At 45.5% G+C, this 70,995-nt stretch overlaps 2 protein-coding genes across 5 annotated transcripts; one reads left to right on the top strand and one right to left on the bottom strand.

Annotated features, from left to right (window-relative positions):
* Positions 1–15,681: 15,681 nt before the first annotated feature.
* On the bottom strand, positions 15,682–25,477 carry RAB33A (RAB33A, member RAS oncogene family; the record flags this gene model as incomplete). Of its 3 annotated transcripts, none has more annotated exons than XM_082864309.1 (2): positions 15,682–16,137; positions 25,220–25,477. In XM_082864309.1, 2 exons carry the CDS (start codon positions 25,475–25,477, stop codon positions 15,682–15,684), a joined length of 714 nt encoding a protein of 237 aa, XP_082720435.1. The 3 variants fall into 3 exon arrangements, with proteins under 3 accessions (XP_082720435.1, XP_082720436.1, XP_082720437.1); XM_082864310.1 differs by having other exon boundaries at positions 15,682–16,131; XM_082864311.1 differs by having other exon boundaries at positions 15,999–16,137; positions 25,203–25,477.
* Positions 25,478–30,969: 5,492 nt separating this feature from the next.
* On the top strand, positions 30,970–58,884 carry AIFM1 (apoptosis inducing factor mitochondria associated 1). 2 transcript variants are annotated; one of them, XM_082864042.1, is made up of 16 exons: positions 30,970–31,186; positions 39,547–39,677; positions 42,567–42,666; positions 43,654–43,778; positions 43,903–44,033; positions 45,284–45,374; positions 49,507–49,591; positions 50,255–50,331; positions 51,247–51,355; positions 52,109–52,216; positions 52,540–52,628; positions 53,089–53,229; positions 54,856–54,998; positions 56,455–56,579; positions 58,126–58,322; positions 58,639–58,884. In XM_082864042.1, the coding sequence occupies exons 1-16, from the start codon at positions 31,081–31,083 to the stop codon at positions 58,708–58,710; spliced, it is 1,830 nt and encodes a 609-aa protein (XP_082720168.1). In that variant the 5' UTR covers positions 30,970–31,080; the 3' UTR covers positions 58,711–58,884. The 2 variants fall into 2 exon arrangements, with proteins under 2 accessions (XP_082720168.1, XP_082720167.1); XM_082864041.1 differs by lacking the exon at positions 39,547–39,677 and adding an exon at positions 38,222–38,364.
* Positions 58,885–70,995: the final 12,111 nt, after the last annotated feature.

Genomic DNA, 70,995 nt, shown 5'->3' with positions numbered 1-70,995 from the left:
CTCACCTCCAAATACCATCACATTGGGGATTAGGTTTCAACATTTGAATTTGGCTGGGGGGAGGGGGAAACATATTCAGCCTATAGCAGAAACATATTGAAAGACAATTTCAAGGCTCACTTGTTATGTAGTCTATTTGTAACTCATAGTCAAAAGAGTTGAATTTATTAGTTTCAATTTTCCAGACTGATTTCTGCTGTAAATGATTTTCCAAAATTTCCAAAAGTTGCTTGTTTCTTAGTAGTGGACTTGGCGATATTTCTAGTCTTTATTTCCATATCTGAGATGTTTTTTCATTCACCATCTTTCTATCCATTTTTTTTACTTTTCAAAAATTGTGGTAAAAATATATAACATAAAATTTACCATTTTAACCATTTTCAGGTGAATAATTCATCAGTATTAATTGCACCAAGCTTTAAACTTTTGCCCAGAAATAACTTCTTTGTGGTTTTAACATAGGGTCTCTTTTTATATACAGATATTTTCTCTGCCTCTGTCATAGTTCACAAATACGATAAACCACATTCTTGCTATAGGAATATTTTAGGCAGGGTTGCACCTTTGTGTTCTTCCATAGAATTCTATTACTTACAGTATATATTAGGTTCATTTTCTTAAAGTATAATGCTCTTAAAATTCTGTATCCCGTAGCATCATTTTTTTACTTCATTTAAATAAAACATCTCAGTGAGTACTAAGCTTACTTATTATAGGCAGTTGAGTTTTAATTGGTGCTAATGAGTTTTAGCTTGACAGTCTGATCTCTTTACTTTCAGGCTATTCTAAATAGTCCTTTCACCTGATTTAGAAATAGCCATCTTACACACGCATGCTTCTTGGTTACAGCTGAATAAAAAGTGAGATTGGCTCAGTTTCAATCCATCACCATTATTAGAAAAATAACCTCTGAACTACAAAGACTGTTTCTTACTCTGTTTTGTCAAACTTTGCCAAAACACCTCTTTGGACCTCATTTATTTGTTTAGTAAATATTTATTGGGCACTTACTATGTGCCTGACGCTCTTCTAGGTGCTGGCAAAACAGACTGAAATCTCTGCCCCTGTGGAGGTTATTTTTCAGTGTTGGAACATAGACAATAGAAAATAAGAAAAGTGTATAGTATGTTAGATGATGATCAATACTCTTGAGAAAAATTAAGTACGGAAGGAGGATAGTGAGTACGGGTTGGTAGTTGGGAGGTTGCAGTTTTAAATTTGGTGATCCGAATAGGCCTCCATGACAGGATGACAACTGAGTTAAAGACCTGGAGATAAGGAAGTGAGCCACTTGGGTATCTCAGAAGAGCATTCCAAAGAGACAACAGCAAAGGCAAAAGCCCTGAAGGGGGAGTTAGAATCCTCATTCGTTGCTGATGGTAATGCAAAATGGTTCAGCCACTGTGAAAAACAGTTCCGTGGTTGCTCAAAAAGTTCAACAGAATTACCACATGACCCAGCAGTTCCACTCCAAGGTATGTATCCAAAAGCCTCGAAAGCAGGGACTCAGATACCTGTACATGCATGTTCATAGCACTATTCACAATAGTCAAAAGAGGGAAACAGGCTAAATGTCATAAACAGATGAAGGGATAAATAAATTGTAGTATATTCATAAAATGGACTATTATCTAGGCATGAAAAGGAATGAAGTAATGATACATGCTACAATGTGGATGAACCTCAAAAACACGATGCTAAGTGAAAAAAAATCACAGGTCACATTGTATAATTAGACATATGGAATATACAGAATAGGCAAATCTATAGAGACAGAAAGAAAGCAGATTGGTGTTTGCCGGGGGAATGGGGAGCGACTGCTTAATAGAGTTTTCTTTTCAGGGTGACGACAGTGTTGAGGAACTAGACAGAAGATGGTTGCACAACATTGTGAATGTACTAAATGCAACTGAATTGTTCACTTTAGAATGGTTAATTCTATGGCATGTGAATCTTCTACAAAAAAAACCTTAGCAAACTAGGAATATGAAGGAAACCTCCTTAACCTAACCTAAACCTAATAAAAATCTACAGCTAGCATAATGAGAGGAAGAAAAAGAAGGGCCCTGAAGTAGGATCATGCCTGGCTCAAGGAATAGCAGCAAGACTGATGGGTCTGCAGTAGAGTTGGGGAGAAGGGGGGACAGTAGGAGATGGAGCCTGAGAGGTAATGTGGACCATGTAGTATAGAGCCTTACAGGCAATTGTGAAGATTTGGCTTTTATTCTGGGAGAGGAGGCCATTAGTGGATTTTGAACAAAGGAGTGTTGTGGTTTTTATTTTTTAATTATTATTTTTTATTGAAGTGTAGTTGATTTACAGTGTTTCAGGTGTACAGCAAGGTGATTCAGTTATACATACATATATACTTATTCTCTAAGTTATTACAAGATATTGAATATAGTTCCCTGTGCTATACAGTAAATCCTTGTTGTTTGTCTATTTTATATATAGTAGTGTGTATCTGTTAATCTCAAATTCCAAATTCACTCCTCCCCCCTTTCCCTTTTGGTAGCCAGAAGTTTGTTTTCTATGTCTGTGAGTCTGTTTTTGTTTTGTTTTTTAATTTAATTTAATTTAATTTTTAAAATTTTTATTTATTTTATTTTTGGCTGTCTTGGGTCTTCGTTCGGTCTTCGCGCAGGCTTTTTCTAGTTGCGGCGAGCAGGGGCTACTCTTCATTGCGGCGTGCGGACTTCTCATTGCGGTGGCTTCTCTTGTTGCGGAGCGTGGGCTCTAGGCACGCAGGCTTCAGTAGTTGTGGCACACGGGCTCTAGAGCGCAGGCTCAGTAGTTGTGATGCACGGGGCTTAGTTGCTCTGCGGCATGTGGGATCTTCCCGGACCAGGGCTCGAACCCGTGTCCCCTGCATTGGCAGGCAGATTCTTAACCACTGCACCACCAGGGTTGTCCTATTTGTGTTTTGTAAATAAGTTCATTTGTATCATTTTTTTAGATTCCACATATAAGTGATATAGTATGATATTTGTCTTTCTCTGGCTTACTTCTGTTAGTATGATAATCTCTAGGTCCATCCATGTTGCTTCAGATGGCATTATTTCATTCTTTTTTTATGGCTGAGTAGTATCCCATTTGTGTGTGTGTGTGTGTGTGTGTGTGTGTGTGTGTGTGTGTGTCCCACATCTTCTTTATCCATTCATCTGTCAGTAAACATTTAGGTTGCTTCCATGTCTTGGCTATTGTAAGTAGTGCTGCAGTGAACATTGGGGTGCATGTATCTTTTTGAGTTAGAGTTTTCTCCAGATATATGCCCAGGGGTGGGATTGCTGGATTGTATGGTAACTCTATTTTTAGTTTTTTAAGGAATCTCCATACTGGCTGCACCAATTTACATTCGCACCAACAGTGTAGGAGGGTTCCCTTTTCTCCACACCCTCTCCAGATGAATGCAGGAGTGTTTTATACCTCAGTGAAAAACAAAAATTCTTAAGTACAGTGAATAGGATCACTCTAGCTGCTGAATTTGTTGGATGTGAGGTGTGAGAGAAAAAGTGTTGTAGGGGACACCACAGTCATTAACCTAAGCACCTGGGAAGATAATGTTGATATTAACTGAGGTGGAGAAGACTAAAAGAGGAGTAGATTTGGGAGGGAAGATGAGGACTTTGATTTGGGACATGTTTGAATTTGAGATGCCTATTAGCTATCCAAGTGGGGATGTCATGGACATTCTCATGTGTGAGCTTGGAGTTTAGGGGAGAGGTCCAGGCTGTCAACATTTAAATTTTTTTTTAAGTCACAAGATGGTATGAGATCTCCAAGGGAAAGAGTAGAGATAGAGAACGGACAAGGTTCACAGATAAAGCCCTGGGGCATTCCAACAATAAGCGGTTAGAGAGATGAGAAGGAATCAGCAGAGGAGACTGAGGCGTGGCTAGTGATGCGAGAAGAACACCAGGGAAGTGGCAGTATCCTTGACCTCAGATGCCCTATTTGTAAAATGTGGGTACTAACTTGTTCTGGAGTTCTTGGATTTTATTATTGTATTTTTGTTATACCTAAACATCACTTATAATTTGTTCTTAGAAGAAAGTGAATTCAGAATGTCACATCCACTCTCCCCAATAGCAGAAACAGAGTTTTTATACATTGAGAGAATGAAATACCCCAATTATTCCTAGTCATGGTTAACTCTCTACATGTACTCTTGTAAAAGTAATACTCGTCCATTTCTGCAAAAGAAGGGATCTAGGTCTAGAGTTGTCCATAATTTGTAAATGATCTGCATAATAAAAGTGCCATGGTCAAATAATTTTAGGAAATGCTGGGTTACAGTTAAATAGATTCTTTATTGTGGGATTTTTCATGCTACATGTGGTTTATGGTTCTCTAAGAAAAAAATTAGCAGACATTTATTTGACTCTGGAATTTCACCCCCAATACTTAATAACTTTTAAACATTAATCTCCATAAGATACAGTATGGAGAATGCTGACCTAGAATAATCATTAGATTTTCTGAACTGGGAAATAAAAAATAGTTGGGTGAGAGTGTTGACTAAGATGAACTTCTAGACATTTCATTCACGTTCATGAATCATTTGTAAGATGGAGTATGAAACTGGAGGCTAGCAATATCCATTTTCATAGTTTTGGAAATTATATCAGGAGAAAGTTGTGTGCTCATGATTGTGGTCGTAAAGTATAAGAAATACATAACTGGAAGAGACTAGTAATTTGTGTTGGAGTATATGGTCACTTTACATTGTTTCAAACTCAAGAGGCTTCAGACTCTTATTGAAATTATGTCTAACTTCTCTCTGTAACTCATGCTTATCAAATCTACACATTTGCCTACTTTTCTTGAAACTATTACTATTTTCAGCCAATTTTTATCTATTAAGGAGTTTCTTACGCTGTAAAGTTTATTTCCTACTTAAACAGCTTCAAGAGATTTTCCTTGATACTAAGATTACGAGCTTCGATCCCAAACTGCATAGTAAAGCCTCCCTGTACCTTAAAGGGGCAGTTCGGTGGGGTGGCTAAGAGCCCAGGGCCTGCAGCAGACTACCTAGGTTGGAGTTCTGTCCCGCCAGCAACTAGATATTTTACTCTGGGCTCTGTGCTTCAGTTTCCTCATTTGTAAAATGCAAATAACATCACCTACTCATAGGGCTGAGGGAATTAAATGAGTTAATACATGTATATAGCACTTAGAACAGTGACTGGCACCCAGGAGTGTAAGTCATCTTTGTTACTATTATTGTTAGTCTATTACTAAACTTCCTGATTTTATTTCTACCTTCATTTTATTCAGATAGAATGACCCTAATCTCCCCCCTATTTTTTTTTCTTTTAACATCTTTATTGGAATATAATTGCTTTACAATGTTGTGTTAGTTTCTGCTGTACAACAAAGTGAATCAGCTATACGTATACGTATATCCCCATATCTCTTCCCTCTTGCATCTCCCTCCCACCCTCCCTTTCCCACCCCTCTAGGTGGTTACAGAGCACCAAACTGATCTCCCTGTGCTATGCGGCTGCTTCCCACTAGCTATCTATTTTACATTTGGTAGTGTATATATGTCCATGCTACTCTCTCACTTCCTCCCAGCTTACCCTTCCCCCTCCCCACGTCCTAAAGTCCATTCTCTACGTCTGCGTCTTTATTCCTGTCCTGCCCGTAGGTTCATCAGAACCATTTTTTTTTAGATTCCATATATATGTGTTAGCATACGGTATTTGTTTTGCTCTTTCTGACTTACTTCACTCTGTAATGACAGACTGTAGGTCCATCCACCTCACTACAAATATCTCAATTTCATTTCTTTTTATGGCTGAGTCATACTCCATTGTATATATGTGCCACATCTTCTTTATCCACTCATCCGATGATGGACACTTAGGTTGTTTCCATCTCCTGGCTATTGTAAATAGAGCTGCAATGAACATTTTGGTACATGACTCTTTTTGAATTATGGTTTTCTCAGGGTATATGCCCAGTAGTGGGATTGCTGGGTCATATGGTAGTTCTGTTTTTAGTTTTTCAAGGAACCTCCATACTGTTCTCCATAGTGGCTGTATCAATTTACATTCCCACCAACCTCCTCCCTATTTTTCATTCCCACCTTCCAATACCACTTTCACAATCATTTCTGTTAACTTTCTTTTCCTAACCCAGTATGTCTCTCTTGAGAATCATGGCTGAAGCACAGAGTACTAAAGGTAGGCATACCATTAGCTTTTGGTGTCTCAAGCTCACCAGACTTCTATTTTTAGGGAACGTGTATGAACGCTCCTAGGTTCATTTGAGTCATAACTGTCTTTGATAAATAGTATTAGGGTATTTCTCCTAAATTACACTGCCTTGTACTTGATCACACCATGGTTCACCTCATACTCATATTCACACACCTTGATTCTCTGATTTTGAGATCCTTCCATAGCCTCACTCCTGTCACTTTAATGTTCGACCACGTGGAAAATCTTGTTGTCATCAAGCAGCTTGGAGAGGCTACTGTGCCCCTCTTCTACTGTTTTTAATCCTTCATACTGAAAAATATCTATTTATCGATACCACTGGGATATATGGTGGTATGAAGGGAATTCAGGCTTGAAATAAGACAGTCCTAAGTTTAAATCCTGGGTTTGAACCTAGCCAGCTGTGTAGCCTTGGGTGAATTACCTAAACTTGTCACGCCTGAGGTTCCTCATCAGTGAAAAGTGTATGTGTGTGTGTATTATATAATATATATATATAAATAATTTGGCACTGGCCTGACAAAAAGTAAGCCCTCGATAAATGCCATTGCTTACCCTAGTACTACTAACATTAGTGCCATTCCTGCTGCTGCTCCTGCCGTGATTGCTTTCATTGCTGTTACTACTATTACTACTACTGTTACTACTATTGCTACCGCTGGAAGGAGACCCTGGGAACTACACATCAGTGGAATCTTCTCATTGACAGCTTTAGAGGCAATCCGGCAGCACTGTGGTTATCTGTAACTTTGGCTTGTAGTCCAGATGTCCTGCAGTACATTCCTCCAGACTGCAGGGTGGATGACATCTTATCACGATGCTTCAATTACATGTGGTATAATTGTCTAATGTCGGAAATGAGGGTAGTTCTGGCTTTTCCTGTCAAGACAATGAAAAGACACCGCCTTGTTAAAAATGAGTACAGAATCCAATTTGCTTTGGGGGAAAACATTCCTTTTGTGCTGAGAGAATCCCATCTTTACAGGAATTTTTTAAATGATTATTACCAGGAATTCATTTCCAGGAATCTCAGCTTATTATCTAATACCAGTAATTTTATGAAAAAGTATAATTGTAAATACCAGCAGTAAAGTGGCCTTTCCTTTAGTAGGACTTTGAAATGATTCAAAAGTACCTGCTTTTCTCAGAAGTTACGGATATTTTCATTCAACCTGGGAATTGCTCCATCTGTTTGCCCCTTATCTCCTTTCCTGTCCTCCATTTTCTCCAGTATATCTACCTGAATAGATTAATTATAACATAGAACAGAAGGAACATTTGAAGTTGTACAGGTTTCTCTTTCTTGATAAAATGTTGAGAACAGAATGGGGCATTTCTATCTAGCAAATCTTCAGCGCCTCAAAGCATAAGAATCCTTGGGTAAATCAATAAATATCTCAAGCTTAGAAAATTAGGCTATTTAACCAGTTGTCTATTTACTGATTGACTCGAATGTCCTAAAGACCACAATTTGAAGTGACTTTAAAAGTTGATTAAGGGACTTTCCTGGTGGCACAGTGGTTAAGAATCCGCCTGCCAGTGCAGGAGACACGGGTTCAAGCTGTGGTCCAGGAAGATCCCACATGCCGCAGAGCAATTAAGCCCGTGCACCACAGCTACTGAGCCTGCGCTCTAGAGCCCGTGAGCCACAACTGCTGAGCCTGGGTGCCATAACTAGTGAAGCCTGCGCGCCTAGAGCCTATGCTCCACAGCAAGAGAAGCCACCGCAGTGAGAAGCCCACGCACTGTAAGGAAGAGTAACCCCCGCTCACCACAACTAGAGAAAGCCCATGTGCAGCAACGAAGACCCAACACAGCCAAACATTAATTAATTAATTTAAAAACTTGATTTAGTTATCTCAGTAACTTTCAAGTGGCTTTGTGGTCAAATTACCTCAGTTCTGAATAATTTAAGAGAAGAATTTATTCAATACTGCTTTATTTAAAAACTGAATGATCTGGAAAAACCTGAATAGTCTTCCATTTTTGTTTCTTCCTAATGCCCTTTATATTAGGGGAATTGAATAAAGTATAATATACAAATGTTTACCCGTACACTACATTTCGCATGCTATCTTATTTAAATCTTCAAAAATCCCTGTAAAGATGATTTTCAATCCCATTTTACAGAGGAACAAACAGGTTACTTATTCTGAAAATAAAATGGTATCAGGAAGTACTGACTCGGAAGCACCATCCTCCCTGCCCCAGCTTTGGTCAAATCTGAACATTTTCTCTAGTGGAAGATCTGCACAATTTCAAAGCAGACTTCTGATCTGCAGACAAGGAAGCAACCCTTATCCAAAGGCCTAAAACGTCATTATCTTCATAGCTGGCTTAAAATGCGTACGGCCATCAAAAAAAGCTAGCGCACAATCACACTATTCTTGGTGTTGTCCATATGAATGGAGAACTGGAAAGGTTCATGAAAGTCATTTCTTCCCATCTCTCAAATGGTGCAAGAAGCTCTCCTAAAGTATCTCTTTTTTAAAGTTCCAACTGTTAGAGCCAGCCCATTCCTAGCCTTTCCATCCCCCTGCCCTGCCCTCTCTTCCTAGGAGGACAGTTCAATCCTCAGGTACCTACTCAGCCCCTACTCCCAGGTTCTGGACCTACCCCTGGGCTAAGAGGGATTTCACCAGATCAAGCCCTGGCATCTAGGATCAACTCCCAACTAATCTACTACTTAGTCCTGAATGCAGCAGGAGTAGAGCCATTAGTCTCAGGCCCAGGAGCACAGCTTCCTTCCAGGCTTGAAAGAAATAGAGATAAGAGGGCTTCCCTGGTGGCTCAGTGGTTGAGAGTCTGCCTGCCGATGCAGGGGACACGGGTTCGTGCCCCGGTCCGGGAAGATCCCACATGCCGCGGAGCGGCTGGGGCCGTGAGCCATGGCCGCTAGGCCTGTGCGTCCGGAGCCTGTGCTCTGCAACAGGAGAGGCCACATCAGTGAGAGGCCCGCCTACCGCAAAAAAAAAAAAAAAAAAAGAAAGAGAGAGAGATAAGTTAGCGTTGTGGTTCTGACTCCGCAGTTAGACAGACCTGGGTTAGCCCCTGCTCTGACCCTGGGCAACAGTGTGAGTCTGGGCAAGTTGCTTTGATCATTCTGTGCCTCAGAGTTTACTGTGAAGATCAAGCATGATAGTCCATGTTAAGCACATAACCGAGTATTTAGCAGTGCAGAGTAAACAATAAAGATTAGCTGCCATTAATAATTGTCATTATTTGAGTTGGAGGTATAGAGATTGAAAATTAGGCTAGATCTGATATCATCCTTCCCATGGAATGATCCCCCTGGAAGGATAGGCAGGACCACTATACCTGTGTACTTCCCCTTTATCTGAAGCATCAAGGTTTCCACCTGGAATTGGTGAGTAAGGATCAGATAAGCCAGGTTTCCTATCCGTGCTTTTACCTGACGCTTCCTCCAATACTTTAAGATTAAACGCGATAAAGCAGAAACTAACACACCATTGTAAAGCAATTATACTCCAATAAAGATGTTAAAAAAAAAAAAAGGTTAAACGCGGCCAGTCACAATACTGGAGAAGAGACTAAGGACCAACCACAGAGTCAGCTCAGGTCATGAAATCCATTTCTGTCTACTTCAACTGTGTCATGGTTTAGGGGACTCGCCCTGTGACCCCAGGGGTCTCTCTTAAGGCTCCCAGGGTTACTTCCCTTGGATAGATTCAAAATCTATCTTCCTGGACAGGTGAGGTGCTTCTCAATGTCTCCCCTCCCTCTCTGCTGCCAGGCTCATAGTTCTCACCAGGGGTCACAGATTTCCCTTAGGAGAGTTAAGCCCCAGTGATTTAGTGAAGGTAGCTTACTTATAAGAGTAACCATTAACATGAGATCCACCCTCTTAACAAATTTTAAGTGTTCTTGACACAAAAGCGTGAAGCACAAAGAAACTTTTGGAGGTGATGGATATGTTTATTACCTTGACTGTGATGATGATTTCACGGGGTGTGTGCATATGTCCAAACTCATCAAATTGTATAAAGTCAATATGTTGTTTTTATATATCAATTACACTTCAATATTTTTTAAAAATTATTTATTTGGCTGCGTTGGGTCTTCGTTGCTGCACGCAGGCTCTCTCTAGTTGTGGCGAGCAGGCTTCGTTGCGGTGTGTGGGCTTCTCATTGCGGTGGCTTCTCTTGTTGCAGAGCACGGGCTCTAGGCGCATGGGCTTCAGTAGTTGTGGCTCGCGGGCTCTAGAGCGCAGGCTCAGTAGTTGTTGCGCACAGGCTTAGTTGCTCCGCGGCATGTGGGATCTTCCCAGACCGGGGCTCGAACCCGTGTCCCCTGCATTGGCAGGCGGATTCTTAACCACTGTGCCACCAGGGAAGTCCACCTCAATATTTTTTTTAATTAGTAACCTTTCTAGTTCCCAGTGTCTTAAGTGCCCAAACTGGGACCAGGATTAGCTCCTTCTGTATGGGCTTCCTTGCCAGGACATGGTCAGCACCCATTAGAAAAACTACCGGTATAAATATACATATATCCCCATATCTCTTCCCTCTTGCGTCTCCCTCCCTCCCACCCTCCATATCTCCTCCCCCCCCAGGTGGTCACAAAGCACTGAGCTGATCTCCCTGTGCTATGCAGCTGCTTCCCTGACTCACTTTGTTATAAAGCAGAAACTAACACACCATTGTAAAGCAATTATACTCCAATAAAGATGTTTAAAAAAAAGAAAGAAAAAAGAAACTACCGGTAAACACTTTCCAGCCTTCACTAATTTTACCAGCAGAGGGCGCACAACAGACATGCAATTTCTATTGAATTATCAACCTTGCGTCCAGAGTGGTCCTCATAGTGCAGAGCTGTTTATGCTCCGAATTAGTTCTTCATTGGCCTCTCATGAGTAAGAGGCTCTTGCCTACTAGTTTCAGACGCCCAGCCCAAGGACGTTTGGTATGACTGGAACAGTTTCATTTATCCTAGGAAAGGATCCACCTCACCAGGCTGGATTCCATGTTAACTAGACCACTAATTTTGAAGGCGTGGCTCAGGAAAGGTAGTTGCAGATCTTAGGGTTTATCAAGAAGCCTGGGGGTGGCGGGGGAGAGAGAAAGACCTGGAGGCACGTCAGAATCAACTATGGATATTTAAAAAAAATAAATTCCTGGGCCTTGCCCCCAGATCTAGTAGATCAGAATGTCCAGGGTGGTGCCCCAGGAATCTATACTTTAACACGGTGCCAACGGATTTCATTCAGTCAGATGTGAACCAGCGTTTCGGAACTGCTAATCTAGGGCAATCTCTGGCATTCCTATCTCAGTCTTGCTGCTGCAGCTCCAGCCCTTAGGGACATGGACAGTCATGGAGTCAGAACTAGGTGTGAAACCAGTGGGGCCTAGGCCAGCCCTTCCAGAGGGAGCAAGGCCCCTCCCAGTGAGGGGATGAGGGATGGTGGGTGGAGGGAGGTCTCTATAAGTTAAGGCAGCAACTCTGTCCCCTCAGATGCTATAACAGAATAATCACTGACCCCTCTCTGCATCTGCCACTCAAAGTTGCAGGAGAAGCTAAGCCTTGCTTTCCAGGGAGCTCCCAGCACGTCTCCAAGCCCTCCATCCCCGCCCCGCATGCACACAGGGTGGGCTGCAGTCAGCTACACTTGGGGGGTGGGCTTCTCCAGCTATTCCGGCCTGGGTCTCCCTCCCCAGCACCGCTCCAGGTGGTGGTGCTCAGAGAAGCATTTGGTCTTGGTCTCTCTGACTGAAGGACCCTGCGGAGACAGTTCTCAGCCACACTGAACTCAGCCAGAGCCAGTCCTCAGGCTGAATCGGGGGCCTGAGCAAATGCTCCGATATTGGGGGAAGGGTGGTGCTGGGGGTCCCAGTAACAGGATCCTGCAGGCCCCAAAGGCTGAGCTGCGGAGTCCGGCCGGCTGTGTGGTTCCTAGCTATCGTCCAAGCCAAGGACATCTCGGGGATTCCTTTGGCCCGGAGCTGACACTTCTTCTGTCAGCCACTTGGGTTTCCTGGAAGATGTGGTTAGGGGTGTCCCATCCAGGGATTAATGTCCCCGTCTGGCCTCTCAGATATTGAGTGGCCTCCTGGTCAAGCCTCTGTGGATCAGGGGGACTGGTTGGAGTAAACCCACAATCCCTGCAAGGGGAGAAATCCTGGAGCTTGGAACCAGCTGGAAAGACAGTATAGTATCATAGAAAGAGCCTAGACTTGAAGTAAGACAAATTTCCCTTCACCACTTACTACCTTGGACAGGTCAGCACCCATATTCTTATCAGTAAAATGGAAGGTATTATCTCTACCTCACAGGGTTGAAGGAAAATTAAATGAGCTAGTGAAAAAATATGAAGTGTTTTAGCACAGGGTCTGGTGTCCACTAGGCATTGAAATGTTCGTAGTTATTTCTCCAGGTCCTGTCTCTGTTGAACACTCAAGGGTACAGGTCTGGAAAGTAAAGGGGGGCTGTAGAGGGGAGATACTGGCCATCATGGATCGTTGCAGAGCTTTACTGAGGCTGAATGAGGAGCCTGCGTCTCTTGAAGCCCCCTGCTCCTCACCACCCTCACAGCAACAAGGGTGTCACCGTTCTCTGGCCTCCTGAGTCCCCTTCCTCAGTGTACACTCTGGGAACAGCCCATTCCCAGGTCCTCTTGCTCAGTCTGTGGGAGGCCTGGGCGCCACCACGCCACCCTGCTGCTGCCAGCAGGAAGTTCTGGGGCTGGGAGACTGGATGGAGCCCAGAGCTTCTCAGGATTCCTGGGGCCACAGTGGGGAACCCCCTGACTTCTTGGCTGTCCCCAGGTGCCTGAGCGAGAGCAATGTCATCCTACAGGAAGGGACGGGATTGGGCAGGTGAGCTGCAAAAGATACAGGCAGGTAGGATTGGTGAGTGCCTGCTTTGGGCAGCAAAACTACCAGAGCCTTGGCGGTACTAATTACCAAAAGATAATTGTCTGGGGGCAGTTTTCAAGTCTGGATTTTAAGGTGGGGACCAGCCAGCGTGGAAGGAACAGCCCTGAGGCCCACACACCCAGGAAGGCTGCCTATTCCTCTCAGAGGAGCTAAGAAAACTGGAGGCTTTTCCCTCTTGCCAGTCAGTAAACCTGCTGAATCTTCCCAGAGGTTACTGAATCTAGATGATGCTAAGACCTTCCACTGGCTTCCCACTGCACTTAAATAAACCGACATTCTCCTCCCTGCTTGCTCAGCCCCACCAGCCCCCTTTCTGTTCCTCAAATGCACCAGCCTTACCCCTGCCTCAGGGCCTTGGTATCTGCTGTTTCCTCTGCTTGGGGTTCTTTTCCCTCACAGCTGGTTGCTTTCTTTCATTTAGGTTTCAGCTCAGATGTTCTCTCTTCAAAGATGCCTCTTGTGACCACTCTGTCTAATATGTTGCCCTCCCCCCACCTCCCTCACTTTCTGTCCATTTACCCCATTTTATGGCCCTTAGAGTCCTTATCACTCTCTCAAACGATCTCATTTATATATCTCATTTCTTGTTTAGTGTCTGTCTCCTTTATGAGAGTAGGATTTTATTTTGTTCACCTATGTATCCCCGGGGCCTAGAACAATGGCACACAGTAGGTGCTCAGTAAACGTTTGTTGAATGCCTGAAAGGTGTCAGAGGCAATCCTGGTCAGTGGACTTGGAATGTTGTCATCTCGATCCTGTTAAAGCAGAAAGGAGCGTGACCAAGACGGGCCGGGACCCGGACTAAAATGCATCCATTAGGATGGACAAGTGCCCCCGCAGCCACTGAGAGGTGGCCCGGCTCTGCAGCCAGGTCACAAGAGCCAAAAGATGCCACAACAGTAATCCGTATCCTGGGCAAGAAGTCGGCATCTGAAGTCTGAGACAAGGTCCTGGGGTATTCCATCGGGGAGAAGCACAGCAACAGGGGCTTCAGCGGGCAGTTCACCAATAGACAACAGGACCCCAGCCCCTCGGGTGAGAGTCGGGGGCAGGACGTTGGGTGGGGACAACCGGTCAGCAAACACAGCCTTAATGGGGGTACTAGGAAGACTCCAAAAGCCAGGATCCAGGCAGAAACAAAGTGATGAGAACCAGACTGGCGGCTGGGCCGAGGCTGAGACCAGACGGGAGTGGGGTTGGGTGGGGAAGTAGTCAGGGAGGGACGCAGAAGCAGACAGGCTGTTTGGGTGGGAAGCACATCTGTTACCCTTTGCTGTCAGGGGCAGGGCCAGAGCTGCGTTTGCCTATCAGAGGACAGTGCTCAGGGGCTATCTGTCTGGGACCCCCTCCCCTCCTCTTGGGCTTCCAACAAGAGGGCTGCCTTTAGGAGCACCCCCAAGCAAAGAAATCTACCTGGGGCTGTTGTACGATAGATAGATACGCTTTCAGAGCCACTTTTAATTTCTTTAACCATAGGGCCAGATGTACAAGAAATACCTACAGGACTTCTGCGGGAGAGCCACCAGAAGTTCCCACTGGCTCAGAAAGCAATAAACTGTCCTGCCTGAGGTGTGGGCTGCTCAGCTGTCAGTGGGCCAGACTCCTAGCTGTGCTCTTGCTCAAGCCCCAGGGTCATTCCTGCCTCCCTACTTTTGCCCACTCCCCTCCTCTTTACCAATCCAAATATTACACTTTATTCAACAACCAAAATAAGTTCAATGACGTTTTTGGTGACTCCTCCCTGATGTTGAGTATATGATGCTCTCAATTTCCATAGCACAGTCTTGCACTTGGTAATATTCTTGTCTAATTTTTGTTCCCAAGTAGTTTCAGTGTGTACATTGTTCTCACAACTAAATCAGAGGGTCTTGGAACGTAGGGGATGAATCCTCCTGTTACATTTCTTCCAACAAAGATCTGGGGGCATCATAGACCTATGTTAGCTTGAACCCTGCCCTCTTCAAGAAAGGGCAGGGGGAAAGAAATACTTCTGGTATCAAGGGCTGCTTGGTGAAAAATGGGGAAGCAGGAGCTAACAGCATTGGAAGGAACTGGGCCTGTTGGGCAACCTATATTTTTATGTTTAAATTTTGGGAAATAAGAAGAGAGCAGCCTACTCTCGACATCCAAGGACCCTAGGAAATAATGATGAGTCAATGTCTCCTTTCAAAACTTCTCTATCCCTCTGCCTGCACTGGCTCTCTAGAACCACATATCTGTCCTGTATTCCACCCCCTCCAGGTGTTTCTGCCCACTGATGACATCATGTGAGAGAATGAATTAGTCCTGAAGAAGTGACTCAAAGGATGAGCATTTCAGGCAGCGTAGAAGGCTGGTAGGGAGTGTGCCTCTCTAGCAGGGCGAGCTGCCTCTTCTACTCATCACAATCAGAAATGTCTTCTTGGAGGAAAGCAAGACATGAAGGCATATGATAATCTATACAAATTTTATTTTAATATCAATTTGTATGGAAACAAGCAGGTGTCAGTGTTACACAGGCACGGAAAAAAGGGAAAGAAAAAAACCTCCAGTGATAATTGCTCTTGTATTTACACCATTTGGTTTCAACAGGGACAGGAAGTTTTACTGTTAGCTTCCTGTGGGAACTCCAGTTTCTGCACCTTCCCCTGCTGCCTCTCAGCATCACGATAGAGCAGGGATTTCTGAGCCTTCAATCGGCAAGCCAGGCACATGAAAATTGACTCCACGTTCTGGCTCTCTTTGGGGTCCTTGGCCGATGTCTCAAATAAGAGCATGTTATGGGCATCGGCAAATTTCAGGGCTAAGTTGGAGGGCACCTGGATCTGTTCCCTCAAGTCACACTTGTTGCCCACAAGCACTTTCGGGACTAGTGGAGGCACGGCATGCCCATTGCATTCTTGGATCCACATTTTGAGGTTGGTGAAGGATGTCATCTTGGTGACGTCATAGACAAAGACCACGGCATGCACATTGCGGTAGTAATGCTCGACCATGCTTTTTCGGAAGCGTTCCTGACCGGCGGTGTCCCACACCTGAACCTGGAAGATACAAAGACCCGTATTTGGAGTCAGAAAGCGAAACATGAACAGATAGGAGAAAACATGGTTCTGTGACATTATAAAAATGAGGTGACAAGCCCTGACACAGGAAGTGGTTCTTTGACAAATTGGCAGAATGGACTTATCAACATATAGAGAGAAGTTTCTTTCAGGGTTTATTAAGTCTTTCTTAAGGTTTTTAGTTGAAAAACTGGAATGTAAATTGGTCAACTTTCCTGGAGGGCAATGTGGCAATATTGTCAAAAACCTTAAAAATGTACAAAACTCTTAGAGCCTAGAATCCCACTTCCAGAAATCTATACAAAAGAAATAGCAGATAACGTAAATAAGTACTTGGGATATAATATACAGCATGATGACCATAGTTACCACTGCTGTATAATATATATGAAAGTTGTTAAGAGAATAAATCGTAAGAATTCTCATCACAAGGAAAAACTTTTTCTTTTTTTTGCTTTTTCTTTTTATTGTATCTGTATGATATGATGCATGCTCACTAAACTTACTGTGGTAATTATTTCACAATATAGGTAACTCAAACCATTATGCTGCACACCTTAACCTTATACAGTGATGTACGTCAATTATATCTCAATAAAACGGGGGGGGGAGCAAAAAAAGAAAAGAAAGAGATATGTGGTCAAAATTCTGCGCAAAGATCTTAATCACTTAAAAAAAAAAAAAAAACAGGACTTCCCTGGTGGCGCAGTGGTTGAGAGTCCACCTGCCGGTGCAGGGGACACGGGTTCGTGCCCCGGTCCGGGAAGATCCCACATGCCGTGGAGCGGCTGGGCCTGTGAGCCATGGCCGCTGAGCCTGCGCATCCGGAGCCTGCGTTCCGCAATGGGAGAGGCCACAACAGTGAGAGCCCCGCATACCGCAAAAAAAAACAGGAAACAACCTCCTAGGAGAGGAGCAGCTAAAATGTATGTATTGGGTTGGCAACAAATTTCGTTTGGGGTTTTCCATACGATGTTATGAAAAACCTGAATGAACTTTTTGGCCAACCCAATATATATCTATACAATGGGCTATTATGCAGCCATTAAAATAATCTCTTCATAGAATAAATGGTGTAGAAAATGCTCATAAAATATAAGTAAGTGAAAAAAGTAGGAAACAAAATTTTTCATATGCTATGGTCCCAATTTTTTTTTTTAAATTAAACATAGACAAATGCATAGGAAAGACTGGAAGTGTATATGCGAGGACATTAATGGTTATTTATGAACAGTGGAACTTAGGTGATATTTACTTTCTTCTTTTCTTTTTGTATTTTCCAAATTTTCTACTTCATGCATACATCACTTTGGTTTTTTTTTGTTTGGTTTGGGTTTTTTTTTTCATGACTTTTTAAAGCAAACAAAGTTAGTGTTAAAATCTCACCATGTGGCTCAATTGATTTTAAGTTCACTTCTTTGTTATGTAAAAGGTAATTTAGCTCACTGGATTTTTCTTCTGCATCTCAGCTTTTGGGATAATGAATAACATATGTAAAGATACAACTCCCAGGGGATACTCTGGAGTCTAAACACATTCAGCCCAATCTATTTCCTGTTATACATCCAAAGTCTTGGACAAGAGAAATCATGCTGAGAACGACGGCCCCAAGGCCTTATACAATTCTCAGTTATGAAAGAAAATGCGATTATGGTCACTAATTGACTACTATGGTTCTTAAAGCGAAGTATAGCCTTTATTTGGAGTTAGCAGTCAGTAAGTATAATCTAGTAAATATAATTGAATCTCTTTGCCGAATGAAGATCTTACAGGGCCCCAGAGTCATCATTGTGAACATCAGTTTTCATTGTCCAGGCTTCCCTTCATCTCCTCAATGGAGATGGCCGCCATGTTCCTTTGGCACGACATTCGAATTCATCTCCTTCTCCTATTTAGATTTCCATGTCTCTTGGTCAGACTCTCCTCTCCTCACTCCCGGATTACAGCAAAGTCTTTTGGACTCTAGACGTCTCCACTCCAGTGCCTCTTGCATACTGCTTTCAAACTAGCCTTCCTAAATCCCTGCTTGTATCAGCACGTTATTCTCCGCTTCAGCCAATTCCGATAGCCCTCTACTGCATGTGGCATCAAAATGGAAACATTTGTCTGCCATAATCGGACCCCACCCAACCTGGTTTCCAACTACTCAGCTGCACCTGCTTCATTCTCTTCTCTGTCCCTTTGGTCCTGCTAGTCCAGCTTCCCCTGCAGAAGTGGTTGCCCCCTCATTGCTCTATCCAAATCTCACCCATTCTTCCAGGCTCGGCTCACACTGCACCTTCTTCCTAAAACCTTCTCCAACTTTTCTTCAATTCTCTTTCCTTAGGCATTCCTATCGCACTTTGAGTCTGCACCACGCCATTTAGAATATATTTATTTGTTCTCTAGTCGTTTCATCAGTGTTCTTGGCATCCCTCCAGCTAGACTGTAAGCAGTCTTTTTCTGCATCAGATCACTCGTCATCATGCTTGTCATCAATATCGTCGTTGTGATCAAAAAGCAGTATTGGCCTGAGCCAGCAAAACTACTGTCTGGCATCCTAGGTATCTGCCAAGGTGATTTCGGAGACAACATTCGACTTTGGTTACCCAGAAAAACATAAGTCCTCAAAGGCTGATTTGCTTCGGCAAGCAGAGACAGAAGAGATTTTCATTTCTTCCACCTCTCTGGTGCTCTGAGCAGGAAGAAAGAGGAGAGCAGGCCAGGAAAGGAATGGAGGTCAGTGGGAAGAGGGCAGGTATACTGCGAGAATATCATTACCACTTGGCTCCCACCCCCACCCTCCGGTAGTCTAGTCGTAACTCTTGCCTCTGAGTAAGGCTGAATGCCTACCAGCCCTCAGGCATGCGGCAGATGCTTTAACACCATGAGCTCAGGGCTCTAAAAATACCTGCCACTAGCAGGAACGTGGGTGGGAGTGTATGAGGTGTTTGGGGCTGAGTAGTTTGGCTGTTTGGCTTTTCTATGGCTTCAGAATTGTGCACGCCACCCCAGCTGCCAGAACTGCAGGGAGGGCCCTCTCTGCTGGAGACCTCCTTTGCCTTTCCAGTGCCTGGGGAGCCTTGGAGCTTTTATTCAGAGGCTCGGAATTTCAACTACTGCTCTCATTCCAGTTCTTTAGAAACCCCACCCCAAGTTCTTTGCACCCCTGTCTGTGGTGAGAGGGGAGCCAGGAAGCAGGCTGCTCACAGCAGAGAATCAGAAGAGCCAATGCTGTGGCCTCAAGAGCCATCAAAAAGGGACAGCACAGCAGTCAGGCTCGCTGGAACATGACTGACTTCATTTTGTTTCTGGGTTTAGTGTCCCTGTCCTTCTCAGCATCCTCATAAGCCCCTGGCCTCTGTCGGACAATGAAAGCATCTCCTCACCCTTTGGCAGCTGGCACTCCCTCACCCAGTCCTCCCTTCCTGTGGGCACTGCACCTGACACCTGCCCCTTAGCCACACACATGCCCCCAGGATCCTCTTTTCTCTCCAAGGGCCAGTGGGGTATAGTGGAGTCAAACCAACTAGGGTGCAAATCTCAACCCAATCATGTCCCACTAGTTAGGTGTCCTCAGTCAAGTTACTTTATCTTCAGTGTCCTCCTCTGGAAACTAAGGATAAACACAGCAATCTGGTAGGGATGCTGTGAAGATTAGCATTCCTTGTAAGTACAGGACACAGTGCCTAATACACTCCCCCTTCGCCCCTGGCCTGAGACTGCCACCATCAGGTCTGGCCAGACAGCTAATTGGGCTGGCGCTGTTGGAAACGCAGCAGTAGATGTGGAATTGGGAAAGCCGGGTTCTAGCCCCTCAGCTTTCTAGCTGAGTCAATGACCAGCCAAATGAAATAACATGCGAGGAAGAGCTTTTGCACAATATAAAGTGCTCTGCAAATATTAGCTGTTGCCATTGTCTCAGAGGGCCCATGAGCCGTGTCCTGGTAGCACTGCTCCTTGGATCCGTTGGTTCTCGTCCTGGAAAGCGCAGAAAGCTTGGCTTCTTTTCTTGGCTGCGCCACACAGCATATGGGATCCTACTGCCCCGACCAGGGATTGAACCTGTGTCCCCTGCATTGGAAGCGCGGAGTCTCAACCACTGGCTCGCCAGGGAAGTCCAAGCTTGGCTTCTTGAGGATGAGATCGAGCCAAGGCAAACGCAGTCAGTGGGGAGGGGGAAGAGAGAGGAAGGCCAGCAACAAGCCATGGGTGGCTGGGGGCAGGCCCAAAGTGACAGGGACTCTGGAGAGTCAAGGGGCACAGGGTGGGGAGCTGCCAAAGATAAATCTAGCCTTGTAAACCATTTTCCTGGGGCTACCGCTGCCTGAGCAAGCTTCGGCAAGTTCCTCACCCCTGCACGTGCTCTTAGCTGACATGGGTATTTCTTATCCCTAGGGAACATATCTGGCGTCTTTCTACAGATGAGGCATGAATGTCCTTTTGTTGGAGGCTGGTGGAGGGGGGGTAGAAGTGGAAAGAGAGAGAAAATACATCTGTAACCTTTGGAGGATGCCCGAGTGGATGACGGGAAAAGTTTAAGATAAATCTTTCTTCAGCTAGCTGGCTGCCCCATCTGCGTCTAAGATACACCACGTTCACACACCAGGCTGACACAGAGAATGGCAAAGGATGACAACAAAGAGAAACTCACCCACAGCAAGAGAGGCAGCAAGGGAGACAGAGAAACAACAAAACTGCTGGATAATTAACCATTCAGCTAACTGGCAGAAGATGGAAGCTCAGAAGCCCTAAGGAAGACATGACGTCATTCTGACTGCGGGCAGCTTCCGAGGGAACGCTTAGCTCAGCCACTCGGTAATGTAGCACACGAAGGTGTTTTTCCAAGTGATCAGTGGAGGAAGAGAAATCCACGATCCTGAACAGCACCTGCCCACAGCCTCGGCCGTCCTGCAGCGAGCGTGCCTGTTCTGGAGTGCTGGGGCAGAGGGTTGCCCAGGCTATAGGAGGAACCCAACTGGACAGCAGGGGGTGCTTGCATGAAAATTTACAAGGAATGGCTCAAAAATTAGAACTAAGCCTCCCCTCTACTACCTGCCCACCCCCAAACACACGCCCCAGTCGGCATTTTCCAAAGCTTTTAGACTGAGACAGGTGCAATATGATTTAGCTAAACCTGTAAGGTGACAGACACTTAATGGTCATTAAGGGAAGCTCCACCCTGCCTTTGGGGATTGGGGGAGGCCTCCATCCTTCCTAGGCTGATGTCAGGGAGGACTGTCAGCTTTCCCATATGATGTCTCACCGTGTCCCTGTCACAGGTAACTTTGTGGGTTGGATGGACAATGGGGCTGGCCCAGAGTGGGGATTTACATGCTCTTCTAAGCCAGGCAGCATGGTGTGTGGAAAGAGCACCAAAAAGGGAATTAGGAGACCTGAGTTGTAGGCCGGGCCCTGGGTGATCTTAAGCAAACACGTTCCCTCTCTGAGCCTCAGTTTCCTCTCTGTAAGACAAGGAAGTCGGATTAGAGATGCCCTAAGGTCTCTTCCATCTCTGAACATCCTCTGATTCTCATACCCAAGGTGAGACAGTCAAGGTGCAAAAAGTAAAACCCAGGTACTCGGCTCGACGTCTGGGGTGCAGCCGCAGGTGACATCTTGAAGGCTCCTGGGTTCTGGGGCTGAAACCCTGGGCCCCTGGCCTAGAAGAGACCATAAGGCTGGTTGCCCGGCATGCCACCTCCCCCTGAACACAATGCCCCCCAGCCAGATACTGCCCTGCTAGAGGAGAGAGCAGTAGGAAAGAGCATGAGCTCGGAATCTAGGTTGAAATCCTGGCCCTGTCACGGGGAAGGCAGGATAGTGAGATGGCAAAGTGCTTGGGCTCAAGAGTCAAAGACTGAAGCTCAGATCCACGTGCCTTGGGGCAAATTATTTAATCTCTCTAACTTTGGTCTCCTTATCTCTAAAACAAGAATGGTAATAATAGTCCTAATTTCATAGGGTTGCTGAGAAGACCAAATAAGATAGTGCATGGGAAGCGCCTAGCCTGTGCTCTTTGTTTCTTCAATAAATAGAACTTGTTGTTGTTATTATGATTATTGTAGGCTTTTCTTGATGTTCTTGTGAACCAGGAAATACTGGATTATAAATCTTGTGAGGGCATGGGGGACACATTGATTGGAGACACCAAATGGGGCTTCAAGGCCCTAGGGATGGCCCTGGTAATTAAGACAGTAGCCCCAAATACGCTAAATTAGTCGTCCCCCTGCAGGGGTTGACAGTATGTGCTACCCTGGGACACAGGGGGGCAGCCCCGGAGAGGCCACACCCTACTCTTGAACTGAGAGAAGAGCTTGCTGAGACCTCTCTGCCACTCTCCTGTGAGCACTGGCATTTTAGAGCCTGACAGCCTTCTCTTGCTGGCTGTGGTCTAGGGCCACCTCAGCCTGGGGACTTTTCTCTCTTCCCCAAAGGCAGTCACCTCCTAGTGTGATTTTGGTACCTGTTCCTTGAGAAACTTCAGGCCAGCCAGAGTATGGGGCAAAATCATCTCCTATGGAGCTCATTTGCTAGCTGCCATTCTCTGCCATCTCCCCAAGGACATGCTGGTCTCGCCTGCTGGCTTGGGCCCTGAGCTTGCAGCAGCTTTGCCAGAGGCAGGGTCCCCATCCCGCTGCTCCCACACCCCACCCTGAGCTCCTTCAGAATCTGCACTCAGAGGGCTCCTCCATGAGCAGTGTCACAAGGTTTTGCCCTCTTGAAAATATCATCTTCCCAAAAAAGCCTGTGTTAAGCACTTATCTGCACGTGGTGCTGTGCTGGGCTCTGTTTCTAGTGAGTCACATTGTCACAGGCTCTGCCCTCTGGGAAAAAGTCCGGAATCTTTGGCAGAGACTGTAAAATCCAGTTTGATCAAGTACTGGGTGTTAGAAGGGAAGGAATCTTTGCAAAATTTCCCCAAGGCCATTGGGTAGTGACCCTCTTCCACTCGTTTTCACCTCCCACTTTCTGGCTTCCTCCTCTCCTCTCCCCCTGTTCTCCTTCCCTAGACTCCCAAACGCTTCCTTTTCCTCCATCTAAATTTCAAGGGGACTTATTTCCCCCTCTCTTAAATCCAGAGGACTCGTTGGCTCAATGTGACACGATTTTAAACAAGCGATAGCATTAAATTCAAAAGGTTTTGAGGGTTTAAGAGCACATCCATAAGTACATTTCTAGTTGGGATTTTAAAAGGCATGTTTTAGAAATGCCAGAGTCTTACAATGTTACATTAAAGAAGTCCTAGCCAAGCAGATATTGACATAAGAGCCCTAGGAAAGGATGGAGACAGAGACCTACTTTGACTTTTAAAAGCAAATGTAGCAATTCCCTCCAAAATGCGAGGGGCAAAAAAGATCATTATTTCCAAACAGTGCCCTGTCTTCCTGATCCTGGGTCTCAGTTGTTTTCAAGAGCCTCCCTTACCAATACTGAGCTGCCCATCTTCCTGACATCTAGTGCCTTGGCCTGGTCTCTGAAGCCATTTTAAAACACATTCATTTTAATAATGAAGGAGTCAGGAACCTTGTACAGTTTAGAGCATTTCATCATTCTCCTCAGTTACTCAGTCCTTCTCTCCACATCACTCAGAAGAGAGGCCCTGTGGTCACTGGGGCTGTTTACCCAGCAGGAGGGAGGGTTGCCTTCACCCGACAGTGTCCGACCATAGGCTCAAGAAAAGGCCAGCTGTGGGACTTCCCTGGTGGCACAGTGGTTAAGAGTTCGCCTGCCAATGCAGGGTACATGAGTTCGAGCCCTGGTCTGGGAGGATCCCACGTGCTGCAGAGCAACTAAGCCAAATGCGCCACAACTGCTGAGCCTGTGCTCTAGAGGCCGCGAGCCACAACTACTGAGCCCACGTGCCACAACTACTGAAGCCCACGCACCTAGAGCTGGTGCTCTACAACAAGAGAGGCCACCACAACGAGAAGCCTGTGCACTGAAGGAAGAGTAGCCCCCGCTCGCCACAACTAGAGAAAGCCCGCACGCAGCAACGAAGCCTCAACTCAGCCAAAAATTAATTAATTAAAAGACAAAAAGAATTAAGAAAAGGCCAGCTGTGGGTCTAAAGAAGTTGGTCTTTAGTGCCCAGTGCCTTCTGAGGTGGTTTCCTGCCCATAACCCTGCCCCCTCTGCTCCTCTGACACATGAAGCTGCCCTTGCCATGTCCTCCCTCCCTCCATCCTCGGCACATTGAAATATTACTGTCCCATCGAGTTTCTACCTTTTCTGAACCAAAAGTGAGCACAAATGGTCAGACAAGAATATCTGTACTTAGCCTACTTGACAAACTAAAGAGAGGGGGGCACCAAGACACTTCCCTTAGCCCTCAGATAAGTTGCTCTGCATTTTTACAAAGGCCTGCTGAAGACAATACCCACAGAATGAGTAATGGGCATTAGGTACCCAGACAAATAAAGAAGATATCATTTAAGGGGTACTTTCCAAAAGAACTAGTTTAATCTATTATGAAGTGTTGGCAGGTAACCCTGTCTCAATTTCTTTAAAAGGGCTCATGGCTTTGTGCCAGAAGCACCCCACACCACTCCTATTCCAAATCAGCCTTAAACTTAATTATAACTTGTAATTTAAAATAAAGCAGCTTTCATTCTCTATGGAGTTCCATCTCCCCCCACCCCAGCAAGGCCTGGGGGCTTAGCCAAAGCAGGTTTTTGCAACCTACTGGCACCCACGAGGTAGAAGGGACCTCAAGATGTGTAAAGCGCTTTGGGATCCATCCCACAGACCAGGACGGAGATCCCTCATACCGCCCTCTGCCCACAGGTGCCGCTGCTCCCGGCTCAGGGTCAAGGATAGGATCAAACAGGCTTTTCCTAGTGGGAGCTGTCAGGCAGGGGCAAAGGGCATGAATGCAGCCACTCCCGCCTGCCCTCAGAAAACGGGTGAGGTGGGTACTGGGCCACTGAGAGAGGCGAAGGGGATAAGGACGTGCCGAGGGTCTTGGGCTCAGCAAGCGGCGACACAGCCACGCGCTGGACATTTACAACCACTAGAGCAACGCCTCTGGCAAGGCCCCCTCCCAGATCCCTCCCTTCCCGGACCTGACCGTCTGGATCACCTTGATCTTCTCGCCCTCGATTTCCACGGTCTTCTCCCTGAAGTCCACGCCGATGGTGGCCTCAGTCTTGTCCGGGAAGGTCCCCCCGCAGAAGCGGAAGGTCAGGCAGGTCTTGCCCACATTGGAGTCCCCAATCACGATGATTTTGAAGATGCGAATCTGCACGTACTGGTCCAGCGACGAGTCCAGCTCCAGGGACGCCAGGCCAGCGGCCGAGGCGGGCTGCAAGTTCCCATGGCCCAGGATGGGCTGCGCCATCTCCCCCGGACCGGACCCGGGCCCCAACCCCCCTCGAGGGCTACACACAAAGAAAACGGCCACGTTAGTGCGCTCGAGGCGAGCGAGCTTTGTGCGTGTGTATATGTGTGTGTGTGTGTGTGCGTGTCTGTATCCGCGCGTGTGTGCGTGCGCCAGCAACGTGTGCGCGCGCGCGCGTGAAGGGGGTGCCTCTCACCCCAGGCCCCCCCTCCTCCAGCGCACCCTCCTAGCAGCTCTGAGACAGCGACACAAAAGCCAGGGAGGGGAGGAGAGATGGAGGAGAGTGGGCAAGCGTTCTCCTTGCGCCTGTGCGCTGGGACGGGACGCTCGGGCGTGCGATCCTACCGCGCTCCCCAGGCCGCTGCGGCCGCCACCGCACCTTTGCCTAGACCCTCCCCTGCCTGGACTCCAGGGACACACCGGAGGGAGGAAGCCTAGGGAGGAAAGGGTGGGTGGGGAGAGCCGCACACACCACCCCAGGATGGTCTTCCTTTCTCCTTGCCCCCATTTATTTTATAGGTTTATAGGTTTCGGGCTCCCCACCCCCACTTTCTCGGAGCGCACGAGGTCAGCGGGCACAGCTGGGGAGGACAAAGAGAGCTGCACCCTCAGGCATCTCTGGAGCACCTCGGCCTCGGAGCGACACTACTCGGCGGGGGTGGGGGGTGGGGCGGAGATACCTCCTTCACCAAGCGGCCGGCAGCTGCGCCGCGCCTCCGCAGCCCCCTCCCAAGCCTTAGGATAAAGCGATGCTCTGTCTTATTGAGAAAGCAGGTGCGCTCGCGCGCCCCAAGGAGCCGGGGAGGGCGCTGCCAAGACACGCTGTGGGTTATGGGGGACCGCGCAGCTGCGAGAGGTAGGCAGGGGCACGGGTGTCCGTGTGTAGGGGGAGTTAGTGTTTCTGTCACAGACTTGTCAGATGTAGGGGGGCGCGTGCCAGGCGCCAACCTTCCCTTATCACACCACGAGCACCCATCCTCTGAATGTTCAGGAGAGTGGCTCCCATTGGCTGCTGCAGTCGGTTGTGTTTGTCTAGCCAATGGGGAAGGCCCGCCACGGGAGAGGGCCGAACATGGGGTAGAAGAAGGGGGAAGCTGGTGGTGGCAGCTTCAGCAAAAGGGGACTTTGTTTCCGGGGCTAACCATTACAGGTCCAGGTGGAGGGATCGTGGGACATAGCATAAACCTCACAGTGTGTTGCATTCCTGAGCCCTCCATATAATCATAAATCCTTCCAGAATGGTGGAGTTTCAAAAGGAATTATAAACCCCTAGGAGCGTTCACCCCTCTGCAACTGAATGTAGAACAAAGTGGTTGGGTCTAATTTGCCAGAAGCCTAGGTTATGCTTGGAAGATGATAAATGAACAGAACTTTCTTACAGTGTTGGGGGCAGCTTCCCAAGGCTTAATAAGCATCACACATCTTGGTCAAGACCAGTATTCCCTCTGCCGAAAGTGATTTGCAGGTTCAGAATCTGTTTGAAATCAACTCTGCTGAGGTACAATTTACATATAATAAAATGTGCCCGTTTATGTTTGCTTTTAAGACTTTATCCCTCCTCCCACATATTTCATAAGTTAAGGTAATATTGACACATACCAATAGCACCGACGTATGCGTTATTTGCTAACGCCATCAAGGTCAGGGATTCCAGCAGCACACGTGAATTACCATCTTATTTGTGTGTGAGGCTGAGCTGCAGAAGAGACAAGTATGACGAAATCCATTCCCACTATGAGGAAAACAATTCAGTGCATCGGTGATAGATCTGTAAGCAAATCGGAATGTGACTGCTCAGCCAAGTCCAAGTTACTCAAAATGGCTGGGAAAAGGGGGTCTTCTAGTTAGGAAGCTTTTTAAGCTGAGTTAGCAGATATATATACAGCTAACTCTTTTAGCATATATGTGGGTCACCCATTTCTAAAACCCTAGATTATACGATTCAGTATTAAAACTCGAGAAGGATTTAATCTTAGTTGGCTAATCGAAGGTCATCATTATGAATACCAATTATCATTGTCCAGTGTGAATAGTAATCCTCATTGTACAGTATTTTGTTTCTGATTGGTTGATGTCTAGATAATAGTTTGCCAAATCATTCTCCTCTGAATTGGAAGCTAATGCTCCTGGTGATCATTATCTAGAGAAGAGTAGCTATTTTTTAAAAAAGGTAACTATTAATTAGGCATATCCAGTAGGTAAGAGTGAAAAGAAGGGCTTCCCTGGTGGTGCAGTGGTTAAGAATCCGCCTGCCAATGCAGGGGACACAGGTTCGAGCCCTAGGCCGGGAAGATCCCACATGCCGCAGAGCAACTAAGCCTGTGCGCCACAACTACCGAGCCTGTGCTCTAGAGCCCGCAAGCCACAACTACTGAGCCCGCGTGGTACAACTACTGAAGCCCGCGCGCCTAGAGCCCGTGCTCCACAACAAGAGAAGCCACGGCAATGAGAAGCCCACGCACAGCAATGAAGAATAGCCCCTGCTCACTGCAACTAGAGAAAGCCCGTGTGCAGCAACGAAGACCCAACACAGCCAAAAAAAAAAAAAAAAGAGTGAAAAGAAGCTTTGCTAATTCATAGCCATAATTAATGTTAACTTTCTGGGAGATATAAAAAGATATTACATCCACATAAGATTATTTAGACATATGCTCCCAGCAAAAACTTGTCACTGAGTCTGAGAGTTCACATTATATTTGTAAGGTAGAAACACTGATTTCTGGAAATGTGGTATATCAAAATGGGCCCCATGCCCTAATAAAATACTCTGTGGAGTGAGATTTGGGGGAAATTTCACTTATATTTTTGGAGTTATTCAATATGTGTAAGTTGCTTTTGCCACCCAAAATGATAAAATATAATTTTTTATTAAGAGGACAAGAAAACTTCATTGTACCTATTGCAAAAATAAATGTGCTGTACAATGTCTTTTTTGTATGTTAATTGTGCATCATTAAATGACTGTCTTTCAAATACACCCAGTTGTTTTCATAGGTATCTGATCGTCATGATTTTGATAGTGTTTTCCAAAGCTTCTTTCACCAACAGATATGATTAACTTTGTATTTAATCAATCCATGTTTATTATTGGCTTTTAGAAATAGCAATAAATTTCAATGTCTTCAAGACCTTTAAAATATGAAATAAGTAGAAATCATTTTTTACCTTATTGTGGAATTGATATTTTCAATATTTATCCCCCCAAAGAGTCCTAGCTTAAAAGGCAACTACTGGGACCTCCCTGGTGGCGCAGTGGTTAAGAATCCACCTGCCAATGCAAGGGACACAGGTTTGAGCCCTGGTCCAGGAAGATCCCACATGCCGCAAAGCAACTAAGCCCGTGTGCCACAACTACTGAGCCTGCGCTCTACAGCCTGCAAGCCACAATTACTGAGCCCACGTGCCACAACTACTGAAGCCCGCACACCTAGAGCCCATGCTCTGCAACAAGAGAGGCCACCACAATGAGAAGCCCGCACACTGCAACAAAGAGTAGCCCCTGCTAGCCGCAACCAGAGAAAGCCCACGCGCAACAATGAAGACCCAATGCAGCCAAAAATAAAAATAAATAAAAAAATGTTTTTTTAAAAAAAGGCAACTACTACCTGCACTTCTGAACACTAACCTATTCTTTTTTTTTTTTTTTTTTTTGCGGTACGCGGGCCTCTCACTGCCGTGGCCTCTCCCGTTGCGGAGCACAGGCTCCGGACGCGCAGGCTCAGCGGCCATGGCTCACGGGCCCAGCCGCTCCGTGGCATGTGGGATCTTCCCGGACCAGGGCACGAACCCGTGTCCCCTGCATCGGCAGGCGGACTCTCAACCACTGCGCCACCAGGGAAGCCCTAACCTATTCTTAATGAGTAAGGGAACCCTGGATCATGTTCACCCAATAAATACTGCTTCCTGGGTTAAACTTCCTAAAACAACTTTGTAATTTCATTCTTTATCCCTATTCCACTAAAGATAATATCTTCATCGCCTACAATATTAGGGCCAAACCCTTTTGCTTGTTCAAATCTGGCCCCACCATATTCACCTGTCCTTACTTACTTCCTAGTATGTACTCTCTACCATTGTCCCCTGAAAACGTGCTGGGTTTTGTTTTATACCTACAAGCAGCATGGTGCTTCCTCTAAGATACTTTACAAATATTAGCTCATTTAACCTTCATAACAACCCTATGAGATTGGTAAAAGAGGAAAGTGAGGCACAAGTTAAGTGACTTGCCCAAGTGGCAGAGCCAGGATTCAACCTGGGGCAGACCAGATGCAAAGTCAATGGTGCTTAACCACTGAAAATATTACCTTTGGTCCCAAAGTATTCACCATCTGAAATATCATTCCTTCTCCTCCACTATTTGAATTTTACTACTCATCCTTCAAGACACAGCTCAAGTAACACTTCTTACATGAAGTCCTTCCTTAGCTATTCCATCCCATATTTTCTCTTGCTCTTGCATTACATCAGATATTATTTATTATTTAAATGACCAGTAATATGTCATCTCCCCAACTAGACAGTGACCACTTCCTATACTTTTCATATCCCCCAGAGCTCCTTTAATAGCACAGTCCAAGTGGCAAGTGCTCAATAAATACCTGTTAAATGAACATGTAACTCAAAACTTTGAAATAGGCATATGTTATGTTTTGCATACAGCCAATAATTTATTTCCAATTTAGCTTACATTTGGTAGAGTCAAAACACCTAGTTACACTCAGCCCCTCACCGTACTCCTCCCACAACTCTTAAAATCCTGCTTAGGAATACTCTCACAGAAAGTCTGTGAAGCACGAACTCTCTTTGCCAGCATCCTGCTCTCAAGCACGGAAGCCATAATAGCAGGAGACTGTCCGCAGCCCTCGTACAGCATCTAGGACACAGAACTGCACAATATAAAAGCTATTTGGGAAAGAGAGCGCGGAATGACTACTAGTCCTGCAAACAGGGGCTGGGTGGGAAAGCGCCAGCAATTTGTAAAGACGGAAGTCCACTCCGAATCTGGGAAGCCAGATGCCCCGGCTGGACCTACGGAAATACTGGAAGTGGACTACAGCCAGAGAACCCGGAAAGCTTAGTACCTAGTAAATAGTGGCCTAAAACAGAAGAACAAACTGCAGTGCTGGGGCCACGCTTTGTGAGGTGTCGTTACAGGTTCCCGCCATCGACAGAGCGGCAGCACCGGCCACAACCGCCAGGCAAAGCGGCCCCACCGGTCCCTCCTTGGACAGCTTTTGAGCTCGCTTAGCGGAACGCGTTACCATCAACCCGCAGAAACTTGCAAGCAACTCAGCCTGCGGTCTTTCCAAGTGTTCGGACAGCTAGGCGCATGCGCACAGCTTCTCCCCGTGCGGACCAATCGCAATGCGGCGCTGAGCGTTACGCCTGCGCAGTAGGCCTCCAGTCGCGCTTCCCCTTCCCCTGCTCTAGAAGGCCGGCCTAGCTGTCCATTGCCCACCCGGAGCTGGGAGGAGGAGCCTACGTAGAGTGCGTGTGAAGGGAGCCGGGGGAACTGGCCAAGGCCCACGGTGTTTGACCTGTCGGTCCGTCCGTGCTTAAGAAGAAAGGAAAGGAGGAGGAGGTCCAGAGTAGCGGTTGCGGAAATGTACCGGTGTGGAGGCCTGGCGGCGGGTGCTTTGAAGCATAAGCTGGCGCCCTTGGTGCGGACAGTGTGCGTCCGAGGCCCGAGGCAGAGGAACCGGCTCCCAGGTGACTGACCCATCCCGGGCAAACCCCACCTTGAAGACCAAGTACCTGGGTTCTACAGGCTCCCTATGCCTCTCAGGCCTTCCCCACCCCACCCCACCCCCGCCCCTGGGGAAAAACTATAAACACACTCAACAGTCGCGTGAATTCCGAATTGGCGGGATTCAAACCGTAAGTTTCGCAAGCCGTGCCGGCCTGACCTTCAAGGGATTTGAGCCCAGTAGTCGGCTTGAGGCCTTTTTCTGGGAGGGTTTGCTGTTCAGGGATAACAGAACAGCTGGCTGTCTCGTATTGTCCAATGCCACCTCCCGGCCACCCCCAGTCAGCCTTTTTAGAGCAATGAGGTGAAGTAGACTTTGTCATTTATCGATTGAGAGAGACTTTAAGCAGGACACTTAAGCCCTACGCCTCAGTTCCTTCTGTAAATGAGCATATTACCTGCCTACCTTCCAAACCCCAGATCAGATTCATAGATTTGAGTGCCCTGTGAAACAGAAACAGTGCAATCAGTGCAAGTAAGGAGTCAGTCCGCCGTGCGCCAGCCACACCGGGAAGAGTTGGCCCAGAATTAGTCTGAGATGCCTGGTCAGTGTAATTCTTGGTAGTCTCAACGCTTCGAAGAAACAGTTTGCAGAAAGCATTGTATTTGCCCTCCATGAAGTTGTTTCAGCAAATTTTAGAGCTAGAAGGGATTTCGTAGTAAAGTTCAACCCACTAATTTTATAGATAATAAACCGAGGCACAGAGAGGTGAAATTGCTTGCTCAAGGTCACATACCTAAGAAACAGGCAGAGCAAAGGTTAGTTTGCCAGTCTCTAGGTCCCTAATCCTCTTGCCCCAACTCCACACTGCTTCCTAAAGTTTGACCTCAAAAGGTTAAGGATGAATCCGGTTCCCCTTTAGCCCATTGGGCATCAGATTCCTTGAATTTATCTAAGCATGTCTTGAGCCTGCTGATTTCCAACCTGCACAATTTCAGGGGGGTAAAGAGTTATCCACCTGTAGGAGGTGCTGTTTTGTTGTTCTTTTTTTTTTTTTTTTATCAATCATCTTTGAATGGCCACCCGAGGATATTCACATTTGCTATGTCAGTGTGGAACTGCCTTGAGGCCTTTTCAATTTGGAACTGCCTTCTGGGTGCTTTAAAAAAAAAGTGGAAAATATTTCCCTTAGATTGTGAGAGTCTTCGGAAATGTGCATTTGAAAAGTTTTTCCAGTTGCTATGCCTCAAGAAAATGTTTCCTGATGGGTGTACCTGAGGTATGTTCTAAGACATGTTGCTTTGGGAACTTAAAGACCAGATTAGATTTTAAAAACTAACATCCTGTCTATGATGTCATCTGTATGGGTTTTGTGCATTGAAATGAGAATGCTCTATGTAAGTTGGACAGAAATTTAGGTAAGCTGAAGATTTTCATCCACACTGGGCTTTCAAACTTTGTGTACTTATTTTGCTTAAAACTCACAACTTTTGCCAGCATTCTGAAGTCTGACCAAAAGTTCTCATCAATTAAGTATGGATTTGCAAAGGTAAATTGATTTATGAGACATTTGAGGTGGTTGGTGATATTAGAACTGCTGAAAAATACTCACTGAAAACGTTCTTTTCCATTGCATGACTTTATTTTAAGGCAGTCTGCTGTAGAATATATTCTGACTTCTTGACATATCCATCATTTCTTTGTATACACTTACTCTTTGTCCTTTGGCCAAGCACCAGAGTATAACATCATTACCTTTAGCAGTGGGTGGGGGTGGTTACAATTTCAAAAAGAAATGCTTCTGTCATTTAAGGCATCAACCTTGTTTTCTGGCTTGATTACTGATTGCTTTTAATCTGGTTTCTTTTGCACATAGCAGCATTTACCATATGTTTTTGCATAGATCAGGAAGAGGCATTGTTTGTTGATATGCCATTTCCCCTCCTTTTATCCCTTCCTCCCCACTAGTTCTTTGCCAGGATTATAGCAAACTTTAAACCTCCCTTGAAACATCTCATCCACATCTGTCACCATTGTCAGGTTCGTTTCCATTATATGTTGCCTTTTACCTTAAAACCATAATTGCTACTATTTGTTTATTTACTTTATTTGGATGCTCTGCCTCTTTCCAGAAATGATTAAAGGTAATTAATAGTCATCACTTTATATCTGCATTCAGCACTGAGCAGATTGGTTAGGTAGTAGATATTTTCTGTTCTGTAGTATTTTATTTGGTTATCAAACATTGTGCCACCGATGTGATCAGACTGATCACCGACCCCTGAGGTGAGGGTCAAATGTTTGAACATTTTTCTCTGTTCAGAATCCTTCTCACCTCTTTAAAAAGGAAACTGGACATCTTGAGGGCAAGGATCCAGGCTTCCTGGGCACTGCCATATGACACTTGCTTTGAAGCCTAGAAGATGAGCCTTTACCTACTCCTTCTGCTGAGGCAAAACTTTCCCAAAGAAAATTTTAGCAAGTCAGCATTTTCTGCAACCAATTAATATGTTGTATTCTCTAGACATATTTTAAGGGAGTTGTTGCATATTGTAAGTTTTATGTTTCCAAAACTTTCCTGGTCATATAAATTGAATGGAGGGCCAACCCTGAAAGTACTGAATGAGAATCTGTAGGAGAGAGCCTTGGGAATTTATATTTATATTTAACAAGCCCCTTGATGTAATTCATATGATCAGGCAAGTTTGGAAACTACTGTTCTGATGAATAATGACTCTTTCCCTTCCATTCTTCTGACCTAAGGATTAAAAACCAAACTGAGCAGCCTTGAGTCTCTTGTGATTTGTGTCAAGTTCATTTTCTGATATTCAGAAGAGTAGCAGCCATTCTCCCCTCCTAAGCTCTACACTATCTGAGACAGGAGTTATGTCATATTTATTTTTGTGTCCTCAGCATTTTGTACAGTCTCTGGTACGTGGTGAATTCTCAGTGACTAAACCCTAGTAATGTGAAGGACGTAACTTTGCAGAATAGAGTTAGATTTTTTTTTTCTGTCATCATTTTTCTTCTGGTGCCTTCAGAGTGTTTCACACAAGAGGCATCTAACTACAATGGACAGATCATCTAGGCTTGTCCTATCCTGTGTTTTATCCATGTCAGAAAAATAAGTTTGACATTCAGAAAACAAGATTCAAGAGCATATAGACCTCTTAACCACTTGAGATTCCTAGGTGCCTCAATTGTGTGAATGTATTTCTGGAAAAGGCCTTCTGGGAGTATGGAAAAACAGGAGATTATGAAATCTAAAGAAATGAATTTGCTAATTTAGGTACTATTCTAATGCTAGCCTGTGGTATTTGAAGTTACTAATTTATTATTAAGCAGCCTGTACAATGGGATATGGCCAAAACTTCTTTGCAAAGAATTCTTCAAAGTGTTCAGTCCTTATCAGTAGAACTGGGGAGAATTTCTATTTCCTTATTTTATTCATTAATTCAAGAAATATTTGTTGAGCAAACACCTACAGGAATTGAATCTTTGCACGACATAATGAATATAGACAATGATGTTGTATTATATTATCAGACTTGCTAAGAGACTAGATCTTAATTATTCCAACCACTAAAAAGAAATGATAATTATATGACACAGTAGAGGTTCTAATTATCGCTAAAATGGCAATCATATTATTACATATAAATGATCAAATTTTTAAAAAAAAGAATTGAATCCTAAGTGTGAGGAAGGAACCTCTGCCTCTGTACATGTGGTCTGACTGCAGAAAATCTAAAACAAGTAGATTGGGGCAATGAGAAGTCAAGGAGTAAGGTGGCTTTCCCACATTAATAAGACAAGTGAAAAGGCATGTTTCAGTCATAATGTAAAATCTCCTAAAACTTTGAGGCTATGGGGGGAAAGGTGTGGGAATAATTTTATAGGTAAAAGAAAATTGGAGGGAAAATATGAACATCCATACAATATTATCACCTTTTACAAAATTAAAGTCACTAGGTATGTAAAAAGTTGGTTTGTTAATGACAGTATTGTATTATATTTCTTTTCAAGCAATAGTTTAAATGTAAACCCATTTACTTTGTAAAAAATCAATTTACTTTTTTTAAACATCTTTATTGGAGTATAATTGCTTTACAATGGTGTGTTAGTTTCTGCCGTATAACAAAGTGAATCAGCTATATGTATACATATATCCCCGTATCCCCTCCCTCTTGCATCTCCCTCCCTCCCACCCTCCCTACCCCACCCCTCTAGGTGGACACAAAGCACCTGAGCTGATCTCCCTGTGCTTTGCGGCTGCTTCCCACTAGCTCTCTAGTTTACATTTGGTAGTGTATATATGTCCATGCCACTCTCTCATTTCGTCCCAGCTTCCCCTTCCCCTTCCCCGTGTCCTCAAGTCCATTCTCTACGTCTGCATCTTTATTCCTGTCCTGCCCCTAGGTTATTTAGAACCTTTTTTTTAGAGAAATGCAAGTCAAAACTACAATGAGGTATGACGGTCAGAATGGCCATCATCCAAAAAAAAAAATCTGCAAACAGTCAATGCTGGAGAGGGTGTGGAGAAAAGGGAACCCTCTTGCACTGTTGGTGGGAATGTGAATTGATACAGCCACTATGGAGAACAGTAGGGAGGTTCCTTAAAAAACTACAAATAGAACTACCATATGACCCAGCAATCCCACTACTGGGCATATACCCTGAGAAAACCAATTTACTTTTAAATGCCTTTTTTTTGTGTGCAAATTGAGACAAGAACTGCTGAACTTACCCAAATCTACACCTTTAGTTTTATGTTTGTGAAAAGCAAGCAAAATCAGAATATTATATTAAATTATTATATTAAAGCAAAGTTATTATTTCTGTATTTAGGATCTTCTAGAGGGATAAACAGAATTTTAAAAGCATTTATTTTCAGTAAAGAAAAACTTGGAGTGAAGGTAAAGGACAAAACTAAATTCTTTGTGCTAAGTCATGTGGAACTTTTTCTACCCAGTTTCATTTTCTAAGCTCTGAGAGTTGTCAGTTTCTATTTCTGATGCTTCATCGTTTTTATGGACTTCGGAAAATCAAAAGCTTGCCCAGATCAAGATAAGCTTCTCCACTCTTGCACATGTTTTTATTTTAGTGATTTGTTGTTATTTCCAAATATAAGCCGTTTTATTTCATGTGGTGATGAAGGATTCTAAAACAGGTAAGAAATAAAAACAGTAGAGAAAAATACATTTCCAGTTCTAAGAATATAGGTCCATAGTCTCTTATCTATAATCTAGAAATCAAAATAGGACTAAAAATCAAGTTTTTGTAATTCATTTGTCAGTAACCTGACCTGAACTGGAGAGAAGCTACTTAGAGTCTTTTGTTTATTCCACTCAGTGTGCTTGGTCATAGAAGCATTAATGTGTGTGACTGGGTTGCTGCCCCTTACTGTGTTGGGTGTTACTATATGGTGTATGCATTATATACTTCAAACCTAACAATTCCAAGTTCTGGAATGCACATGTTCCCAAGGATTTCAGGTAAGAGACTGCAGCCCTGTTTTGGACGTGTTTTTACCCCTCTGAGCCCTGTAATTGTGAAAGCAAGGGGGAAAGCTCCCTATTTCACATCTCTGCAAGTACATAGGGAATAGCTACCGGCGCCGTTCTGTTTCTCTTTTAAAGCTTGATCAGACCAGAACATATCTACTTGCCTCTAGACCAGTGATTCTCAAAGTGTAGACTGGCAGCATCAGCATCACCTGGGAACTTGTTAGAAATGCACATTCTTGAGCCCTATCCCAGATCCTCCAACTCAGAAACTCTGGGTGGTAGGTCTGGCCATCCATGTTTTAATAAACCCTCCAGGGGATTCTGATGCACACTCAAGTTTTAGAACCATTGTTCTAGATCAGGATTGGCAAACTACAGCCCACAGGCCAAACCCACATGCTTTTGTATGCCCCTTGAGCTAAAATTGGTTTTTACATTTTTCAGATGGCTGAAAAAAACTGTTAATAGACTATTCTTTGAAAATTATTTAAAATTCATATTTCAGTGTCCATTAACAAAGTTTTATTGGGACACAGTCACGCCCATTCATTTATATGTTATGGCTTTTGTGCAACATCAGCAGAATTGAGTAGTTGCAGCAGACACCATGTGGCCCGCAAACCTGAGAATATTTTCTATCTGGTTCTTTACAGACAAAGTTTTGCAAACCCCTGTTCTAGGTTAATAGTCAACACGAGGAATATCACAAGCAGAGAAGGTGCTGAGACCTTCTTCCTTCATCTGAAAATGCCAGCATCCTCCTGGAGAAAGAAGTCTATGAAACTCTTACATTTCCATTTGTGAGCGTTGTTATGATCCTCAGATTCTTACATAGCTGTACCGAGTTTTTACATCAACATAATCTTTGTATTATTTTGGAGGACTGAGAGCCAAGTATTGATAGTTGGTAGATATTTTAAATTTTGTCATTGTAAAAAATATTTCATAGTCCAAAATTCTTCAGTTCTTTGGGGGAGATAAATTCACCTAAATTTTTTTTCTGGTTTTCTTCTAAGCTTTACCATTTCTGTCTTCCAGGACACATTACCTTTCACACAAGACTGAACTGTATTCTGGTTAGATTGTGTTGCAGGAGTTTATTATTTTGTGCAAGGTTTGAGCCAGCCATTTAGACTACTCCTTAAGTAGTTGTTAGTGTGTCCCAGGTAGCCTGTAGTTAACTTGTTATATCTATCTATTCAGTCATCTCTCCATGTTTCATTTACGGTGAAGATGTGAAGAGAGAGGTATTTGATGAACTGCCCGTGTGTTTTTCATTACCTTTTCTGGAAGCTATAAATTCCTCCCTGGACAGCATTAACTTGTACTGTTAAAACTCCAACAACTTAAGAGTGTGCATTCTGATATCTGTTGTATTTGTGTGTACAGTTTTGAAGATTTTTTTCCCTTGGTCATTTGACAGTGAATATCACACAGCCCAATGGGCAGTTAAGTCTTTACTTGTACAGTGCATTGATGTTTAGTCATAAACATGTATTAACTATTTTATTTTTGTATGTGTGTGTGTCTTAATAAATTGTGTTCCTTAGGCAACTTGTTCCAGCGATGGCATGTTCCTCTAGAACTCCAGATGACAAGACAAATGACTAGCTCTGGTGCATCAGGGGGCAAAATCGATAATTCTGTATTAGTCCTTATTGTGGGCTTATCAACAATAGGAGCTGGTGCATATGTAAGTAGAAAAGCAGCTTGTGTAAAGAAGCTGCCAGACAGCTCCCATTAATAGACTCAGTACTACTCTGCTTTAAGACTTTTACAACTAATTCTCCTTTCTCCTTTTGGAAAAATTTCCAAAAAGCCTTCTTTAAAGTGCCTACTGTCTAATATCCTATGAGAGCCAATTTGGGAATGACTGAAATTTAATCTCACATTGATTATCTTTGCTTTTTTCACTTGTCTTTTTACTCTTTACTTGGAAGCCTCTGCGTTTTCTTAGATTTGACTAATCCATAAAATTGTACCTTTTCTCTTGGATGTGACACACTAACCTGTGAATATGGTCAAAATTCATTGCAGCTCCTTAGCACAATATTTGATTTTGACCCATTTGTCAAATATTTTGTTTTTCCTTAGTTTGGGATAATAAACATTTAAAAACAACGACCTTCAATCTGGCATTCCTGAAAGGAAAACTATCCCTGAATCTCACCCGAATACTAAATTATAGAAGTAGGCCTAGTATCTCCAGTTTTAGGATGGAGTTTGTGTGAGGTGAGAAATATGGTTTTAACTGCTATGTAATAGTACCACAATAATATTTCCTTAAATGAACTCTGATCAGCTTAGCTGGTCACAGAGGAGTTATTCTGTGGGCATTTTTCTTTAACTTGGCAGGGTTTACTGTGACTAAGCAGATCAGTCTAAAGTTGGATCATGTAAGGCTGAGTGAACCAACTTAGATAACACCTAGTAACACCCTTGATTGAAGGAAGCTGTTTGTTTTACTTATTGAGAGCAAATGGTTGGATGACATTACAGTTTTAGTTCTTTCTACCCTGGTAAGACGGTGAACTTATCTTTGTTACTTGATCTAGGTTAAAAAAAGGGGGGACATGAAAATTATTTGAAGCTACTTAGATTATCATTCCCTGACCTAACTCCCAAGTGCACAAGAAAAGTAGACAGCTCTTGCCAGTTGTGGGTCAAATCAGAGTAAGAAATAGGTGAGCTGTGTCTGATAACAGACTTTGAGGAAATATACATTCTCCTCCATTCCTGGAGCAGCATTTTTTTCTTTTTTAGCACAGGGTAACCAAAAATGCTTCCCTGCCTTTGTGTTGAATGTTTCTTCATTAATACTTAGTGCTTTTTCTATTTCCTTTTGTTTCTTTCTTGGCCTTATCTTTACCTACAGTTGTGCAGTGTCATCACCTAGGATCCCCTTCTAGATCACTAGCGTCTACAGGTGCTTCTGGGAAAGATGGCAGCAGCCTAGTATACTTCTTAATTGTAGGAGCAACAGTCACTGGGGCAGGAGTTTATTATGTAAGATACTTACAGTAAAATATATTTTGGGGTAGGGTGGGTGAGACCATGGCACTAATGAAAACTTGATCCGTTAGAATACGATGAAATATTCACAGCATGTGCTTTCTAGGTATTTATTAAAGGGACATTGTCAGTTACTAGGGAGTCCTCCAGTCTCATTCTTCAGACTGTGGAAGTCTTACCAGATATATCTAAAGCCATACATTTAATGATTATTATATATCCTCATCATCAACCCTTTGTTTGAAACTTTTGCCAATTTCATAATTCTTTTTTATGATGCTAAATTATATTGTGCTTTAGTGCTGCATACCTAACAAGACAGTCTCAAAGAGTAAACATTGAATGCAAGTAAAGGTAACTTGAACACCATCCATTTTGAATCATTTTAGGTAAAATGTAATTTTTGTGTTTTGTGGGAAACAATAAATTAACCCTACTTTTATTGTGAAAAGGCATTTTATTGAATGCTTCGGAGGAGGTCCCAAAAGCCATAGAAATTGCAGTGTTCTTCCCGCTCACCCCCAGCCTCTATTTCAAGTAAATTCATTTGGCAGTGTCCCTTTTGTAATCTGTAATTTGGTCAAACTAGTGGCTGAAGTGGTACAAGCTAATGCATTCGTGTGGATTGCTTTCTTAAATGCCTCTCTTTCATAATTCAGATACTACCCTCTAAACCTTAACTTTTCCATTTTATAGCTCTCTCAACTTTTCCCATCAGTTCCACCCCATTCATTCAGAAATAGATTTAAATTGTTTGCATCTGATATGTTTGTAACAGTTGAAACCTGCTAAACCTCTGGTTTATGTTGCTGTACCAGAGTTGGATGGCCTCCACAGAGCTGGCCAGGCGAATCTCTTAATGCCAGGCCACAAGATAGGGCCACTCACTGTTGCTTTCTCCTGCCTAGAAATGTCTGTGAAGCACAAGTTCCTCTCAAGCCATTCAGTTAAATGCCTCATTGCCCTCTGGGTTTATCCAACACTGGTAATAATAAAGCTGCTATATTATAGTGATTTCAGGTTAAATGATAAGCTTTTGTCTACCAAAGTATTTTGTATAGTTTTATATTACATTTTAAATAATGAGGTGGCTTAGATTTGTCAGTGAGCAGAGTCAAGGTAGCCTTTAGAATATTTAATGAGATTTAGTATTTGGGCCCTTTGCCATTGTTCAACTGATAGGACCACATTGCCTGACTCAGAAAATGAACTGTTTCCTTTCATATTCCTTTAAGATGAATACATGGCGTTATATTCATCTGTTTAGGAAAGTTGTCTGCTAACATATTTTATAAGTTTGTAGTTTTTCTTAACCTGACATGTATTCATGTTACTAACTGAAAATCTGTGCAATCTGGGGAGACAGAAACATTCGGGGGGAAAAGGTAAATTTTTATTTAGTATGTCTGTAAACTTATTTTTATATCGGAACATTTACTTAAAAGCTAAATATATAAATATATATGTATATAAATATGTGACAAACCTCTTTCTTGTCCTTTCCCCACTAAACCTCAAGATATTTCTTGGTCTGCTCTTCCCTTCGTGTGTGAAGCCATTAGGAGGTATGAGAGGCCCTAGGCTATTTTTGGATATCCCTCTCAATGTGACCATGACCCTAGTTTATTTCTCTGTTCACTCACACTGACCAGCTTAAGCCGTCTCTTTAGGTAAACGTCCCTTTCTTAAAATAAATATTTTTTTAAGGAATGAATAAATGCTGGACTTGTGTATGATATCTGATGCCAAGAAAAAAAAAAACTTTCTTCCTGAAATTAATGTTAGTTGAATTCAGTTTATGAATTTGATGAATTTAGTGGTGCATTCAAGGAATAACCATTATCTTTTAACATACGGTACTTAATTTTCTAGTTCATTCATATCATATGTTAGATGTTTCCAGGCTCATAAGTGTCAAGTCCAGGTCTGAGAGTCTAGGTTCCTTACTGCAGCACATTGCCTAGTGGGCTGCTTTGTAAGGGGCTCATAGAAGTATTCTTAGAACATGTTTTATGATACTTCCTCTGATTGTCCTTACTTTCTCCTCCAATTAATTAACAATCTGGGATTTCAACTGACATATGGTCACTTAAATTCCTATCTTATTGACCCTGTGGGGTACAAAAGAGCAAAAGTGTTGTAATTAAAACAAGTCATTCTTGCCTACTGCTTTTTAAAAAATCTTCAATAAATTCTGATGCTGTATTTAAAAAAAAAAAACTAGTCAGTGCTAAGGTACCCTTCTTCAATTTGAAAGGATAGAGAAGATAGTATATTTGAAATACAGTAGGTGTTTAAGCGAGATGTTTGCCCATTAAGTATCTGAGTGTCATAAAAGGATAGGCCATTGAGGGAAAGATGGGTTACTCTATAAGACTAGGCATACTGGCGGACATGCTTCAGGGCATTATCTAAGTACTTAGCGAAACTTGGGACATCTACCAAGAAGACCTATGTCCCAGCTTCCTACTCAGGACCATGTAGATTGGTTTCACATGTAGTATCCAGCATAGTCCAAAACCCCTTTTATAAAGTTTAGCTCTTCCTAGCACTTTATTCTTCCAGTATAAAATGTTTTTCTTTTTTCTTTAGCTGTACCTTCAGAATTAAATATGAGGAAAATTCTTCACATATAGCCTAAGGAAATCTGAAACTGCAACATTTCCATCTGCTTACCTGTATTCTTTCCATACCAAGTGTGTACACACTCGGTATTTTTAATTTCTTAAGAAAATAATTTTTGCCTTAGTGATTCTAACATAGAAGAACTTACCTCATGTAGACAAAAGCTTCTCATTTAATTGAAAGATAATGAATGTTACTTATGGTATGAGCTAGCTAGCTGTATGATGAAATAAATTTTCTCCATGTTTGGGTCTTCAGGTCTACAAGACAATAAAAGATGACCAAAAAAGATACAATGAAAGAATTTCAGGGTTAGGGCTGACACCAGAAGAGAAACAGAAAAGGGCCACATCATCTGGTGAGTATGATTTGAGACTCAATATATAAAGGGAAAGTTATAAACAATTTGGGTGCTATGCTTTGCGGATATACTGTTTAGACACGATGATGCTGTGAGATTGTAAGCTTCCAGAAACTATGGTATTACCCCAGACCGGGGAGCAATTTGTTACAGTGTTTGACTGTAATTTGGGTTTGAGAATAAAATTAGTGATAATTATGATTGGTTGTTTTTCTTTATATTAGACTCTTAAGGGCAAACTTTAAATAAAAAATGCAAGCTTGGCAAGGAAAATTATTGGAAAAGAGATGAAGGCCCTTTTTTTTCCATGAGGACATTCTTTTGGTCTGTTTTGTTCCCCTTTTGAGTCTTTGGAGTTTCAATTTGTTAAAGATATATTTGTTTCCCTAAAGCATATAGGTCTAGCCATCACTTCCATCCCACACATCTGGCTTGATTTTTCAGAGAGGAATGTTTTAATCCTTTAATAAGCCCCACGACTCTGAGTAGGCGATTTCCATTGCTTTCCTTCATACCACCTCCTTAGTTTTGAACATTGTTTAATAATCCACAATTGATCTGCTGGGTTTTCCCCCTTTATTGCTAACAAAAGGTGAAACTGAACTTGATATGTTCCTGTTGGTCATTAAGAAATTAATGGGAAGGGCAGAAGCTTTCTAATATATACTTTCTAATATATTTTAGAAATAGCTAACCACTAAGCTAGGTTCTAGTTCTGAGAGACTTAGTGAGTGAATGACATTGGCCAAATTATTCACCTCTTTTTTGGGTATTTTTCACTTATGAAATGAAAGGGATGCTTCCTTCTCCTATACTATCAGAATGCAATGAAATTTCATAAGATTAATGTAGCTGCAGTGTTTTGCTAGCTTTTTATGTAAACGATTAAGTCAAGTGAAAGGTTTTTTTTTTTTTTTTAAATAGTGGCAAGGAGTTGTCTGAGACTTAAAAAAAAATTCACCCTGTCTGGTCTTTTGCTTACAGCTGCAGAAGGAGAGCCAGTTCCTGAATTCAGGGTACCAAGTCACATTCCATTCCTGCTTATCGGTGGAGGCACTGCTGCTTTTGCTGCAGCCAGATCCATCCGGGCTCGGGATCCTGGGGCCAGGGTAAGGCACATACTGTCTTGCTTGGCATGGAGGGCGCGGTCTGCAAGCACTTAGCCAATGTGAACACTTTATTTGCCTCTTAAATGACTTGGCTCTGATAAGTATCATTGTTTTGTGTCTAAAGGTACTAATCGTATCTGAAGATCCTGAGCTGCCATACATGAGACCTCCTCTTTCAAAAGAACTGTGGTTTTCAGATGATCCAAATGTCACAAAGACACTGCGATTCAAACAGTGGAATGGGAAAGAGAGGAGGTCTGTTCACTTATGTAAAATGGGTCCGACCAGCAACTTCAGCTAAGCACAAAGAGTAGGTCAGGATTTTGCATGAACCGCATGTAGTGAGTAGGACAGCTGACTTGGCTGCACACTGGAGTCCGCTGTGGTACACACTTGGTATAGCTTAGAGGCAACAACAGGCTGTAGTGGCAAGAGTCCTGGATTCTGTTAACCAGATCTACCAACAACTGAAGATGTAATGTTGGCCTCTGAAGCACTAATGCTCCTGTTTCCAGGACCTTCGTGTTAGACTTCTCTAGTGAAGAGCAGCTCAGCCTGTGTTGTCACTTCTTCACACCTGCCTAGGCGTGTCCCATAAAAGCAAAAAAACAAAAAGAAAGAAACTGTTCGGGGGCACTTCCTTGGATGCCCTAGGAGGCACTCAGAATTGGGGGTATGTAGTGGGAACACTGTAAGGAAGAACCTCTATTTAAATGTTTGCATGAGAGACTTGGAAATACAAGTCAAGAAGCCCTTTCCTTTTAAAAGACTCCTTGGATCTCCTGAGTCCAGTACCATGTTATTTGGGTATCAATTTTTTTTCTCATTAGTGGATCCCTTTGACACTGGACTAAATTTTATAAATCTACCTGCCTCCCTCACTCGTATTATCATGTCCTATTCTCAGGCAGGATGCATACTTCCAGTTATGTTATCCATCCCTGAATTAATATCTCATGGTTACTGTCTACTGTTTGAGGCAAAATCATCTCAGGAGCTAGACCTAGTTGTCCATTGACCAGTGCCATTCTGGACAGCTCGTTTGGGTGGATGTGCATACCAGCTCCTTGGACACTCCTCGTGTTCTAACTTTGAAAGGAACCTAAATCCAGAGCAGGGTTTCTCAGCCTCAGCACTACTCACCTTTAGGGTTGGATAATTCTTTGTTTTGGGGGCCTTGTCTGTGCATCGTAGGATATTTAACAGCATCCCTGGCCTCTACCCACTAGATACCAGAAGCATCCTCCCCCAAAGCTATTATAGCCAAAAATGTATCCAGACATTGTCAAATGTCCCTGGTAGGCAAAACTGCTCCCAGTTGAGACTCACTAGTGTAAAACACTTCTGTATAAGTAAGTCGCGATCAAGATCTAGTGGCCTTGGAGACTTACTTTAGAAAATGTTCCTAAAAGTTTTCCATGGTGGAAGCAATTTTACTAAAGCTCTGGGGGAAGTTGATAGCAGTTCCAGGTACTTATAACATTTTTTCCCTTTTCTCCGTACAGCATATATTTCCAGCCACCTTCTTTCTATGTCTCTGCTCAGGAGCTGCCTCACATTGAGAATGGTGGTGTGGCCGTCCTCACTGGGAAGAAGGTGAGCTAGTCGGCTGCTTCCTTTGTCAGGCTCCACCTATCTGCCCATGTGGGCAGCAAACATGGTGACTTGTATTCCCACTCCCATTTATGTCTGTCCTGCCATTGTAGTTCATCAAAGAAAGATCAAGTCATTTTAGGTTTAATATTGCCAGTCTACACTAATTAGTGTGTCTTCCTGGGGAAAGCACTAGTCTCAAGCCTAGAGTAGCAGGCTAGCTAAACTTTCCCGGGGAGGTCAAATCATTGGGGACCGTGACTCTGAAGCTGTTCCTTTTTCTGATTTGCTCCTCTGCCTTTCCTTCTTCTTCCTGTTTTTCCACACTAACATTTCTTTGGGATTATCGATGGCAAGACATTGACAAATGTATATTATTCAGGATAGTAAAATAATTCAGGCATGGCATCAGCATGGAAAATATTGTTAGACTTTACAAAATTGAGTGCCTGAATACTGGGGGCAGTTACTGGAGGGCATTTAGGGTCCAGGGAGGGTTTTGTTTTGTTGTGTTATGTTTTGTTTTTGTTAACAAGAGGGAGGTCTAGAGTGTGTTTGTAAACTAATGGCAATGTTCCAGTAGAGAGGGAAGGGTTATCAGAAGGAGCAAAGCCCAGAGTAGATGGGATCCAGAGCACAAGTGGAGGCATTGACCTTTGATAGGGATAGGCCCACTTCTCCTATAAGGGGATGTTAGGCAGAGAAGGTGGATATGGGTTTGTGGATAAGCTGGTAAGAAGACCTTATGTATTAAGTATCACCTATGGGTAAATAGCACACAGGCCCTGTCCTCCAGGGCCTAGCGGTATTAGGCAGAAACATGAACAGATAATCATAACACAGATTTGAAGTAAGAAAGAAACTCAGTATACTGTGGGAATTATTGGGAAGTGTGCCCAGTATAATGATGGTTTCAGGAAAGCCTTGCTGGAGAAGGCAGTCTTACAGAATGGGAAATCTTATGGAACGAAGAGGCATTCACCAGATTAGAGAAAAGTGAAAAGCATTCAAGTAAAAAAGAATAGCATAAGCAAAGGCACAAGGGTATGAAAAAGCATGTTTGGTGCAGGGGAACACAAGCAGCTAGGTGCCGATAGAGCAGAAAGTTAAGGAGTGGCAGGAGATGAAACTGAGAAGTCGTGCGGGGTCTGATCGTCGAGAGCTCTGTCGTGTGAAAGAGCTTGAGTTTTATCGCATTGGCACTGAGGAGCTGTTGAGTTTTAAACAAGGATATAAAACAGTTGGATTGAATTTTAAGTAATCACTCGGTTGGCTGTGAGGAAGATGGTCTTCAGGGGAACAAGATTAGAGATAAACCATTTTGAAGACGATTATAATAATCCAGGTGAGAGATGATGGGAGCCCAAATTAGGGCAGTAGTGGTGGTGGTGGTGGTGATGATGATGATGATGAAGAAGATGAAGTAAGCATAGTTTTTTTAAGTGCTTTACGTGTATTACATCATTTTACCCTCACAATAATCTTACGAAGTAGGTACTATTATTATTTTCATTTTATAGAGAAAGAAATTGAGATGAAAAAGAGGTTAAGTAACTTGCTCAAGATCACATAGTTAATAAGTGGTGGAGACAGAATTTGAGCCCAGATCTCTCTGAATGGAGAATTCTGATTCCAGAGCCCAAGCTCTTAATTATATCATTGTATAGCTTCCTAACAGAAAGGTGGTGAAGAGCAGGGAACAGACTGACGGCAAAAAGGCAAACTTGGTAGGGCGTGGTGGCAACTGATTGGAGGCAGAACGTGAGGGAGAGGGGGAGGCAAAGATGACTTTCTGATTTCCAGCTTGTGTGGTAGATGGTGGTACACCCCCAGCTGAGAGAGACATTGCAAGAGGAAGACCTAGTTTAAGGGGGACATAAAATTTCATTTTGGACTGTTAAGTATTAAATGGAATATCTGTGTGGATATGTCCTAAGGGCAGTTGGATACATGACTGTAATGTTCAGAGGAGGGTTCTGGGCTCAGATACAGATTTGGGAATCATCCACATGTGAGTAGGGTTTGAAACGATGAGAGTAGGTGAGGCCTCCCGTGGAGAACTGAGGTAGTCAGAAAAAGAGTGAGGCAAAGATGGAACCCTGAGGAACCCAAATTTCAGGAAACGGGCTTAAGAAAAAATGTCCAAAAAGGAGACTAGGAAAGAAGTACTAAAAGCATAGGATGAGGAAAACCCAGGGCAGGGGCCAAGGTTGGAGTTTCAAGAAGCAGGATGTGATCCATAGTATTACCGCAGCAAAAGAATCTGCTAAAAAAAGAATCATAAAATGACCCATTACATTTAGGTGTTCAGATATCATTGTGAAGTTAGAAAAGAAGATAAACTTCTCTTTCAGAAAGTTTAAATGACAAAACGGAGATCACATTGGACAAAAGCTTGAGGAGGACATAGAATCAAAGTTGGGACATTTAGGATGGGACAGACTTAAACATGTCAATGGGCTGAGGGGTAGGATGTCAGGAGAGAGATGGGGGAATGAGCAGGTGACTAATAGGGGAATGTTCTGGGAGAGAAAGAAAGGGATGGGGGTCAGGCATAGAAACAGAACAGAAAGGCCACCTCATCCCAGAAGCTGGAAGAAAGGAAGTAAAGTTTTTATTTGGGCGTTGGGAGGTGGGAATCCGTACGGGAAGCTGAGGAAGATCACATCTGATGGCTTTACTTGTTTTTGCAATAAACTAGGACACCAGGTGGTTATCTGAGAGTGAGCAGTTTGAGGGTTGAGTACAGGGGTTGGATTGAAGAGGGATCTTACCCAGGACAAATCAAAGGTGGCTAGGGAAGCTGCACACCCATCCAATCTCAGTTTATGTTGTTGCCCACCCCCACCCCTCCACCCTGGAAAACTCGATTGAGTGCACCTGGCATATGTTTCTAGCGCTACCTGTACTGTCCTTCTTAGAGCATTTCTCACTTGATTTTTCACTCTTGATTGTAGTACATGTTAAATTGTCTGTCTTGGCTACTACACTCTGAAGGCAGGAAGGTGTCTGTTTTTCTCAACATTGTGTCCCCAGCACTTACCACAGTGCCCGACACATACTAGGTGCTTAATAAATATGTCTTGAATGAATGGTGTCACTGCTCATAAGGAGTAGAGCAGAGCCAGGAACCCCAGTCTCTCTGACTGCAAAGCTCAAGCTTTTCACCCTAAGGAGCAGGGTGCAAGGAAATTAGGGATGCTGGCAAGAGCACAGTTTGGATGATCTACTACTGGCCCAGATTAGTTGGAATGGAACAGCCCACTGGGTAAATGGAGAAAATCAAAAGCAAGGATAGGTGACGGTGGAACCGAGAGAAAGCTGGAAGGATGGAAAATTGTGACCAAAGAGTGAGATGTTTGAAGTAGAAGTTTAAGAGATAGGATTCTAGATGTGGCTCAGAGGAGAAGTATAAGCCAGCTGCCAAGGACTTCAGTGAATGAGGAGTGACCAGGAGGAGGCTGGATAACACTGGTTTGTAGGGATATATGTCGGTGTCCTTCAGAGGGGATGATAGTACAAGAATAACTTGGAACCACCAGCAGCCAACACCCTCTCCTTGTGATGGGGAGGAGTTTGGGTGAGGGAGCAAGCAGTCTCTGTGTATGAGCTTTCCTGGGGGCGGGGGGAACGGGCTCAGTTTTAGTGAAAGCTAGAAGTTGGAGAAAGCATCCTGCAAAGCTGTTGAGGATGTAGGAGAGTTGTTAAAGATGTAAGGGTCCCAAAGAGCCAGGCAGAAAAGTCTGTCCCTGTTCTCCATTTCCACAAATTGGGCAGGAACTTTGGGACAGTAGGGACTTAACTCTAATGTTGGCTGCTTAGGAAATTATGACTACTTGAAGAAACTGGGTACCAGAAACTGTAGTGCCAGTGATTACCTAGAAATGGTTTCTTACGGATCACCTTAGGTCAAGAACTAACTCTTCTCATTGGGCTGATGGGTACAGGGTTCCTTTGGGGGGTGATGGAAATGTTCCAGAATTATATAGTGGTGATGGTTGCACAGCCTTATGAATATACTAAAACCCACTGAACTGTACACTTTAAAATGGTGAATTTTATGTTGTATATCTTAGTAAAAAATTTTAAAGCCAATTTCTATCTTTCTGTGTGTGTATGTGTTTGACTGTACCAGGTAGTACAGCTGGATGTGAGAGGCAATGTGGCAAAACTTAATGATGGCTCTCAAATAACCTATGAAAAGTGCTTGATTGCAACAGGTGAGTATTTCTGGAGATGGCTTTATTCCCTGATACAGCTCATTCAAGTTTTAGTATAAAGGCATTACTTAATCTTAAGAAAACTGAAACCCAGACTCTGAAGTGGGTGTCTTCTCTTGGTGCAAAGCTTGGCTAACTACAAGCATCTGATCAGTTGCCTGTCTGGATTATGCGTATTGTTTCTTCTGGTAAAGGCATGACGGATGGGTACTGAAAAGGACTGCCTTTCTTTTTTCTCTCCCTGCTTATTAGCCTTTGCCTTCTGCCCTCTGCCCTGTGTCCTGAAAGTGATATAACCTCATGGCTTCATTGCCAGTTCCAATCAGAAATCAAGAGAGGAGAAGGATGCAGTTGCTTAAACAAACATAGCCATGCTTTCTGGTGAATCCTCATGAAAAAGTAGAAGAGAACAGGAGCAAAAAGTGAGGGCTTCTGGCCATATGTGGGAATGGTGGGCCCTTTGAAGAGATACTCTCAAATCTGCTTTTCAAAGGAAATTGATTAAAGCCCACTGTGGGGCGAGTGGAGGGAAAACAAAGCCTTGTATCCTGTTGATGCCACTGTGACACCAGCAGCACACACCACAGCACCACCTTTGTGGGGGGATTGTTTGGGCTAGCTCCTGCTCGTTGGGCTAAAGGATTTTTCTCCTCTTATTTCCAGGAGGCACGCCAAGAAGTCTGTCTGCCATTGACAGGGCTGGAGCAGAGGTGAAGAGTAGAACAACACTTTTCAGAAAGGTAATTGTCAGCTTTAGTGCTTTCGTTGTGGCGGTTTTGAAGAGGTAGCATAATCTTGTGGTCCCCAAGTACCCACCCGGGAATTGGGAGATTGAAGTTCTAACTATGGCTCTTCTACAGGCTTGTTATCTGGCCTTGAGCAAGTCACTTCCTCTCTCTGCACCTCAGATACCTCACTCAAGGGTTTTGAGCTCCTAGGAGAAAAACAGATTTAGTGTTTTTTATTGCTTGCTGTAGTTCCTTCGATTGCCCTTCCATAGTTGTTCTCTCCTGATGCATTTGAGTCATTGGAACTCCTTATAGCCTCTTGGCATTTTTCACTGCAAGTGCTATTGTGGAGACTTTAGGGGGAAAAGTTTAGAGTACCTAAGCGAAAAAGGAAGCGGGGGATTGCTTCTTAACACCATGCTTTACTTATGAAAACTGCTGAAAATTTTCAGCCACTGCTATGGGTGTCGGAAAAGGTTTGTACTGTCCTTTAAGTTCTTGATACAACAAGGTTTGTCAACCTTGGCACTATTGGCATTTTGGGCCGTATAACCATTTGTTGTGAGGGGCTGTCCTGTGCATTGTAGGGTGTTCAGCAGTGTCCCTGGACTCTACCTACTAGCTTCAGCTAGTATCTCCCCACTCTAGTTGTGACAGCCAAAAATGTCTCCAGACATTGCCAGATGTCCCCTGGGGGAGGGGGAGTATATCTGCCCCCAGTTGAGAACCACTGTTATTAGAAAGAGTGTTACATTGGAGAAAGAAATTTACATCAATAAAATAGAGGCTGTAATTGAGCCACTTTATACAAGGAGAAGATTTTGTGTGCAAATTATTGTTGTCAAGGATTTAGCAAAAATATTTCCTGGTATTATCATCCTATGCCCCTTTGGGAAATCAGTGGACTAAACTTGTGTGATCCTGCAGATTGAAGACTTTAGAACCTTAGAGAAGATTTCCCGGGAAGTCAAGTCGATTACAATTATCGGTGGGGGCTTCCTTGGTAGCGAACTGGCCTGTGCTCTTGGCCGAAAGGGTGAGTATTGGGGAGTGACCTCGATTTTCTTTCTCTGGTCTTATATCATATGCTTTTCAGAGATGCATTTACCAGGATCAGTAGAAAGAGTTTGATTAAGGTTTACATGGTGAAAAACTAATCACTGAGCTTAGGTCTGATGAGGGATGCCTTAGTGATCGAAAAGCTGTCATCTGAGCAGCTGAGCAGTGCCGCTTTCTTTCCTTTTTCCTTTCCTCTCTCCTCTAGACCAGGATTCCTTAGAAATAAAATATTAAGGAAAGTGAGTTATTAAGATGGTAGGGGCAATGTAGACTACAGAACTGTATGTATCTTTGAACTGCTGCTCCCTGTAAAAGTCAAAGACTTCTTTCAGATACATGATGGTTCCCAGCTTGACAGATCTGTTAGTTCCAGTTTGAATGTTTCATGGCAACCATTTTTTTCTTAATGTTATTTTTCAGCTGTGTGAAATCAGGGCATCTTCTCGGGAGGGTGCTTACTATTCAGAGCTTGCAAGGCACTTGTGTAAGCCTAAGTGTAAGTGCACTGAGTTCACAGTATGTAGTTGAATCCAGGGACAAGTTCTGGCATCTGTTGTATTTGCCTTGTGGATGCCCTTGTGCCCTAGTGCCCCACAAATGTGCGCTCTGGCCTGGGTCGCGGCATTGCCCTGTGTTTAGTAGACGGCTGCCTGCGGCTCCTTTACTTCTCTTCCTGTCTTCTAGGATTGACTTTTGCGTCCACTATACCTACTCTGTTTCTTCTTCCCAGCTCGAGCCTCGGGCACAGAAGTGATTCAGCTCTTCCCTGAGAAAGGAAATATGGGAAAGATCCTCCCCGAATACCTCAGCAACTGGACCATGGAAAAAGTCAGGCAAGGTAGAGACACTCTTTCCATATGCTCCCACTCTTGCCTTGAGTGAAGACTAAGGCAAAATTTGCTTCTTTGGGAACCCCCTGTCCATAAGCCTTACCAGCTGCCCGATGAAAATTTCCACCATTCTCATGTCAGCCAGCTTCATGTAGGTGTTCTGAATCTGACACACCAGATTCCTGGAAGTGCTGGAAGTGAACTGTGGGCGTGGGTGCCTGTGGCTCTCCAAGGCTGCCTATGTACTAATGATTACTCTCATCAGCTTCTCTGGTTGTCACGAAGGTGGTAGGCTCACTGGCTCAGCCTCAGGTCTCGTTTGCCTTTACAGAGGGGGTTAAGGTGCTACCCAGTGCTATTGTGCAATCAGTTGGAGTTGGCGGTGGCAGGTTACTCATCAAGCTGAAAGATGGCCGGAAGGTAAGGAGGGGAAGACAGGCTGCCAGAACACCTTCCAAGCCTGCTCTGCCCTTTCCTCATTCTCACTCCTTCATTTGATACCAGTAGATTAGTTGTCTTGGCAGTCACCATTAACCTGTCATAATTTTCTTAATGAACTGTCTTTTGCTAAAAGAAGAATGATGAGAGCCAGAGTAGCCGCCTGGGAACCATTTCCCATAGCCTCTTCCTATGTGTGTCACAGATTTTTGAGGCCTTCCTCGGGTGGCAGATTTCTGTTCAGATGGTAGCGGGTATGTGTGTGTGGAGGGGTGGCACTTTATGAAATGGAACTTAAAATCTTTTGACCAGAGTTACCCGATGATGTTTTTTGTAAAGCCCCGATTTTTTGTGATTTTTTTTGTGACTGTGATTTACAGTCGCTGGGTTCATAGGCATATGAGGAAACTGTAATAATTGACTGAATTCTTTTTGTCCTCAGGTAGAAACTGACCACATAGTGGCAGCCGTGGGCCTGGAGCCCAATGTTGAGTTGGCCAAGACTGGCGGACTGGAGATAGACTCTGATTTTGGTGGCTTCCGTGTAAATGCAGAGCTCCAGGCCCGCTCTAACATCTGGGTGGTAAGTGTGCAATGACAGCCTGACCAGGCACGGTGCCTTGGTCCCGGCCTGGGAGCAGGTCTGCCCGGTGGTGTGCGAAGGCTCGGCAGCAGCTCACCCAAATAGGGTCAGCGTGTTTGGAAGCTGAGGGTGGAGAGCAGAAACTCATGAACTGCTTGGTTTACGAGATCAGGTCTGGCCTCATGCCGCAGGCTCATGGAAAAGGAAATGAACAGTGTTCGTGCCCACAGGAGTAGGTCTCTCCTGGTTCCACTGTTGGCAGCAGCCATCAACATGACCCTGGCGGGCGTGTGCGCAGCTTTCAGACTGATTTGCTATTCCCTTGCCTGAACACGAGTCCAGGGAATGGAGGATGAGGCAGTTTTATAACATTCTCTGGAAAGGAAAATTACTCCATTTTCATTTTCCTTGAGTACTATTTTTAGCTGTTTTTAAAAATCTGTTATGACACAAACAAGACTATAGTATGTAGGAACCATGAGGTAATTTCCCTATTGTTAGATCATTACAAGTGTATTGTGTTTGATTATGGACTCTGCAACTGAGGACATAGGAACTTTGCAGGGTGTTTTTCCCGTAAAGATTTTTTTTTTTAAAGTTACAGTGTACTGGATTTTAAAAAATTGTTATAAAAGCAATACATGCTCAGTATGAAAAACACAGGCAAAAAGGAGAAAGGGACATTCCCCTGCAGCAACCACTGATGTTTAGGTGTAGTTTCTTCCCTTCACTTTCTCGCGCATAGTTTTTTTCTTTGTTGTAGACAGTCATGGCGAGCATACTACGTATAAACATTTGTATTTTCTTTTTCACTTAACATTCGAATGTAAGTTTTTTTCCACATTGCTTCAGATTCCATAAGCAGTGTAACGATTGTATAATATTCCATTAGGTGGATTTCAGAGTTTATCTCGCCATTGCTCACATGTTGGATTTTTAGGTTGCTTTGGGGGTGTCTGAATAGCCACAAAGATGAACAAAGGGTGAGAGAGCTCCCATACCACATCCGTTGTGAAGCTGGCCTTGTTCACCTCCAGCCGGGGGTTCTCTCTCTGCTTGAAACACTGAGCTCACTCACTGCGTACCTCTGGCAGGGTACACCATAGTGAGGAAGAGTGCCACGCCTTCCTCAACTCACTTATACACTCCTCATGGGCAAGGTCTATGTCAGGCGTGTCTCTGCAGCCCAGACAGTATAATGCTTTGTACAGAGTAAGTATTCTGTAAATACTTGTTGAATTAATGAATGAATAGTGAATGACCAAAAAAATTTTATCTTGGAAAAGATGTCTACGTAAGAGGCAGTCACATCTAAAAACTGGATTCCACACAGGAAAGAATATTCTGCAGATCATGGTTATTAAATATCCTGTTTCTGCTGAGGGCAGAATGAGAAGAAATAGGTGTAAGCTGGAGCATGGACGATTCAGGGTAGCTTTGTGGAAGCATAGAATGGTTTTTGTAAAAATGGAAGCGCAACTGTTTTTGATAGTGTAGGTATGATTCTGGCCTGTGGTTGGAAATCATTAGTTAACATCACAAGCATTTTTTGAGCCCCCAAAGTGTATGTTCTGTCCTTAACTTGCTTTTTTATCATGTGCTCATGTAATGTATTTGTCTCCAAAGGCAGGAGATGCTGCATGTTTCTACGATATAAAGTTGGGTAGGAGGCGGGTGGAGCACCACGATCACGCTGTTGTGAGCGGAAGATTGGCTGGAGAAAATATGACTGGAGCTGCTAAGCCGTACTGGCATCAGTCAATGTTCTGGTAATAGTTTTGTGCCTTGAGGACTCAATTGGTTAGAACACAGAATTAAAATGGAACCAGAGTTATATGCTTTGGTTTCCTGGTGGGCCAGTTAGCTTCATACAGAGGGTGAAAAAATTCCATCTCGTGTCCACGCATCCTACCCCCGAGCCATCTTCTGGCAAAAGGGTTCCATCTGACATAAGTTAGACTAGGTGAATGAATGGAAATGGCATCAGCACTTCTGCTAAAATAGCTCAGAGTTCGAGCTACAGTAGGTGGTACAAAAGTGTGCTCTTAGATACAGACAGCAGTATATTTTATTTGCTCTTTGCTGCTAATTCTGCTGAGCCCAACCTACTGACAAAAAAGGCAGCTCACTCATATGTAACCCTTAAGATCAGCAACTCAGAGTCAGACGTATATAGGCAGCTCTCTGGGTAGTAGAAAGTTCTCAATGGACATTCTTGAATACTGGAGCTGGCCCTGTTTGGCCCACTCTCATCTTGTTGATGTGAAAGATGGGGTACATAAAACTTCAGGGTTTCAGAAACCTCTAAGCAGTTTCTGTTGGGGAAATTCTCAGCTGATGGGAGTACATTTTAAGACGTTCACACACAGTTTCATGAGTGGGCAGCAAAAAACATAACAGATGGCTTTCAGGGTCAACACGTGTAAGAAAATGCAGTTAGGAAAAAAAGTAGTTCATAGCTGTACAATTATCAGTTAGGTTCCAGGGACAGAATCCAAGAAGTCATTGTAGACTGTTCCCTGAAGACACCAGTCCAGTGAGCTTCTGTGGCCAAGAAGATAACAAAATGTAGAGCACAAGAAACAAAATATCTCAAGTAGCTTGGATGATTACAAAACCATAGTGTGTCTGTGCCACAAGTATTCTGTGAAGTTCCTAGCATATTAAAAACAGCATGATGATGATAGGAAAAGTTTCCAAGAAGAACAATGAAAATAAAATGACCAAGTGAGTGAAGGTGCCACTTTATAGAAAGCACTTTAGCCTTGAAAATTGAAGGCTAAGAGGAAATATTGTCAGTTAATAAAACCACAAAATACCCCAGATTCTGGATTCCATAAATATGGAGCACTCTTCAAAGTTTCAAAAAGGCAGTTTTAAAAAGAGTAAAGGAAGGTAGTGAATAGTAAATGTGGGGAACCCACCCCCCCAAATGTGATATGGTAAAAATTAATGATTAAATTTAAGAAAGTATAGATCATTGTATGGATCTGTGATATGCATAGTGGCTTGTTAGGAAAATAAAACCTGTTTGGAATAATTGTGCTTTCTCACAATTGTCCCCAGATGTCCTAGCAGGCGACAGATCAGTTTGGCGTGTCTCTTGCTGTGGCACATACCAGTTTCTTTGGTTGGCATGAAAGTGCGGTGCCTTAGCGGAAACGCTCTACCGCACCATCCTTTACAGTCCTTTGACAGAACACCCTCTTCTCTCTCCTTCCTTAGGAGTGATTTGGGCCCCGATGTTGGCTATGAAGCTATTGGTCTTGTGGACAGTAGTTTGCCCACAGTCGGCGTTTTTGCAAAAGCAACCGCACAAGACAACCCCAAATCTGCCACAGAGCAGTCAGGTAAGGAAGCCCAACCACTTCTCTTGGAAGAGTGTTGAGAAACCATGGTCCAAATCCTCCTGAACAAGGGGTATCTGTGTTGGCCAGAGGGGAACTGTCAGTGAAAGCCTCTCTTCATGTTGTGCTTTAAAATAAACCAAACCCGAAGTCCTCATTCTTTAGTGGTCTGAGAGCTGGCAAAATCAGGTATCCTGGTCAAAGCATAGATATTGTGGATTGTGGGTGTCGTCCTAGGCTCTTGGACTCTTGGACGGTGGCTAACTCGACGACTCTGTAAGTCTAGTTTGTCCCGAGGGACTAGGAAGACCTGCGTGATGAAGAAAACCTGAACTTTTTCAATGGCTTTTTTTTTTTTTTTTTTTTTTGCTGATCCCAAGAACTAGGTCTGAGAACCTTAGTTTGGGACCTGCTCCCCTCCTTGGGCCCTGAACAGTGAAGAACTGGGCTGAGTAGTCCTTGAGCTGCCTCTAATTCCATCTGTCAGATCTTAATAGCGGGTTTTCTCTAGACGGGAGGCACCTCTCGGAATGAACTTCTCTCCGACACACATCTCTTTCATTAACTCCTAGGTCTCTTCTCTCTCCCTTCGTGACCTTGGCTGAAGTTATTTAACCTCTGTGTCCTCTTGTTAGAGGCATTTCAAGGACAAGCTGTTCTTTAAGAAGGAGAAAGCAAGACATTATATGGATATGAGGTCCTTTTCCTGTGTAATCTAAGTGGATTACATATACCCACTCCTTAATTCAGACCTCTCCTGGGAGGTGGATCCAGGAGGGGGACCCAGGGACTTATACAGTAGGTGTTTATAAACTACAGGTCACTACTCTCTCCACTGGGCAGTATTACTTGAAGCCTGGTTGTTCCCAGAAGACAAAATGCCCTCTCCCCAGGCTGTTGCCACCACCCTGCACAGGAGGAAACACTTCCATATGGTTCTTCCATATGGAAGTGCCTTCTGCTTTGGCCAGAGTGTCTCTGGCAGTGCCATCCAAGTGAACTTTCTGCTATGATGGCAGTGTTCTGCCTCTACTCTGTCCAGTACATTAGCCACTAGCCGCATGTGGCTCTTCAGTATTTGAAATGTGGGTAGTGCAAATCAGGAACTGAATTTTACATTTTATTTAATTTTAACTAAAATAAACTTCAATTTTGAATTAATTTTAATTAGAATAGCTATATGTGACTAGTGGCTGTTGTACTGACCATGTAGCACTAGAATGTTTCTCAGGGGACAAGAGCAAGTCTTCTGTAGTTTGAAAAAAGATCCCAGGAAATATCCATAGTGTAAATTGAAAATGAGATAGGAAGTTTGGGGTCAGACTGACCCAGTGCCCAGGAGCTGGCAAGGAAGAGCTTTTGTTGGCTTTGTCAGTGGAGAGGGGCTGGAATAGGCCAGTGTTTACTGAGGTGGCATAGAAAAACAAATCATTTAGAAGCAGCTTGAAGCAGGTGTTGAAAGATACTTGCCTTCTAGAATTTCCAAGCTCATAAGAACTGACTTTGTTTTGTTTTGACTTTGCTTGTTTGTTTTGGGGATTGGCTACAGGGACTGGTATCCGATCAGAGAGTGAGACAGAGTCTGAGGCCTCAGAAATCACTCTTCCTCCCAGCAACCCTGTAGTCCCCCAGGCCCCTGCCCAAGGGGAGGACTACGGCAAAGGCGTCATCTTCTACCTCAGGGACAAAGTGGTGGTGGGAATCGTGCTGTGGAACATCTTCAACCGAATGCCAATAGCAAGGAAGGTAGGTGCCCGTCAGAGCTCTGAGAGAAAGATGGGAGGTGTGGGCGGAAACCCTCCCTGCGACTTCGTCAGATGTCCTGCCACGCACTGTCCACCCAGGTCAGACTGTGCCTGAGCAGAACAAAGGTATCGCCTTGGCTCGGGTATGTTTCTTTTTCACTTGGGACATGGCTGGGTAGCATGGGCATTGGCATATGCTCACTTGGGCTTCGTAGAAAGCCATTCCCACAACTCCCTCCCAGTGTGAAGTGGCGACTGGCCCGGGCTGCCCTGGTGTGCGGCCCAGCCCACACGCTCCTTGTTCCTCTGTCCCTCAGATCATTAAGGACGGTGAGGAACATGAAGATCTCAACGAAGTAGCAAAGCTTTTCAACATTCATGAAGACTGAAGACTGCTGTGGAACAGGCAGGCCCTTTGCTGTCCCCGACAGCAGCTTGGATGGGTAAAGGAGCGTTTTTTATTCAGCAGACTTCCTCTGTATGTATGAGTGTGAATAATCAAGTCCTTTGTGAATATTTCATCCATGTAGGCAAATTCTTAATGTTCACATCATTAAATAAAACCTGATTCTTCTAAATTAAATTCTCTTCTCTTTGAAAGGGAGCACGTGGGTGAAGGGAGGAAAGTGTGCATATTAGAGAGCAAGTCGGTTGGAGCCACTCCCAAGTGCATCATCTTCCTCGGCCTTGTACTCCCTGCCCCACACTCTCAGCTTCTTTCAGTTCACTGAACTTCTCCCTCACCCCTCCAGACCTCCTGTACGGACCTGCTGTGACCTCTGCCCACAGCACTTGACCCCTCTCCCCTCCTCTGGGGAACGTCCCGGTCTCTGAAGACTTTCCTGATCCTTCCAAGCCTGTTCCTTGTTTACATGTCTACCTGCTGCTCTGCAGCTTCCTGGAAGCCAGAACCATGGCTTTCCTGTCTTGCTCATGGTTCTCTCTCCAGAGCTGAGCACAGGCTCTGGCTCACAGTAGGTGCTTAGTGAATCGTTGAATGAGTGTACACATAAACATGTGGACTAGACTCTGCTCTACCTGGGACAGCTCCCCTGTGTACCCCCACAGCCCAGAACTGAACTGGTCTTGGGAGGGGAGGGCAGAAAAGACATTTATTGAAGACGGAAACGAAGGTTTGGAGACCTGCTTCATGGCTAAGCCTGGAGCCTGACTCTGAGGGATTGTGGTCTCTCAACTCCTCCGCCCGCTGTCCCCCAAACTAGAAATCTGCCCTCTCCTAACCCCTTTTATCTCAAATAGGCTTATAGGCATGACTCACTTTACAAATGATTTCCTGGGAAGAGAAGTCAGTTTCATAAATCAACTCATTTTTTGCATTTCAAATTACTTAACTTTTAAAAATCAAATCTTATTTCAATTAAGAGGAAATTTTTACTACTTTCAAGAGTCCTATTGTGAATCTTCTTCTAAAGAGAAAATTACTACCAGGCTGGATTTTTTCGATATTGGGTTTGTTTAAAGGGAGTTGCAGCTACAATGAAATTCCTTCTGAACACTAGGACAGGACAAATGTCCACTTTAAGAATTAGCTGTACTAGGGCTTCCCTGGTGGCGCGGTGGTTGAGAGTCCGCCTGCCGATGCAGGGGACGCGGGTTTGTGCCCCGGTCTGGGAGGATCCCACGTGCCGCAGAGCGGCTGGACCGGTGGGCCATGGCCGCTGGGCCTGCGCGTCCGGAGCCTGTGCTCCGCAGCGGGAGAGGCCACAACAGTGAGAGGCCCGCATACCGCAAAAAAAAAAAAAAAAAAAGCTGTACTAGAACAGGTTCTTACTAGATGTATACAGGTTTAGTGAAATATAATCTGAGGCATGACATATTTAAGTCCATAATGTAGGTAGAAAACTCATCTAGTATCCTGTGAAACGGGACTTATTATACAGTAATTGCTGCTTACAAAGATCTTACAGCTGTAAGATCCTAAAGTGTTTCACAAATCATTTTTTAAAAAGATCGAATTGTGATTTGCCTTGTTTTAGTATCAGGTACAATTTAGTCTAATTCTTTGACAGTTGTCATCCTTGTATGGAATGTCATAATAATTCGGTTAATTAAAATGAAAGGATGTATTCTTCTATTCAGTGTTCACTGAGTGCCTACTAACGAGCCAGGTAGATGGCAGAAGAGGAAGGTGGAGAAAACATGGCCACTTCTCTTAAGGAGCTCCTGGTGTCAGTGAGGAAAGCAGACATGTGAACGCAGAAGTATAATGTACTCAGTTGTGTCCACAGGAAGATACACACCAAGAATGGACATCAGCCAGAGCATCCGTCCTTTGTCAACTACTGCTGCTAGATCACTTCCTAAAGCATCACTTGGTCCATATCCCCCCACCCTACCTCCTGGTGACCAACGTACATTGACTCCCTGTCACCAATCACATCAGGTCCGAAGCCTTCCATAGCGCTCTTGACCTCAGCCCACTCTGCCCTGCGGGCCTCCTCTGCCACAACTTCATGTGCATGTGCATACGCACATATACATCTGGTTTATTGCCACCTTTAAACTTTTGTTTGTGCTCTTCACATCTGGAAACCGTCCCTATTCCCTTCTACGTATCCAAATCCTGCTCATCTTTCAAGGCCCAGATGAAATCCCACCATGGTGATGTAGTACCAGTTGGACTAGTGCCCGCCCATGATTTCATCTCTGAACTTCGATTGCACTTACTGCCTTTGAACTTGATTGTTCTTTAAGTCGTTCTCTGCATTATTAGTGTTCACTCCCTAAATTGTTTGTAAGCTATCCCAGAGCAGAGACTTTTTTCTCAGGATGGGGACAACATGCGCCATCCCCCAAAACCCTGGCAAAGTGCTGACCAAGCCCTTGGTTGCTTGGTTGGATGATGCTAGATAACAGGGCTTATTGTAAGAGTGAGCCTCTGCCTTGTAGCCTCAGTTCTCTGTAATCCAGGTTATCAGACCCCCATTACTTCACCCACTGCCACGACTTGCCACTTTACCCAGGATGCATTTAACCTGTTTAGGCCCCCAAGTATCGCAAGGACCAATTTCTGACTGTACAGACGACCAGTGCCAGCTGAGGTTTGGCCCTCGATAGCTGGCCTGTGATTAGCTGGGCCACAGCGCAGCACAGTACAGGGCTAGCCACACCCTGCAAAGTTGGGGATCTGCCAAAGTATCAAGCTTTCAGGGCTCACCCACTTGACTTCAACCTCGCTTTTCTTTGCCATTTTACAACTGACATCTGGTGGTACCTCGGCACCGCTTCACAATGGTACTAACATTTGCCTGGCCACCTGTAAGGCACGGTGAGGGATGTCCTCGTACTTTAGCTGGAGAAATGGACCTGAGGGAAGGAAGTGTGTTTGATTGGAAAGGGGTCAGAGTAAGCCTCTTAGTGGAGGATGAGGTCAACGTGTGTGACTTTTTTGTTGTTCTAATCAACAGGGCCTGTTTTGGAGACAAGAGGCTTAAAGCAAGCGAAAGGGAGGGGGGGTGGGGAATCCACAGTGACCTACTGCAGGCTGCTTCCTTGAAGGAAAATCAGCAGCCCCTCTAGAGACCCATTTATACAAAGGAACTCTCCCCTCCCTTCCACCACTACCCCTTCCCTTTCCCGCTCCTCTCAAGTTTGGCTGCTGCAATATCCCTTCCGTCCTTCCCTGACTCCACCTAAAGCTGGGCACCCTTGCTGCCCTAGAGACCATTGGGACTCAATTCCAGTGCCTTGCTCTCTGGGCAGAGGGAAAGTCCTGCAGGGCCCAGAGGTGAAGTAAGACCGCCTCTGGCCTCTTTCCCATCTTATCAGAGAATTTCTGGCGGGCACAGATGAATGTACACAGAACCACACACAGAGACACACAGCTCAGGCCAGTGATGACGTTCCCCTGCCTGGCTGGTTCTACAGATGGGTGTGAACTGGGTCAGAGTATAGGGAGGGTCTGAATATTTAAATTCTGGACTGCCAAGCCCTGGTTGGAAGACAGGGATCGTCTCAAAATGAACATTTTGAGAAAGAGAAACGCAGCCCCTGACATCTGGAAGCTGGCCTGGGACTGTCAGCAAGGCCTTGGTGTCACTAAAAACTGGCTTAACATGCCCCACTAGGCCTGGGTGTTCTGTTGAACGTAAACAGGTTCACGGGACATTAGAATCGTACAAGGCCACCCTGATCATGGTGGATGGAAACAAAAGCAAGACTACTCCAGAATCATGTGTGAACGCAGGCAAAAATATGAACACTGCCCAAGCCACAGAAATGACCAAATACCGCCCTCCGTCCTGGCTAATCTAAGTGACTGCTGCTTCCTTACCAATTACATATTGAGCCTCGCTCCAGTCTGCCCTCCTATTGGATATGATTGATTCAGTAAGACACTCCCTGACAGCATCCAATCCAGAGCAATGCCCGGCTTCCTTAAACCCTCCCGCAAATCACCCAACCTGGCCTGAATCCTATAATAAGTCCTTCCCAGCACCCTCTTCCTGAGACACCCCATGGTTCCCCAGGGCATGCATCCTCCCTCGCTGCAGTGAGCAATGAACTCAACTTGTTCGACTACAAGAGTGCCCTGGTGGTCTTTGGCTGGCGGGCATTGGAAATTTGGAGACAAAGAGCCAAAATACCTTCGGGAGGCCCACCTGTGAGTTTTGCCTAGTCTCGTACCTTCTCGAAGACCTTACCTGGTCCCAGTGGAGCCTCCAAGGTCTGTGTCTCAGTTGGAGAAGGCCAGGAGTCTCATCTGGTGCCTGGACAGAGGTGTCTGGCTTCCCAAGCAGGTTCCCGCCTCTGCTCTCTTGGCATTTGCAGCACAACACGGAGATGCTTCTGGAGGAACACCCAACATGGGTGTTGCATTTATGAATACACACATACGTTCGTAAATGGATTTATTGGTCAGCTAGCAAACATAACTGCGTACCTTGCTGCATGCCGTGGGCCAATAGGCCCCAGAGATAAGAAGATGAGTAACATACAGTCCCTGCCCTCAATGGCTTTAGAACCTAGTGGCGGACACAGACGGGTCAACAGGAACCATCAGTGCAACAGAAGTGCTGGGAGTATGATGTGTGAGTTCACATCGGAACTTCGTTACTCCTCAGATGGCTTTACTGTTCTGCTTCCATCTAGTCCAGGCTTTTCTTCCACTGACCAAATTGTGTTTCTTCCTCCATTCCCTGCTTGTAACTTCTCTCATCTCTAGGAGCAGAACATGAATATGTTTTCTTAAATAAATATGTATAATATCCTGAATACAGAGGATGGAGCTGCCAGCCTCCTTGCCCAAAGAGATCACCCCTCTTCCTCTTCACTTTTCCTCAGCCCCTTCCTTTTCCCTCCTTCCTCGCCCACTTGTTTTCCTTCTCCCTGTGTTTCTTCTTCAGGTTCCAGTAAGTGCTCCCTGCCCGTGTTTCTTCCTCCCGAAGCTGGGGAGCACAGCGGAAGGAGTGCTCTTTGGGATCTGTGTCTCAGCTTTGCCACTCACTCCTGGATGACCCAGAGCAGCTAATTTCCTAGGTCTCGGCGGCCTCATCTGTGAAATGAAGAGAACAGACTAGATCATCCCTCCACCCTCAGCTCTAACATCCTGTGTATGGAAAAGTCTCTCAGGTGCTTCTTCATCTCTCCGTGGACTCAGTTGCCTTTCATCTCTAAGTCTATAGCAGATGCTAATGGGACCTAAAGCCTTTGGCAAATGTCTCCCCACATTGCCTCTGCTGTCCCTTTGGCTCAACAGATTTTTTGTTTGTTTGTTTTAGTTTGAGGCTTATGATTCTTCTTTGACTCAGCAAGTAACATTTAGACCTAGGCCCCTAGAAATCGCTCCTTGCCGGATTTGCTCTCCATGGAGAGTTTAACAGCCTTAAAACTACGCTCCATGAAAGCCCAGAATTTCCCCAGGAAGGCTTTATGGTGAGACAATGCTCAGCCATGATCCTAGCACATATATTCCTACACAACCATTCAGTGGCTCCCAGTCCCCAACAAACACACCCTGCAGAGCTGGCCGGTGACCAGCCACCTTAACCCAGGCAGCTTTCAACCTGACGCTGAGACAATTAGCTCAGAAAACCCCCCTCATACCACATAAGCCCCAAGTCCTGAAACTAGCTTGTACGCCCCCTTTGCTCTTAAGTCCATGGTCATTTCCACGTTAGCCATGGTCCTGGCAGAGCCCTGCCCCAAAGTGCAGAGACAAGTGAGCCAGGAAGCTGGCAAGCTTCACCACCCGATTCTTACCATAGAGACAAAAGGAAACTGCATACAGGGAAAGAACGAAAATCCAGCACTGTGATTTGCTAGGTGGAAAAGGATGCTTAAGGATCTCTGTCCGTCCAGAGGGAAAGGGGAGCTTTAGGTGTTTCAGAGCAGGCCTGCAGAGCCCCGCCAGCGTGAAGCCTTCCTTGGCCCAGGCCTGAGGTCCTCGGCCACCTTTATTGAGGCTAATATCCCAAGCAGCCTGAGTGAGATTCTGGTCTCCCACTACAGTGGGAGTCCTCAAACTAGTGGCACAGTGTGGGGGGCAGAGACTGGTGGTGAAAACAGGGAATCCTTGACCTCAAAGTCACCCCCACCTCAACCTGGCCTGGGCCAATACCAAGTTCTAGGAGAAAGGCCACATCGACCTCTCAGCAATTGGTCAGCTTGACTTAATGCAGGGGGTGGAGGGCAGCTCAAAGCTCAGAGCACTCCGCCTTTGTCCCCTTGGTGGCGCCAGCCCTTGTGCTGGCCTGTTCACTAGAACAGGAGGTTCCAAAGAGACCTCAGCTTCCAAGTGAACTCCCCAGCCAGTCCTGAAGCAGCAAGGCTCACTGCGTGAGATGGATAATTGCAGAAGGATACCTTGATGGGAGTTTTGCCTAAAGCTGCAAACGTACACTGCCCTCCCGGTCACCACCTGTTGTTCCCCAGAACAGAGCGGCGTGGGGGGCAGAGACCGAGTTTGGTGGTCTCCACAAGGACTCCCGCCCTCCCGCCGCTCCTCTCCCAGCTGCCCCACCGAGTCCTTCTCCGGGAGTCCGAACCCGCCCCTTCTCGCCCGACGGGGAGCGAGGAAGGGGGGTGGGCAGGAAAGAAGGGATTGAGGGGAAGTTTCAAGGGGTGTGCCGGGGAGGGGGGAGGATTCTCATGAGTCAGCGGATCGGGCTCAGTGTGACTTCACTGCTTCCCGAGAAGAGGCGCCCGGGGCAAGAGGCCGCTCGGAGTGCAGCCGCTGGAGTGGAAGGTCGGAGCGCTGGGCGGGGCTACGGGACGGGGTTCGGGGCTGGCCTGGTCGCTCGGGGCCGGGGCGGCGCGAGGAGGCCGCTGGCGAGCGGGGGACCGCTCGGGGCAGCGGCGCCGACCTCTCCCCCTCTCCTCCTCCGCCGCAGCCAGTTCCCGCCTCGGCCCGAGACGTGGCGCGCGTTCCGCCTGTAGGTGGCGCTGCTGAGGCGCCGTGGGCGCGCTGCTGGGGGTCTGGGTGGGGAGCTCTGCCCCCGCGGGGAATCCCGGGGGTGCAGGGTGGGCGGCCCATGCAAACGGATGGCGAGGGGAAGGCGCAAGGGGCCGCCACAACCCCCACTGTCCTTCGGGACCGGCGCTCCCACCCGAGTGGCGGCAGAGTTCGGAGAGCCGACCTGCTACGCTAGTGTCCAGGCGTGGGGCCGCCTGGTGCGCGCTTCTTCAGGGTCCCTCGGGGCACCTATCGGGTCCCGCAGAGCTCGGGGAGGCTCGCCTCCAGCTAAGGGATCGCGGTTTATGGGCAGCGTTTCCTCTCCGGGGATGGCGCTCTTGACCCGCGGGCAGTAGAATGGAAAGTTTGAATCGCTTCTCCAGCGTTAGGGGTGGGTTTCCCTGAGCAGCTACTCTCCAGCCTGGCTCCCTTGAGACCAAGGATGCATCTCTTGCAAAGGGACAGGCTGTGGCCGGCGTTGGGGTGCAGTCTGGGACCAGGGCTTGTGCTAGATGAGGGGTAGGGGCTCAGCTTTGGGCTAGGTGTAGGGCGATGGTTAGGGATTCCATGCTTGTCAACCCGGTCTTCAGCAACTATGTAAAAAACAAAAAGCGAAGAGGCCCATCTGGGGCTCAAACTTGCAACCTTGGCCTCGGTTGATAGAGCTTTGTGCCCTACCTCCGTGCAGGCCCTGAGCTCTAGTAGTCATGATGCAGCTGACCTTCCCATGTTGGTTCATGGTTAGGTGGTGGCTGGTTAGTTAACATATTGAGAGTATCAGGGCACAAAAATAACCTGTGGCCAGACACCTTTAAGCTGAAAGAAAAAAGTTGTTGGGGGCTCCAGCCTCACCCTTTCCAGAAGCTCCAGTGGCTGGCTCTTTCCATGATACAACTTTACATATAACTATATGGATAGAGTGTGTCTCCCTTATCGGTGCCAAGATATAAAAGCTATGCCCTGTACTAGGGTTCTGGGTGCCTCTTCTCCTCCGTCAATCAGTCCAGCTCCTCTGCTTTCAGGATGTCCAAAGCCATCTGAGAAAGTTATCTAAGGATTTTCCATAAAGGAGAGGAAAGGGGGGAAAAAACCCAAAGGATCCTAAACGTTCCCAGGTTTCACTGTGTGCCAGGAGAAATACTGTCTGTCTCCCGCCCAGACCTCAGAGCCCGGGCCTCCTTCCTACAGGGCGGTGCCCAGCTATTCCTGGAAACCCCCTCCTTTCTACCAACCCCTTCCCCAAAGTGTCTCCTCCCAGAGCACGACCTAGGAAAAGGATCGTATTGTCAAAGTTTGATGTCCCCCGTCCCCTTTTTCTGTCCCCAACCTGACCTGCCACAGTCCTCAGCCTGCCCCCTCCCTTGATGCCCACATGCTGGCTTCTCCTCCCGGAGCAGGGCCTGAGCTGTGGCCTCTCCCTCCAGCCTGGCCCCGCGCCCCACTAGGTGACTGGGAGAGGATCTGATATACTAATTTGTGTTAATGTGATAATGGGCACTAATGGGGTCACGTGCTAACCACGGCCTCACTGCCTCAACCCCAAGTCGAGGTTGCAGGCTGACTAATCTCCACAGCCGGCTTGGGGGGCGGGGAGTGGGAGGAACCCAAGCCTGGGGACAATCCCAGGGTGCTGGTGCCTTCGAGCTGCTGCCTCGGTTTCAGTTTCATCCTTGGCTGACACTTTCCTCTGACGAGTGGAATTGCTTTGGTTTTCCTCCAACCCCTCTCCCCTCCGCGGCTGTCCCCCCCCCACTTAGACTGCTAGCTTCCCTCAGCCAGCCCTTCACTTCGTGAGGGGAGAGATGGGAAGATAATTTGGCAGCGATGAGGAAAAAATGTACACGTAGACACCCTCAGACGCACAGGCTCACATACCACACTGCCTTGCAGACACACACATGCACACGCCCTCCACAAACACACATGCATGCACGAGGGGACTTGACACTCACATCCAAGAGTCGAGCCCGTGTGTGTGTGTGTGTGTGTGTGTGTGTGTGTGTGTGTGTGTATGCACACACTGGCCATGGTTACACCCTCGCTCACATCTGAGGGACACACACGGAGTCACACATAGGCAGGCTAGGCCCTCCAGAGACCCATCCCACACACAGACCCACACACCCACTCACACACTGTCACACACACACGAGCAGCGGCAGCCCAGTTGGATGGCTTCCTCAAAAGAGGGCTGGAAAGTTTGTTTGCTGCCAGCGAAGGGGCCTAGACATTCCGTGAAATGACTCATACTGCACCTTTATAGACATTAAATGTTGTATTTTTCTGGATTCAACAACAACAACAACAACAACCACCACCCTCTCCCCACCCCCCGTCATGGGGGCACGGTAGGGGAAGTGAGGCGTGCTGCCTCACGGGCCTCTGTCTAGCGCCCGCCTCAGGCTTGTCCTTGCCTCCCTGTGGGATGGGGCAATCCTGAAAGGGCAGAGTCCTTTACCTCCTGGTACAAAGCTCAGCCTGGACCCGCCCCTTGGCAGGATGTGAAGTGGGTGAAGTCGGGAGCCAAGTCTCCCTCACAGCCCCTCCCCATTATCCCACCGCATCCCCAGTCCCGAGGACCTGTAGTCAGGCCCAGTGCCCCCACTTGGTGTTCCAAAATGAGCCCTTCGTCTTCTCTCCATCCATTCAAGCGCCCTTCCCCAGCTCTCCTGGGTTTGTCCTTACTGCCCTCTCCCGCACAACTCCAGGAGGCGCCATTCGCCGTATAGAACACGAGCACCCCATACAACGTGACTGGAGCCCCCTTCTCTCTCCTGAGCCTCTTCTCCATCTGAGGAGGTACCGCCCAGCTCAGTGGCTACTTGTGTCCCTGTCCCCCAGCACACTCAAGCGCCAGGGAAATCACTCGCTGCTGTCCTCCGGCAGGGCCTCCATGTGCTGGCATCCCTCTGCACCCCCATCTCGAGCCCTGCCCCCTAGCAGCAGCTCCTTGGGCCAAGGCCTCCCTAGGCCCACTCGTGTTTCCTGCAGCCTTGAGGGGAGGCACCTCTGGAGTGTCATTTGGAATCCCCGCAGGGCTGAGGGGCACAGCGAGGCTGCCCACCACACCAGATGGGTGCCGGGCCAGCAGATGTCGGGGGTTGAGGGGTTAACTCTAGTTCCACTGGACAGTGGCCCAAAAACTCTGGATGCTGTGCTGCCTCTGATAGGTGCCCCAGAGCAGTCGCCTGCTCTCGGCTCTTCTCCAAGGGACTTTTCCAGGCTGAGCCTAGGCCCCAAGATTAGGGCTAGGGACCAGTGGGATTAGAGCCTCCAGAGGGCTTGCCCTCATTTACTGAACTCTGCCTGAGCCAATTCTTCCTTATTTTTTGCAAATGAACCACAGGATTTGGTCCCTCCCCCTACACCCACCCTCCAAATCTCCCGCCAACCCAGAGGCACTGAATCTATTTCCCAAATACAGTATTAGGCCGGCTCCCCTGGCAGTGCGTGCAGTGGAGACAGCGCCTCCCTGCAGCCGCTGAGCCCAGGGTGGACACAGGGCACTCACTCAGGGCCCGTGGCACCTTCTATATCTGGCTGGCATCTCCCTCCAGGCAGGCCCCTGAGCTGCTGTCTGGCCCCTCCAAAAAGTGAAACCCAGCGCTCCTCTGAAATTTTGTAGGGGCTCTGAGGATGCCAGGTCGTGTCCCAGTAAAGGCCTGGAGGAGAAATGTAAAGCTCTCCATTTGCATGAGAGCAGGGGTGGGTGAGGGGTGGGGACCAAGCGGCTTTCCAAGAGCCCCAGCCAAGGAAGGTGGCTGGCCAGATGAAAGTCATAATCTGGGAAGTTGCTCCCAACTACATTCTCCCACCAGCATGCCTGTGCTTTGGCCTGGGCACCCCACCTCCGTCACCCCCCAGTATGTGCCAGACAGTAGATCTGCTCGTCTCCCGGGAAGGAGCACACTGGTATAACCTATCCCAAGGAATTCTTCTATCTTGCAGCTACTCAACAATCTTTTCAGAACAAACGCTCCTTCTGATGCCCAGCCACAGCCTGGGACTTAGAGATTTCCGTCCGTCATTTGCATCTATCTAGGGCCTCGTCATGTCAACCCAATAGAGGCAAATCTGGAGTTGTCGAACATATCAACAGAGGAATTGATTGCGGGCTGTAGAGAAAGGATTAGAGGGGACATCTCAGCTTTACAGGTGGGAGGATTCCTTTTAAACCATAACTTCTCTCCTGACTTTTGAATATGCTTCTCATTCTGAAAGTCTGATTGATAGGCAACTTTTCTAGCATGTGTCTGTGGTGGAAAGTAAAGGCCATGGCCACAGAGGCTGTGGCACTGTGGTATTTTGTTCTGGCCACAGGTTTGAATAGAATTTGTTGAGGCTCAGGGGTTAAGGGAGGGAGGAAGCAACCAGCCACCTTGTTTCCAGAGAACCTGGGGTAATTTGCAGGAGAACATAGGCTAGCAGGCACTGCTGAAAAGAGGGGACAAAGAGGAGCTGAGAAAGTGGCCAAGGTGGAAAGGCAAGTTGAGTGCAGAAGTGGGGAGGTGGCCTTACACAGGCTCTGGGCAGCCAGGAGGCCCCTCCTCTTCCAGGAGGACCCCAGTTCTGAGGCCCGAGAGGACAGAGTTGGGGTTGGAGAGTGTGGGGGGGAAACAGGGCTGGAAGGAGAGAGGCTGAGAGCTGGATGGCGCAGCCTGGGCATTCACGAGCAACTCGAGAAGGGGAATTCCTGCCAAGTCAGGGAATGAGCCATTGGCAGAGACATCATGCCTGTCGTCAGGAGTGGTGATCTCAGCCGGCTGGCCCCACCTGGCTGGGGCTCACCCAACGGGTAAGTGGAAGAGCGGGGAGCCAGGTGAGGAAGGGCTGGGCAGCAGCAAGGTCATCGGGAAGGGCAGCCCGGCTGACCTGGAGCCGTGGAGTCAGGAAGGTCATTCAGGTGGCCTATGGCTCCCTAAGGCGAGGGCAACACCAGGTTTTCATCAAGGGGGTGGGGTTTGCTTTGGCTGCAACTCCCAGATCATGGGGCTGCGGTTAGTTCCGAGTGGCTGCGGAAGGTGGGAACTTATGGGATTCCCACAGCCGTGGGCTCCAGGTCACTGGCAGGCATCAGGGCCTGTCACCGTAAGCTGGTGGGCCCGGTGCTGTCCTCTCTCCCTGCCCGTCCCAAGAGGAAGGCCTCTCCTCTGGCACTTCCATGCCTTGAGGCTTCAACCTTGGTTTAAACCACAAACATTCATAGGAGGCATCCACCATTCGTCCTCAGCAGCTTCCGGCCCTGGCAGACTTTCTCCTG

The sequence above is a fragment of the Leucopleurus acutus genome, assembly GCF_964270905.1.
Source record: "Leucopleurus acutus genome assembly, chromosome: X".
Taxonomy (NCBI): domain Eukaryota; kingdom Metazoa; phylum Chordata; class Mammalia; order Artiodactyla; family Delphinidae; genus Leucopleurus; species Leucopleurus acutus.
This window is presented reverse-complemented; position numbering and strand designations above follow the sequence as displayed.

What these genes read in the sequence shown, in the direction of transcription:
- AIFM1 (XM_082864041.1), top strand. Translation starts at nt 31,081, where the DNA reads ATGTACCGGTGTGGAGGCCTGGCGGCGGGTGCTTTGAAGCATAAGCTG. An exon ending in AAAGTGCTTGATTGCAACAG is followed by an intron (nt 49,592 to 50,254) that starts GTGAGTATTTCT and finishes TCTTATTTCCAG; the next exon opens with GAGGCACGCCAAGAAGTCTG. An exon ending in CCCGCTCTAACATCTGGGTG is followed by an intron (nt 53,230 to 54,855) that starts GTAAGTGTGCAA and finishes TTGTCTCCAAAG; the next exon opens with GCAGGAGATGCTGCATGTTT.